The sequence below is a fragment of the Haliotis rubra genome, unplaced genomic scaffold, assembly GCF_003918875.1.
Source record: "Haliotis rubra isolate DU_JTF1 unplaced genomic scaffold, ASM391887v1 Scf616, whole genome shotgun sequence".
In the NCBI taxonomy this organism is placed as follows: domain Eukaryota; kingdom Metazoa; phylum Mollusca; class Gastropoda; order Lepetellida; family Haliotidae; genus Haliotis; species Haliotis rubra.
Genome location: NW_025767320.1, coordinates 85312 through 157400, shown reverse-complemented (window position 1 = coordinate 157400; position 72089 = coordinate 85312). Strand labels below are relative to the sequence as shown.

Below are 72089 nucleotides of genomic sequence, written 5' to 3'. Positions count from 1 at the left end.
ACTGTTTATATAATTTCATTTGTCTGTTTCACCACACGTTCTTCTTACCGAGACACTTTCTCAGTTCGATACTTAAAAGCAATGTCATTATTTAGCGACAGACAGACTGTGATATGGATATGTCGTTGTCACAGACAAAACTCAATGTCTTGTTTTATTGACACCTGTGTGTTTGCCTGCCTGTCTGCTAATGACAATATTCAATACACAACTGCGATCACTGACCACATGCAATTTGAACTTAACACCTATCAGGCTATACACCATAAACAAAACGCATTGATTTTTGGCCCGAGTTCGGTCTATGTCACATTATGTAATTACACAGATAGGCAGGTGTGATACTTGTACACATGACATGTTACGATGTCTGTTGATTGCAAAATGTTATACACAAAAAATGAGCATGTATTTAAAAAACCCAACATCTCTATATATACACACACAATGAGCCGTGTTGGCGTCGGCAAATGAACCAGCCGTTACACGTGAGTGCACACACACCCGCTCTGGCTGGGTTCGGTATCGCGGCTGCTTCGTTTCTAGGGAAGTAAACCCAGGTACAAAATAATGCACTTTTGATTTGCGATTGTATGCTTTTAATTTCGCTTGTATGTTTTTTCATAATCAGCAATGTATATTATATGTCATGACTCAGTGATAATTGTGTCTTAATTATGTTTGATTTTTGGGTTGATGTGACCTTTAAGAAAGTAATCGATCATGCTTTACTGAAGACACTGCACATCAAATCTGTTTGTTGTAATAACTTGTTAAACAATAAATATGTTGGGAAGATACAATCATATACAGTATAGTTAAGGATTCTTTTTACGTTACGACTTTATAAGACCTTTTAGCAGGAGGTGTTACTATAGACCGTGTGTCATCGAGGTTTTCGAGTATGTTCAGAACTTCAATGAGCTTCAGAGCCCTGTTTCTCCCCGTCAAGTAGGGAGCTACCTCCTCTCCTCCCACGCAATCCACAGCTACCCTGTCTTTGTATCAATGTCTACATAGCAAAACGAAAACTAAACTAGGACAGCCCACTTCACTGTTACGCAGCGCTTTATTACACTACATAAGGTTGGCTGCATGCCAAGAATCTGATATGCACACTGTCTAAGAGGAACTCCCTTTCTAAAGGGTATAAGTAGTGTGCTGCAGCACATTGAATAGATTACCCATCTCACGTGATCGCCAGCTACCTTGTCGGCAATAGTGTACACATTTAAAATACGAAATATATTTCGATTTTCGCCCAGATTTCGGTATCAGGTATGTCTCAGGCAGTTTTATTTGTCTGTTTATGCACGTTTTAATGAGTGAGTGAGTGAGTTAATATTTAACGTCACATCGGCAATATTTCAGCCTTATCGTGACGAAATGCACGTTTTAAAAACTATAATTTAACTGTATAAATTTAATGTCGGCATCATCACGATAAAAGGGGATAGTTCGGTTAAGGGCTGGGGAAGGACAGCGGACTTTGTACACTGGGTTCCAGAGGCAGATACAACCTTTTGAGAAATGGGGGGTGTACAGTTCATTTTCACCCTTTTTAACGAGAGTTTCAATGATCATTTGATAAACTTTCAGGATGAAAAAGGGGCTTCACCTCTGCACTTCCTCTGGATCCGCCTATGGGGTTCGGCTCCCAGACTCGTCCTGAACATGTTTCATGCAGTTTGAGCACCATACCCGTGCTACTCAACTTCACCACTGTTGTGTATTCACCATAGTGATAAACATTTTCACAACGACCGGCTTACCTCCATCTCGCTATCTGTGTTTAAATCTGGGCTTAAAACTTACCTCTTCGTACGCTACCACTAATTGTCTTAGTCTCTTAATATATATATAATTTTGATAGTAACAAACAAACCCATTTATTTTGAAAAGAAGCCCCAGGAAGACCAGAACCTGAGGAAATCTAGACTTACTTCATTTAGGGCTTTAGCATTTCAGAGAGGGCTAGGCATTAGGGAAAATAATGTGGTTCAGGGAGTGTGAGACCAATTGTCTTTACTGTTGTCTGTCTTGTGTATATTTATGTATGTATCCTACGATGCGCTTTGAGCATGTCCCTCAATGATGAGGAACTAGCGCTATATAAATATCCTTGTTATTAGTATAATTTATTAGAACCATAATCATTTACTTCATATATTGAACAATCATCCAGAAGGTTATGTACCTGTGGGAAAACTTTATTTACGGGTTGAAAGACGTTTACGTTTCCTTTCAGAGATTAGACACTGAGGTGGTACATTCCTGTAATCAATCGACAACTATACTGGGTTCGTTACTTCAAATGTTACTTGTTATACTCGCTGGATGACTACATTGAAACTATTACATTTCATGTAAACATTACTGTCATCGTTCAGAGAGATAATCATGATTTAATCATTTACATCTACTATTTTCAACGTGTGCATTTACTGACTAAAACATATTTTCTAAGTCCTTCGTGCTGCACCTTGCTTTATGATGCAGATGAGGAAACATTAAAGATGCCTGTTTCAAGGGCGGATCTCCGTCGTTCTGCAAGCCACATTGGTATAGGATACGAGTCTGTCGGGATCGAGCTTGGACTAATTTTGTGTGAGTTTTGAATGCCAATCTAATGCATAAAACGCACACGTATTGGTACAGACTATGCTTATTGTGATTTGATTCTTGTAGGGCAGACACCATGGAGCCACGCACTTGCTGTAACTGAAGACCAACTGGATACACCTGTATCTGCACGAGATCTCAGTCGTGTTGGAAGCCACATTGGTATTGGATACGAGTCTGTCGGGATCGAGCTTGGAGTTACTGTCGTTACAATGGAGCAAGGCAAAGTTGCACACCCACGTTCACTGTATATGGAAGTTATACACATGCTGACCAAGTGGAAGGAGAAGAACGGCAGATCCGCCACTGGCCTGGTCCTCGTCAGAGCATTGTGGAGATGCAATGACAGATGTACGATAGAGTGGGAGGACATTCTCAACATTCTTCAGTCAACGCCAACCATGACAGTTAGCCAAATCTAGGAATGTTACCGGCAAAAATCCAATGGGTTTGACTCGATTGTGATAGCTGCTCGCCGCCCAGACATATCAAATCAATGAGCAAAACAATTAAATGAACTAACATTCCTTTTCATGTTTACATGGTGTCCAAAATAATGTCTGTCGCATAGAAATCATGATTTTAACCAACACAAAAGATTTCAAGATTTCATGTTAACAATAAGGATATTTCTGGGTGAATGTATTTATGATAAGCATTAAGGGTGACTATTCTTTCGGTTAGCATCGATGTATCTATTTGTATGCCCTGATCCTTAGACCCTGAGCGTGTACATGGGATACTGGAGCCGCAATCCAGGCCGTATGCAATGTGTGTGTGTGTGTGTGTGTGTCTCTGCGTGTGTGTGTATGTCTGTCTGTCTCACTCTCTCTCTCTCTCTCTCTCTCTCTCTCTCTCTCTCTGTGTATTTCCTTGCTAATTACAACTTGTTTAATGGATTCATACATTGGTGAAATCACATGTTAGGTGTTCGTTATGATTCGTTGTCGCATGGATAAATGCACAAGAGTTAGTGAGTTGTGTAAGGCAATCACTGTGCTCTTGAGCAAAAACTTCTGACCACCCACCAAACCACCATGACTGACTTCTTTATTCATCATTAAGTATTGTTAAAAATTTGTATCATTTGCTATTATATATAGAATATTTGTTAATAAAGAGACTTTGCTATAAACATACATTTCACTGTGGTTGTTTAATTTTGTCTGTGTATATTTTAAATTTTAGATTGAGTTTCTTAAAACTCCCCTATAAACCGACATCCCTCTAATCCGACATTTTTCACCTGGCCCAAGCAATGTCGGTTTAGAGGGAGTACACTGTATAGCAGAAATATTGAGATGCACACATAGAAATTTTGAATTATGGTGAGCTCGTACCTTTGATTGTAAAAGAGAATGGACGTACCTCTTATTGTCTGCTCGTGGTTGTAGGTTACTTTGCTGTCTGTCTTGGCCATTGTCTGGGATCATATCAATAAAAAATATCCCTTTGGGCCTCTGAAATCAAAATGTTGTAAATTTCAGTTATAAAACAGAAACAACAGCTGTCACTACGCAACAGGTAGGGAAATCGTACATGTATACATAAATGCACAATGAAATCACAATGCGCTGAGATTCTAAGAGACGGCACACTGGGCGAATATGAACATCCCTGCTGTCGGAATCTTGACCAACACGAACAATATTAGCCATGCTGTCTGGGTATACCGATAGAGTGAGACGGTGGAACACACGTGAGGATCCCTGTCCGTTGTGACAGTCTGAGACAGTAGTATAGTCGTCATTACCTGTGTATATCGATGGGCATAAAAGCCCAACAGTTCTTGCTGCTACGCAGCTAGTCCATGTAATGCATGGATATGTTCAGCTTTACAATGCAATAATAAACTTTTATGTCCTCCACAAACCAAATAGCCAGTTTTCATGTCCTACATGGCTCTGATGCAGTTGCAAATTTATTCTTACAAACCGTATATTGCCTCGTGGACATGTGCCGTACGCGTTAAACCGATCACGATAAGGGGACGTGTGTATTCAGAAAGCTCATTGAACTATTTGATTATCGGGACAAGATCTAGTAACTTTACAGTACAAAGTTCGTGATTGTGGCTCTAGTCTTGCCAACACCATTTCCACACATACCACCACGTGACTACAGTACTCCTTGATATGATTAAAATACTTTTCAAAGCTTGTTATACAACTGTAAGACTACTCAATGACATGTTTTCCAAAGTAAAAAGGTTACGTCGTCATAACGTAAAGTGGGGATTTCCCCAATGCGGAAGTGTTTGACTATATCTTGACACACACGGAGTTTTCAGATTATATACCACACAGTCATGTGGTCGTGTATCGTCATGCTGTCTGTGCTACCCGTATACTGTGAGTATGCTAGTAAAGGGAATATGTTGTATGTATGTATGTTATTGATAACGATGTATATCAGATCTATATGTTGTGGAATTAAAATTTATTATGAATTTATTTCAGTATCTCTAATAAATACGTAAGATAATTTGTACTGGACAATATATTATGTCAATAACATTCTGCATACAACTGCATAAATAAAATTATTTGTAATGCATATTATCAAACGTACAGGGGGTTACGTTTCAACATTTCAAGATTTGGTGATGTGTGTAAGAAAATTATAAATCATTTTCTGAATTAGCAGTTTTGACCGGTGACGTTAAGTCTCATATCAATTGCCCTGAGTGAATGAGATTAGTTTTACGCCGCACTCAGCAATATTCCAGCTATATGGCGGCTTTCTGTAAATAATCGAGTCTGGACTAGACAATCCAGTGATCAACGGCATGAGCATCGATCTACGCAATTGGGATACGATGACATGTGTCAACCAAGTGACAATTACCCAGAGAATCAGGCATTGGCTGTAATACTTCTAGTACAGCCGGGCTTAAAGACATAACAAATACACAACTGTCTGAATCTATTGCCCGTGTCACAAGAATATACTTATCTAATAATTCGTCATTTCTGGACAAGCTAATGTAACATGACTACACACAATAACCAACGCCTCATAAATCTGTCCAATATCCATGAAAGTCAGTCATATCGCAGGAAATCCGAAATCATATACTGGAATCCGAAATCGGAAATCGGCTAGAGACATACACTTATGACAATACACAGGTTATATTTATCATTTCAGTTTAGACGCATCTATTTACTATTGTCAGTAATAGTGAACACGTTCAACATGGGTAATGTTCTTCGATGTTGGCCTGGACTCTGGTATCTGGTACGTCTTAGACAGTTCTTTCACGATCCTTTATTTATCTGTTTATGTACGTTTGTATAAGATTAATGTCAGGACTATTGCGACAGATGGGAATAGGTGGTTTAGGGTGGATAGCAGCTGGCCCATGTTTCTCGGGGTATGCGCGTCATACTTCTTGAAGTATTTTAGGAGTTTTTCTTAATTTTAAGTCTTCTTACTGCAACAGACTATAGTTAATGCCCCCATTGTTTACCTATCTATCATGGCCGACTGAATCTCTACCTTGGGCAATAGGTGCAGACACCGTGGGGTGTCCCCTCCTGATCTTCAGCATAGTGATAAACCTTTCATAACCCCCGTTCTTATCCCCATCATTTATCGGACACGGGTTGATGCAACTTACATAGTGTTACAACGACTCCAAACCTTACAGGGTCACTATTATAGAATACCCCCTTTCATTTACACACTTGCATTGATAACGAACCCGTATATTATGTACATCTGGGAATATAATATTTACAGTCTGAATGCAGGTTACTCTTCTTTACAGAGAGTAGACTCTGGGATCGTACGTTCCAATCAATCGATAACAATATAGTGGGTTCGTAAATGTTACGTGTTAAACTCGCTAGATGAAGACTACGTTACTGATATCACATGTCATGTAAACATCACTGTCATCGTTCACAGAGATAATCAGGATTAAATCATTCATATCTACTATTGTCAAAGGTTCACGCCCATTACCCCTACAGTCTCATTTCACCTACACCCCCAGTTTACCTACCCTACTCGCAAGTGGACTCACTCATTTCTGTAGAAACCTGGGGCTTCATAGAGACAATCAACTCGTATATTATGTGCCTGTGGGAAAACTGTATTTACGGGTTGAAAGACGTTTACGTTTTCTTTCAGAGATTAGCCACTGAGGTGGTACGTCCCTGCAATCAATCAACAACTTTACTGGGTTCGTTACTTTAAATGTTACTTGTTATACTCGCTGGATGACTACGTTGAAACTATTACATTTCATGTAAACATTACTGTCATCGTTCAGAGAAATAGTCATGATTTAATCATTTACATCCACTATTTTCAAAGTATGTATTTAAACATATTTTCTAGGGCCTTCATTCCGTACTTTGCTTTATGATGCAGATGAGGAAACATTAAAGCAGCCTGTTTCAAGGGCGGATCTCGGCCGTGTTGCTAGTCACATTGGTATCGGGTTCGAGTCTGTCGGGATCGAGCTTGGACTTACTCTCGTTACAATGGAGCAAGGCAAAGTTGCACACCCACGTTCACTGTACATGCAAGTTGTACACATGCTGACCAAGTGGAAGGAGAAGAACGGCAGATCCGCCACTGGCCTGGTCCTCGTCAGAGCACTGTGGAGATGCAATGACAGATGTACGATAGAGTGGGAGGACATTCTCAACATTCTTCAGTAACAGACGTCTAATTCTTCGTAGCCAAGCAACTTGGAATCTTTTTCAGAGGAAACTATCCACTTTGAAATTTACTCAGATTACTGGACATGGTGCCCTAACGTGGAATCACGACTTAACTAAACACTGCTTTCAATGCTTATGATCTTGGTAATCCTCACGTATTTGTACCAGGACCATGTAAAGTAAGTGTATGCATTCTGTAGAAAATGCATGTTTCACTTGTCTCTGTACTTTATATTGAACCTAAGGCACGATTCTGTGTAGTTCTGTATTTTTATTCCATTGTATTGTGCTATATTCCATGCATATTATTGCATTGTGGTGTGTGGTGTGTGTGTGTGGTGTGTGGTGTGTGGTGTGTGGTGTGTGGTGCATTCTGCTGTGTGAGGCGTATGTGATTGTTTAGTCGTATGTGGTGTGTACCAGTCAACGATCAGCACCCAGTTATCGATAAACACAAGGGTAGTTTGGGAGAGTGTCAAAGAAACATCGCAGTCAGGTTGGGCTTGAGTCGGCTGGAATCGAACTTGGACTCAATGTCATGGTGATCGAATAAGACAAAGTTTCACACTCACATTATATGTAGACCGTCTACATACTTACTAAGTGAAAAAGTGGCTGTACGTTTGAAATAGAGGACACGCAAAACATTCTACAGTCACCATGGACATAGTGTGTTATATGTAGTTGGGCTATAGCAACAGTGTGGTCTCACAGCTCAATTGCTGTGATCCTGTTCATTACAGAATTCATGTCTGATGCTTACCTATGTTTCAAGATTAAATATTGTTGTTTCAACTAAACCTTTCTCGTTTATTTCTTCATTGAACGTGGGTATGATATGTCTATGTTAGTCTCTGTGTATTTGGTGAAAGTCCACCTGTCGTAGTTTCATCTGTCCCAGACGATAATCACGTGATGTTCTAACATTATATCTACCATGGTAAAGAGTCCTTCCCCAATACCCTGTCGTTACTGCTAGACACAACTGGAGAGAATCAGGTGGTCAGAATTTGTGACTTTGCTGATTGTTTGTCAGAATAATGACGTTAGCTTTGATGCTTTCCCTCAGGGGTTTGTCGGACCCTCAATTACCCTCGTCGTGATGCAGTAGTTTCCTGTTCTTGTCTCTGGTGTTTCATAACATTCACGCAGCTTGTCTGAAAACGAGGACCTTGAACGCTACTGACATCATCAACATGATGACATGGATATATTTGATCATATAAGACAATGTTGAATTTTAAAAACAAATGTTTCAGATTAATCTGCATGTTGTATCCGTTAGGCTGTTTCATACATCTTAGTGGAGTCTGATGGAGCTCAATTAGCCCATTTACTTTAATTCAAGATCACGACTGATTGATGTGGCAAACACAGCAACCGGATCTCTGCCTGTTGAGACTCCTATGTTCCAAACCCACATACATCAAAATGCCCATTATGTACTAAATGCTTCAGGAGTAGTATGATATGAATTGGTTGTTCTTGTCCATCTACCGCTCTCACACAAACATCATGGTATCTTGTGTAACACACGAAACGCCATATACTATGTCGGACTGTCGGACTGGTTTACGTTCGTAACGGATTTTGCACACTGTCATAGATCTGTTAACAGAATGAATGAGTGCGTGTGTGCGTATTTCAGGGTATGCCTGCATTCGGGTATGTATTATGTTTACTATTATATATACACCACACAAACTCAAACTACGAAACACCATTGTGTCAACAATCAGTACCCAGTTATCGATAATACATCATGTACCATGTCGGACAGTCCGATTGTGGGATTGTTGGTTTGTAAACATTAACCACGAAGTCACCCTCACACACTGACCGAACTGTTTTACGACACAAACTTGCATTTATTAAAACATTTAAAATTTATTATCAATAATTCAGAGTAAGAATGATGTGGAAATTGCTCTCAAAACTAACCAAATATCTCAGTAATCCTCATGACAAAGTCTGTAGAAACAACTCCAAAGATTAACACCTCGCAGTGATAGCAAAGATAAAGTGATATTCAAGTGCTTTCTAAAATATAATAAACAAAGAACTGACCATGTTCCAAGTCAGTAATCAATAAACCTATTCTTGATGTCTCTTCAGCTCTTCAATGAAACACGCCAGCGACTGAAGGGATGATGTAAATCCAGCTAGGTTCCATGCAGGTAGCAAAGGCACTGTAAGTCCCCATGGTCCTTAGTATGGTGATCTACCTTCAGTTGTTGGCGATCACTAGCCCAGTTTTACATTGTAATGTCTAAAAAGTGTTCTACTTTTAAAAATAATACCAGCTAGTTTTAAGTCTTTTTGTGATACTCTAGTTATTTTACAGTCCGTCGATCACTGGTTATTTACTTACTTGTATTTATAGTGTATCTACAACATTTCTCGTCACTATATGGCTGAAATATTGCCGGGGTGACGTTAAATTTTAACTCACTCACTCACTTCAATAAAACATGCCCACTGGCAGAGGTCCTAAATGTCTGGCATCTCTTCCTGTTCGTCATGCTTTCACTGTTTACCTACGAGTTAACAGTAACTCATGTCGTGAGTTATGAGTCATGCTAAGAAATTGATACGAAATTCAGTGTTCTCAACATTTTGTTGCTTATAAATTAAGACATTATCTTCCGCTGTAAATACAGTGATAAATAACCATCATATGATACGTTATTTCAAAACGTCGCCCTGTTTATGTCGGTAGAGCAGTTATCATCGAGCGTGAATAGTTCTCCTTTTCTCCAACAATCAGGGTACGGATGCAATTGCAATGTGCGGTGGTGGTTCGAGCTGACCATGTCAAACTATCAACGTTTCAGGAATTACCATCTCAATTCTAAAAAATGCAAGGTAAGCGAAACAACTAATTATATAAAACATAGTTTCAAACTTCAGTACTACTGTTTAATATTTTTGTTTGATTGGCCAGTCTAAGGTTTGCAAGCATTATACACTAAAGTCGTTTAAAGCCCGCTCAATAATTGATCAGCTGTATATTATGTGTATATTATAAAATCTGTCATCGAAGGACAGTAAAACAACTAGAATATCACAATTAGATTTAAAACTAGTGTGGAAGGTTAAAACTAATAGCACTATTAGGACAATACAAGATAAAAACAGGCTATAGATCGCCAACAACTGCAGGTAGATCACCATATTAGGAACCATGGGGACCCTAGTTGGATTTACGGCATCCCTTCTAGTCTGTCTCACAGTCCCTGAACCACATTATTTTCCCTACTGCCTAGCCCTCTCTGCAGTACTAAAGCCCTAAATGAAGCAAGTCTAGATTTCCTCAGGTTCTGAATCTCTGGTCTCCCTAGGGCTCCTTTTCAATATAAATGGGCTTGTTTGTTACTATCAAAATTATATATATTCAGAGACTAAGCCTTAGTCTACATCCCTTCAGCCGCTGGCGATTGTAGGAAAATTTAGCCGACAGTTAGAAGAACAAAGATACTACGTTTGTTATATGTTAATTTACATTTTACTTTGAAAGTTTCTGGACTTACGTACCCCCTCAGGAGGACAATAATTTTACGCTACTTCAACCCCTTTGAGGGTACAGCCACTAACAATCTAAGTTACTAATGTAAACTACCAACAATAAGATATCTAGCTATTTACAGATCAGTCAACAAATCTAATTCTTTTAAAAATTCAACTATTAAATGATAATTAACATTATAAAAAAGATCTTTCAATGTTTTGACATTGAAATACTTATCCCGTGTGATGGAATATTCAACACAGTCAAGCAGGACATGCTTGACTGTGAATCTCTCATCACAAGCGATGCAAAACGGAGGTTCTTCGCCTTTCAGTAAATATTCGTGAGTATATCTAGTGTGGCCAATGCGACATCGTCGCATAATGACCTCTTCAAATCTGGATTGACAACCCAAGTAGGTGTAACCAATATAAGGTTTTATTTCATGTAATTTATTTATACCTACTTGGGTGTTCCACTTCTGCATCAGATCACGGATGTAGGTTCTAATGCTAGCTTTGTAATCAGAGTATGGAATAAGAAGTGGTGTCACAGATTTGTGTAGTGCTGCCTTGGCAGCAAGATCGGCCATTGTGTTCCCAGAAATGCCAACGTGGCTGGGTAACCAACAGAAGACGATGTTGCATTGGCCAGTAGCAAGATCATTATATAATTCGATTATTTAAATTAAAAGTGGATGTTTGCAAGATAGATTTTTAATAGCCTGAAGGCAAGAAAGAGAGTCAGAAAAGATTGTATATTGTTTATGTTTAGGATGTCTTTGAATAAATTTAAGAGCTGTTAAGTTGGCGTTTGCTTCTGCTGTAAATATAGAGCTGTTATCCGGTATTCTAGAAGATATTGTTCTGGATCCAATGACAGTGGCACATGTCACTGCGCCACCATCCTTGGACCCATCTGTAAATAAGGATTTATATGTATTATATGTACTTTTTAATTGGTTATACTCTTGTTTATATTGTAATTCATTAGTTTCTGATTTTTAAAACTTTGTCAGAGTTAGGTCAACTTCGGGCCAAAGCAATTGCCAAGGAGGAGAGCCCCAGTGGCGGAACAAGAGAAGATTTCTGGCTGTACAAATCCTCATAAAGAGGCTTAAAGATACAGTGAAATGCAGGATTCGATTCGTTAGAATATAGTTTTGTAAGATATTGTAAAGATAATTTTATGCGTCTTTGGGCAAGAGAAGGCTCATCTGCTCGACGTAGAGACTGTCAACAGGAGAAGTTCTAAACGATCCAAGACAAAGTCTTAGACCTTGGTGGTGGACAGAATCAAGTAGTTTTAGATTGCTTTTGCAGGCTCCGCCATATACGATGGAGCCATAATCAAGTTTCGAGCGGACCAATGATCGATATAGGTGGAGGAGGGTAGCTTGATCCCTTCCCCACTTTGAGTTGAAAACAACTTTCAACAAGTCAAGTGCCTTCAGGCATTTAGTTTTAAGGGATTTAATATGTGGCAGAAACGTTAAGGGCGAGTCAGTTTTTGATTTAGAAAATTTAAAGCCGTTTTCCAGACACCATTTATTTATTTTGTTTAAACACAACTGCAGTTGCCGTTCAATAGTATGCATATTTTTACCACGACAAGAAATATTGAAATCATCCACAAATAATGATCCATCAATTGAATCATTTAAAACCGTTGATAAACTATTGATCTTGATGCTAAACAGTGTGACAGACAAAATACTGCCTTGGGGGACACCCTGATCCTGATTATAATGATCAGACAGGGTTGAACCCGGTCGGACTTGCAATTGCCTGTCTTTTAAAATCTGTGATATAAAAAGAGGCAAACGGCCTCTCAAACCAAAATCATGTAAATCCTTCAAAATGCCGTGCTTCCAGGTCGTATCATAAGTTTTCCCAAGATCAAAAAAATTGATACAGCATGTTGTTTATTTACTATAGCATTTTTAACAAAGGATTCTAAACGTACCAAATGATCAATGGTACTACGATTTTTCCTGAAACCACATTGAATTTTTGTTATAACGTTATTGGTTTCAAGATACCATGTTAATCTATTGTTTACCATTCGTTCCATGGTTTTGCAGACACAACTCGTTAAAGAGATTGGCGTGTAATTAGATGGATCAGTATGATCCCTGCCAGGCTTTGGAATAGGGACAACAATGGCATTACGTCACGAAGTTGGGAAATTCCCTGAAGTCTATATTTGAAACATAGTTCCTCCAAGACTGACGCTTATTCTGTTTGAGCCTTGGCATTCAAAATCTTAACTTTGTCTAAATTATCGACAGTAGGATGTTTGCGAAAATATTTTCCCGCTTTCTTCCTGCACTTTCTGGCCTGTTTACATTCATTATTAAACCATGGTTTACGAATGTGTGGAGTTGCAGAGGACTGTGGAATTGTTCTGTCAGCAATGTCATTTATAATATCCGAAAACGACTGTATAGGATCGTCACTAATCCTGAGTGAGTCATGCTTTAAGCGTTCAACACACAGAGTCTCATACAATGACCAATCAGCCCTGGCAAATTTCCTTCTTGAGGAAGGTGGATCATCACCAGGGTTGATTGTTTTGGGAATGGTGGGGAAGTGATCACTCCCACACAGGCCACCATGAACCATCCATTCAAATTCATTATACAAGGTTGAATCGGTGAGTGAAAGATCCAGGGAAGAATATGTCCCCGTAGCTGGATGTAGATAGGTTGCTGAGTCGTCATTGAAAATACATAAATTATTATTGGAAATGAATTCCTCAATCGTTTTACCTTTAGTATTAGTAGGGTTGTGTCCATTCAGATTGTCCATGATGATACATGGCTTTGGCAGCTGATCATAAAGATTTTGCAGATCCGACAGTCGGATATCAGGCGATGGAGGGATATACAAGCTGCACAAAGTCAAAGCAATGTGCAGAGTCAGACGAACAGCTACAGCCTGCAGATTGATATGACGAAGCACCTCCAGTAGCTTTATCTCCTTGAGGAGAAAAAAGTGATAGTCGCTGTATTGTCGTAAATTGAAGGTGTCTGTAGACTTTATATATGTCTCCTGAATACATTATGCTGACGGTCGAAAATTATTTTTCAGCCCTCTGCAATTCCACTGAATTACATTAGAAGAAGCCATGGAGGTTGGATAGGAGATCTGGGGGAGTTTTTACTCCGCTCATTAATTTGCGGAGTGTCCTCCATTTGCAAAGGTTCAAACGTATTATGAACCTCCACAGGGATTGTTAAGGGTAGTGGTACCTCAACATGTTTCAATGCTTTTGATTCTTTTTTCCCCCCAAAGACTTTCTTTCTTTTCTCGTTAAACGTTCCGGAGTGGCTTGGAGTGGTTCTGGTTGTGACGTCACAGGTGACTCTGTTATGGGTTTCAGCGGTATCTCAGTCTGTGTCTCCGATGTACATTCATCGGAAATTGAATACAGCATAGTTGGTTTGTCCAATATCCAGGATATTGCAGTCTGACAGTTATTGTCTACTTTGCATGACGTGGGAGCTGCTCTAGCAGAGTAAGACTTTGTAAGATTTACAGGAGATAGATCTGCTACTAGTTTTTTAGCTTCCGAAAATGAGATATTATTTGTGTACTATATTTTATTGATTTTGCTTTCTCTCTCAAATTTTGGACACAACTTAGATGATGCAATGTGTTTGCCATTACAGTTAGCACACTTGATATCATTGGTGCAATCAGCAGCGTCATGCTGTTCACTGCAACGGTAACAGACTGAAGTGTTCTTACAAAATCTGGCACCATGTCCAAATTGCTGACATTTAAAGCAACGGAGTGGATTTGGGATAAATATATCCACACCCAGGCTGAAATATCCAGCTGTGATGTAATTAGGGATTTTCGAGAGAGCAAAAGTAAAAAGGTAAGTATTTGTTGAAATGATTTTATCATGATCTTTCCTCGTGAAGCGTTTAACAGCGATTACACCTTGAGTTTTGGAGTTCTGCCACAAATTCATCCTCTGACATGTCCGCCAAGCATTTGGAGCGATCCCGGACAATGCCTTTACATGAATTCAGTGTTTTGTGCTCAGAGACAACTATCTCTGTATCAGCAAAGTAATGAGCATTGAGTAGATTTAGAGACTGCTGTTTCTTGACACATTCGGCCTGCAAACAACCACTACGGAGGCGAGTGACATTCTTAACGTTACCACAAATACCCACTATTGCTTTAGAGATAACAAAAGGATTAATATTGAGTGGTTTACCGTCAGTTCGTTCCACCACCAGGAATCGGGGCCATGAATCAGGGTATCGTTCAAAGCTTCATCATCAGATGATGAAACGGTATCAGTGTCTACATGTCTCCGTTTATTTTTTGCAGGTTAGCCATGTTGTAGGATTGTAGGACAACCCTGCTCCCCACCCGCCATCGAGTGTCAACAAGGACGGCTTTGCATCGGTAACCAGACTGCAACACCAGTAGTTTGTTCACAGGTAATCAAAATAACCATGTCCAATTAGATAAAATTAATGTGCAAAAATATTTTCTATGCACAGGGCTTGGTGTGACCAGCCGATTGATAGAACCGGGCAAGTTCAACTACCCGTCTAGGTGAACTAAGGGGCGAAGTGGTGTGCTGGGCAAAAAGGAACACGGTTCCAGGCTCCCAGTGCCCTCAACCACCAGACTCCCGTCCTCCACCGACACAGGGGCGCAACCCACGGCCAACAGGTTGGTGGACCAAATATACCCCCGGATCCACAACGGGTAGTTGAGGAGCGCTTAGCGTTACCCAGCACCCGCCACGAGGAGGTGGCTCTTCAAGGGTGCAGGGTCGGTGTGGACCAATCAAAGGGGTTAACAGCATTCCTACCTTTATTCAATCGTTCAAGCAGAGGTGTGTTGATATTGATAACCAGCGGTGGTTCGAAAGCTTAAATCAGTGCTCTAAATTATCTTTATCCTCCGTTTTACATCCCTTGTGATGAGAGAACTACGGTCAAGCATGTCCTGCTTGACTGTAAACATCCACTTTTAATAGAAATCATTGAATTATATATTGATCTTGCTACTGGCCAATGCGACATCGTCGTCTGTTGGTCACCCAGGCACGTTGGCATTTCTGGGAACACAATGGCTGATCTTGCTGCTAAGGCAGCACTCAACAAATCTGTGACACCACTTCTTATTCCATACTCTGATTTCAAAGCTAGCATTAGAACTTACATCCGCAATCTGATGCAGAAGAAGTGGGACACCCAAGTAGGTATAAATATATTACGTGAAATAAAACCTTATATTGGTTACACCTACTTGGGTTGTCAGTCCAGATTTGAGGTCATTATGCGACGATGTCGCATTGGCCATACAAGGTACACTCACAAATATTTGTTAAAAGGTGAAGATCCTCCGTTTTGTATCCTTTGTGATGAGAGTGTCACAGTCAAGCATCTCCTGCTTGACTGTGTTGAATTCTCCATCATAAGGGATAAATATTTCAGTATCAAAACAGTAAAAGATCTTTTTAATAAAGTTAATTATCATTTAATCATCGATTTTTTAAAAGAGATAGATTTGTTAAATGAATTTTGATATATGTTTTGTAAATAGATAACGTTTTATAATTGGTACTTCAGATTATCAACTTGGATTGTTAGTGGCTGTATCCTCAAAGGGGGTTGAAATAGCGTAACATTATTGTCCTCCTGAGAAGGTTCGTAAGTCCCAACTTTCAAAGTCAATTCAAACTTACCAGGATTTTTAAACGTAGTATATATATTAATTTTGGCTAGCATTTCTTACAATCGCCAACAGCTGAAGGGTTGGTGTAAATCCAACTAGGGTCCATCCAGGTATCAAAGATACTGTAAGTCCCAATGGTCCCTGGTATGGTGATCTAACTTCAGTTGTTAGCTATACAACTATAGCCTGTTTTTATATGATATTGTCCAAATAGTGCTAGTTTCCACGCTAGTTTTAATTCTAATTGTGATATTCTAGTTGTTTTACTGTCCTTCGTCGACAGGTTTTTATAGAGTACATATATTCCATTACAATGTCAAATATGTTCTCGTCACGATATGGCTGAAATATTGCCGATGTGACGTTACATATTAACTCACTCACTCACTCTAAATTATCTTTATATCGGTCAGTTAAAACTACTGTGTATTTTGAAAGTTATCTATCTAGTATATCAGTGAAAATCTATCTCTCTGCACTTTGTTTTCTCAGATGTTCTAATCACTGCTTCACTCCAGTTGTAGTAACAGAATTACATTTTATTCTACAGTACCCATTTTATAACGAATTAAGACAATCATTATAACCAAGAAATTATTGGCAATTTCCATCAGAACATAAGCTATATTTACCTTTAACATATGTCATGTATGTTAATGTATATAATAGATAATGTATGTACCATTGAATGTCTAGGAAAGTGTGTATTCCTTGCCATGAAAAAACGTAAATCGTTTGTGTCACCAACTCAACCATGACTATTATTATACCACCTGTCAACTGTGCGGCGCTCCATCAACATTTCTTTCTTTTGTACAATGCTCTGAATAATGGGCCTGTGGCCCCTCTACTGCAAAGTCATTCATTCACTGTAAAGCGATGGGAGATTGTGTAATGCTTCAGTATGACCTTCGATTACATAAAATCTTAATTTGAGAACGGAAATAGGCAAGCATGGCTATTCAAGGCAACAACGTCTCCAAGCAAATGGTCTATCCACTTTCCGTTGCTCTCCTTAAGATATCATGGATGCATGCCGACACCAAGTCTTGTGTATGGGCAATACTCATTCAAGTGTCTAGAGAGATTCACCCAACCATGAAATAGCAGTCAAACAGTATTTTTTGTATGTAAGAATCATGTATTTGTGATACAAATGTCTGTGATTTGTGTTGTCGCTCCTAATTTAAACACTGTACATCAACAATTATTGTAGTCAATAATTACTGCATAATACACATTCTATTGCGCTGTGTTGTTTCTCCAAATGCAATTGACAGAAAGTAGTACTGAGGTGATGCCATAGCTTCCAGTATAATCTTTACCAGTGTAACGAGGTTCAGTGACTTGCGCCATGAGTTCACACACATGAGCCATGAGGTCACACATTTGCAGAATGAGGTCTAAGCTTCGAGAAGCTTCCTCATTAGTGTAATGAGGGTCATAGGTTCCAGTATAGTCTGTGCCTCTACAGAATGAGGTCAGTACAAGGTCACATACACCTACATAATGAAGCCATAAAGGTGTTTGAACAATAGACCAGGTGCATCGTAAAAACATGGCTGTCTTGTTCTTGCTGTATCACCCGGTTTACAACACTTGTCTTCGGAATCGGGAGGTCACACTCGCTGACGTGTTTGATTCATGTCATCCCATTTGTGTACATCGATGTTCATGATATTAATTAGTGGATTGTCTAGTCCGAACTCGATATTTACATACCGCCGATATGTAGCTGAAATAATGCTGAATGCGGTATTAAACAGCTAACAAAACAAACTTCAGTCACTCTGCCATCTGATCGATAAGAAACACACATTCAGATTTTCTAACTGAATTCGTTTGAATATTCTTCGAATTCTGCATATTTCAATACAGAGGCGGAGCTACTATGATGAAAAAGCACGGTTTACACATGATTTTTGCTAAAAGGTTTGGGCAAGCTCTCAATACTACAAATATAAAGATTTGCAACCTTTTGAGCTTACACGAAAAAATTGGCTTGGTACGCGCCTGTCCACTACAACGCACAGGCGACGTTCTGCTGGGAGTTATATATCAATAATAATAGTTTTATAGCACAATATAAACGATATGGTGTTTGATTTAAGTATCTTGTATGTGATGAGAAATATAAGCATATTTCTGAATCAGTTATCCCTCATGATAAGAGCAATTTCTATGCAGCGTTCGATAGGTGTTATACATTGTTCACAAGACAACCGAGATTTGTACGCAATCGCGTAAAAACAGTAGAAAATATAGTACGAATCTGACGGCGGCATTACCATGGTAACTGTCTTTATACTCACTGGCAGCTAGGAATGCAAACTACATTTTCTTCATTATGAAGGAACGTCTTTTCAATTCTGGAAATCGAAACTGAACAATATGTCACAGTATAAAGAGGTGATTTCAGCATTGTAATGCGAATGTTAATACAGAAATAAGTTAGGACAACACTAAACTGTGAAATTAGTAACTAATTTCAATGAATTCGTTACACATTTTATTCAAACCCAGAGTTTACAGTCCCTATAAAATTAATGTGTGAAATTGTTACACTTGAATGTCTTGGACGAAGAACGTGATCCATTCTTAAATTCTTGCAAAATCTTAAACGTCTTTTTGAATTATTTAAAATCAACAATTCGGTACACTGATTCATTTTCAGAATATAGAACGTCAGTGCCCAGTCTTGAATACCTGCAGAAACAAATTCCGTTTGGTGTAATGCTAACAGCTGAGAAAACGTGAAACACGTTTTCTGATGACCTTATGAATGAACCTATAATTATTCTTTGCAAAATTTCAATATTTTCAATATTAAAATATAAACGATATCCAATGTAAGTAATAACATGATACATTGACATCAAGTCATTTTCCCAGCAACATAAAGCATCATTTCTTTTCTGAGGTGTTGTTGTTGTGGTCAATCAACTCAATACAAAATGTTTGGACATGTTTTGCTCTACTTTTACAAAGCATTACAAAATACATCTTCCAGTTCCTCAACACATTCTAGAAGACCATCTAAAGTATAAAATAAATATATGTCCATCTTCCTTGTTATACAAAACACAACCCTTTACGGTAATTTACGACATCATGTAATTACATGCTATTTAGTATTCAAATATGAATGTTTCTGTTTACACTTGTTAACAATCTGATAAAGTAAAGGTATTTCCTAAAATAAAAGTTTCATACACATTTCAAAGCTATGTACAAGATAGGAGAGCAATATTGTTTCCAATTGCAGAGTTTGTTATGTAAGATAAAGTCACGAACTAATTAACACTGGTGTATGAAATGATTTTTCTATATTGTTGCTCTATAGTAACAGGCTAACAAGTACCATATGCTGAGATCGTATCCCGCTAGAAACCGGATTGTTCATCAGCCTATAGACCAACAATGTTTAAATGTGATTTCAGTGTTACCAGTGTTGTAACAACCTCTAGTATACAGTACATTCACAGTGACCTCAAAGGAACCAACCCATCCGGAGGATGACCAGATGGCACATACCATAAACTATTTATAGCATCAAATATACTATTGCAACAGCATTTGTATTGTGCAAGGTTTTTTTCTGAAACTGATATGCTTATCAAAAACACTGAAGCTAAGTCTACACATATCACACATAAGCTCCCTGCTTTCTGCATGTCTGCTTCGAAAGACTGAGGTTGGGAAGCCATGTAAAGCTGTCTGCTATAATAAAACAATGTCACGCTGTTTGTGTCCCTACTTTAGAGCGGTTGCAGCACTATGGCCTCCCCACTCTCTGTGTAGTAAGTGAAGGTACAATCAGAAACACTGGTGGTATTTGAACCCGACAGTGGATCACTGCCTCCTGGAATATGCACTATGGTCGGATCATGATAGGAGTTTCCCTGTATAGATCCTGGTGTTTGACTGAATGAACATATGTTTATATGTGCAGCATCTGGCTGTGGGCTGTTAGGATTCGTGTTTTCAGGATGGAGTTGCCATGACGGCAGGGCAATACCTCTTTTGTACAAACCACTTTACATATCTTTGGAAAATATTTCTCCCTCTTTGCTCGGAACGAAAGATCCACGCAACTCAACTTGTGTGAGGTTTACAGGACAGTGCGATGATGGTTGTGCCGGTATAAGAAGACCATTGGCAGTATAGCTTCCGTGTGGAACTGAATCAAGGTTCTGTGTCAGGTGATGTTAATTTGCTGCCTCGGTTAAAGTCCTTGCAATGTCATCGTAATGACGGGCCTTTGCTTTCTGTAAAGCAGTTTCTTCATTATTATCCTTCTCATGGACATTAGCCCCGTTCTTCAACAGCACATTAACAACCTTTCGATGTCTCCGCCAAACTGCAACATGCAGAGGTGTGCAACCATCATCACGTTTCTCATCCACATTTGCCTTGTTCTTCAATAACACTTCTACAACCTCTGTATGTCCCTGCCAGGCTGCATCATGTAGAGGTGTGTTGCCATCATCACGTTTCTCATCCACATTTGCCTTGTTCTTCAATAACACTTCTACAACCTCTGTATGTCCCTGCCTGGCAGGCTGCATCATGTAGAGGTGTGTCCCCCATCATCACGTTTCTCATCCACATTTGCCTTGTTCTTCAATAACACTTCTACAACCTCTGTATGTCCCTGCCAGGCTGCATAATGTAGAGGTGTGCTGCCATCATCACGTTTCTCATCCACATTTGCCTTGTTCTTCAATAACACTTCTACAACCTCTGTATGTCCCTGCCACCTCTGTATGGCTGCATCATGTAGAGGTGTGCACCCATCATCGCGTTTCTCATCCACATTTGCCTTGTTCTTCAATAACACTTCTACAACCTCTGTATGTCCCTTCCAGGCTGCATCATGTAGACGTGTGCGCCCATCATCACTTTTCTCATCCACATTTGCCTTGTTCTTCAATAACACTTCTACAACCTCTGTATGTCCCTCAAAGGCTGCATCATGTAGAGGTGTGTCCCATCATCACACGTTTCTCATCCACATTTGCCTTGTTCTTCAATAACACTTCTACAACCTCTGTATGTCCCTGCCAGGCTGCATCATGTAGAGGTGTGCTGCCATCATCACGTTTCTCATCCACATTTGCCTTGTTCTTCAATAACACTTCTACAACCTCTGTATGTCCCTGCCAGGCTGCATCATGTAGAGGTGTGCTGCCATCATCGTTTTCTCATCCATATTTGCCTTGTTCTTCAATAACACTTCTACAACCTCTGTATGTCCTCTGAGGCTGCATCATGTAGAGGTGTGCTGCCATCATGTCGCTTTCCGTCCACATTTGCCTTGTTCTTCAATAACACTTCTACAACCTCTGTATGTCCCTGCCAGGCTGCATCATGTAGAGGTGTGCTGCCATCATGTCGTTTCTCATCCACATTTGCCTTGTTCTTCAATAACACTTCTACAACCTCTGTATGTCCCTGCCAGGCTGCATCATGTAGAGGTGTGCTGCCATCATCACGTTTCTCATCCACATTTGCCTTGTTCTTCAATAACACTTCTACAACCTCTGTATGTCCCTGCCAGGCTGCATCATGTAGAGGTGTGCGGCCATCATCGCGTTTCTCATCCACATTTGCCTTGTTCTTCAATAACACTTCTACAACCTCTGTATGTCCCTCAAAGGCTGCATCATGTAGAGGTGTGCTGCCATCATCACGTTTCTCATCCACATTTGCCTTGTTCTTCAATAACACCTCTCTACAACCTCTGTATGTCCTGACAGGCTGCATCATGTAGAGGTGTGCTGCCATCATCGCTTTTCTCCATCCACATTTGCCTTGTTCTTCAATAACACTTCTACAACCTCTGTATGTCCCTGCCAGGCTGCATCATGTAGAGGTGTGCTGCCATCATCGCGTTTCTCATCCACATTTGCCTTGTTCTTCAATAACACTTCTACAACCTCTGTATCTCCATGCCAGGCTGCATAATGTGTCCTGCCAGGTGTGCTGCCATCATCTCGTTTCTCATCCACATTTGCCTTGTTCTTCAATAACACTTCTACAACCTCTGTATGTCCCTGCCAGGCTGCATCATGTAGGGGTGTGCGACCATCATCGCTTTTCTCATCCACATTTGCCTTGTTCTTCAATAACACTTCTACAACCTCTGTATGTCCCTGCCAGGCTGCATCATGTAGAGGTGTGCTGCCATCAGGACGTTTCTCATCCACATTTGCCTTGTTCTTCAATAACACTTCTACAACCTCTGTATGTCCCATGCCAGGCTGCATCCATGTAAAGGGTGTGCTGCCATCATCGCGTTTCTCATCCACATTTGCCTTGTTCTTCAATAACACTTCTACAACCTCTGTATGTCCCTGCCAGGCTGCATCATGTAGAGGTGTGCAACCATCATCGCGTTTCTCATCCACATTTGCCTTGTTCTTCAATAACACCTCTACAACCTCTGTATGTCCCTGCCAGGCTGCATCATGTAGAGGTGTGCGGCCATCATCGCGTTTCTCATCCACATTTGCCTTGTTCTTCAATAACACTTCTACAACCTCTGTATGTCCCTGACAGGCTGCATCATGTAGAGGTGTGCTCCATCATCACGTTTCTCATCCACATTTGCCTTGTTCTTCAATAACACTTCTACAACCTCTGTATGTCCCTGCCAGGCTGCATCATGTAGAGGTGTGCTGCCATCATCGCGTTTCTCATCCACATTTGCCTTGTTCTTCAATAACACTTCTACAACCTCTGTGTGTCCCTGCCAGGCTGCATCATGTAGGGGTGTGTTGCCATCATCGCGTTTCTCATCCACATTTGCCTTGTTCTTCAATAACACCTCTACAACCTCTGTATGTCCCTGCCAGGCTGCATTATGTAGGGTGTGTTGCCATCATCGCTTTTCTCATCCACATTTGCCTTGTTCTTCAATAGCACTTCTACAACCTCTGTATGTCCCTGCCAGGCTGCATCATGTAGAGGTGTGCTGCCATCATCACGTTTCTCATCCACATTTGCCTTGTTCTTCAAAAACACTTCTACAATCTCTGTATGTCCATGCCAGGCTGCATCATGTAGAGGTGTGCTGCCATCGTCTCGTTTCTCATCCACATTTGCCTTGTTCTTCAATAACACTTCTACAACCTCTGTATGTCCCTGCCAGGCTGCATCATGTAGAGGTGTGTTGCCATCATCGCGTTTCTCATCCACATTTGCCTTGTTCTTCAATAACACTTCTACAATCTCTGTATGTCCCTGCCAGGCTGCATCATGTAGAGGTGTGCTGCCATCGTCACGTTTCTCATCCACATTTGCCTTGTTCTTCAATAACACTGTTACAATCTCTCTATGTCCCTGCCAAACTGCACCATGCAGAGGTGTGTTGCCATCATCACTTTTCTCACCCACATTTGCCTTGTTCTTCAATAACATTTCTACAACCTCTGTATGTCCCTGCCAGGCTGCATCATGTAGAGGTGTCTCGCCATCATCGCGTTTCTCATCCACATTTGCCTTGTTCTTCAATAACACTTCTACAACCTCTGTATGTCCCTGATAGGCTGATTCATGTAGAGGTGTGTTGCCATCATCGCGTTTCTCATCCACATTTGCCTTGTTCTTCAATAACACTTCTACAACCTCTGCATGTCCCTGCCAGGCTGCATACTGTAGAGGTGTGTTGCCATCATCACTTTTCTTATCCACATTTCCCTTCTTCTTCAATAACACTTTTACAATCGCTGTATGTCCCTGCCAGGCTGCATTATGTAGAGATGTGCGGCCATCGTCTCGTTTCTCATCCACATTTGCCTTGCTCTTCAATAACACTTCTACAACCTCTCTATGTCCCTGATAAGCTGCTCTATGTAGAGGTGTGCAGCCATCGTCACTTTTCTCATCCACATTTGCCTTGTTCTTCAATAACACTTCTACAACCTCTGTATGTCCCTGCCAGGCTGCATCATGTAGAGGTGTGCTGCCATCATCGCGTTTCGCATCCATATTTGCCTTGTTCTTCAATAACACTTCTACAACCTCTGTATGTCCCTGATAGGCTGCATCATGTAGAGGTGTGTTGCCATCATCGCGTTTCTCATCCACATTTGCCTTGTTCTTCAATAACACTTCTACAACCTCTGTATGTCCCTGCCAGGCTGCATCATGTAGAGGTGTGCGGCCATCGTCTCGTTTCTCATCCACATTTGCCTTGTTCTTCAATAACACTTCTACAACCTCTCTATGTCCCTGATAAGCTGCTCTATGTAGAGGTGTGCAGCCATCGTCACTTTTCTCATCCACATTTGCCTTGTTCTTCAATAACACTTCTACAACCTCTGTATGTCCCTGCCAGGCTGCATCATGTAGAGGTGTGTCGCCATCAGGACGTTTCTCATCCACATTTGCCTTGTTCTTCAATAACACTTCTACAACCTCTGTATGCCCCTGCCAGGCTGCATCATGTAGAGGTGTGCTGCCATCAGGACGTTTCTCGTCCACATTTGCCCTGTTCTTCAATAACACTTCTACAACCTCTGTATGCCCCTGAGAGGCTGCATCATGTAGAGGTGTGTTGCCATTATCACCTTTCTCATCCACATTTGCCTTGTTCTTCAATAACACTTCTACAACCTCTGTATGTCCCTGATAAGCTGCTCTATGTAGAGGTGTGTGGCCATCGTTATCTCTCTCAGTTGTTTTTCTCTTGGTTTGTAATAACAGTTTAACAACTTCTACATTCCCATATAAACATGCCAAATGAAGCCCAGTTTCACCTCTCATGTTTCGCTTTCCAATGTCCACTTGCTCCTGTAACAGGATACTTACAATCCCAACGTTTCCCGCTGCACATGCGTAATGTACAGGTGTTGATCCTCTTGGACCTATGATATTCATGTTAGAAAGTCCCATCTTTATAACTGTATCGATAATATTACTGCCCCTTTGGCACATAGATGCATAATGCACACATGTTGCCTTTCCTGATCTATTCCTTCTTATTGCCTTCGTTACATGCAAGAGTCTGGTAGCAACTGCAGACAATCCACTCATACAGGCAATGTCAAGCATGGAAATCCTGTCAAACTTCACCCCTAGATCATCTACAACTTCCAATTCCAGTTTGATGATAAGAGGTCTTGGAAGATTGGGCAATGTCATACACAACTTATTCAACTTACAATTACATTCGGAAAGCAAGAAGTTGTCTGAACTACTACCAAAGCAACTTCCAAACAAAGCTTGCTTTCTGCTATGTACACTAAATTGAACAGTGGACAATGCCTTCCTCAACAATTTCGAGTTGTCTGTAATGCTAGTCCAAAACAGAAAGGACTGTCCATGTACAGTGTCATTACTGGACAATAATTTCAATAGAGCAGAATTGTCCTTGTTCAGATTTTGCGCCAGATTCTCAAAGACCATATCGACAAATGTCTGTTCCTGAAAGAGAGAATGCATGCACACAAAAGCAAACTCTTTGCCCTGTATGGCTGCCACAAAACGTTGAGCTACAACAGTCATATCATCTTGCTTCAATTCAATTTGGAAGGGGATATCTACTTCTTCCACCTCAGTGGATTCAGCTCTTGAACTCACATAGCGAAATATAAACTCCAGGTCCATCTTTGCAACCAATTGTCTCAGATCGCTGGACAGTATGTCTCTTAGCCTTATTGCTACGTTTTGGTTTCTTATTCTGTATGATCCAGCCTCCTGACATAGACAGCATCCTGACAATTGTTTTAAATCATTTTGTATCATCTCCTTAGTGTATGTGTCTCCATTGATGTCGAAAACCTTGAGCGCCCAAGCAATGTATCGTTTATAGCTTTCTCTTTCCGCTCTAGTTCCTGTGTCAGAAACTGCCCATAGCAACCTCTTCTTCAGGTTATTCCCCGCCAAAGCAACAATTAACAAACACGCCATTAGCTGCTTCTGTGACAGGTGTTCATCGAGACATGAGTACTCATCTGCATCTGTAAATATACATTACTGTTGTATGAGAGGAGTGTATTGTATATATAGACATAACTATAATAGAATATAACATTGAATCGCTATCTACAATTTTATAGTGAGTCAGTGAGTTTTACGCCGCACTCAGCAATATTCCAGCTATATATGGCGGCAGTCTGTAAATAATCGTGTCTGGACCAGACAATCCAGTGATCAACAGCATGAACATCGATCTGCGCAAATGGGAAACGATGATGTGTCAACCAAGTCAGCGAGCCTGACAACAAGCATGGTTACTGAAGGCCAATATTCTAACCCGGACTTTCACAGGTCTACAATTTTATACCTACTGATGGTCGCAATAACATCACTATACCTACCTTTATCGGTGGCCATAGCACCGTCGGTTTCGACAAAAGTGTCATGATGTTGTACAACTGTATGAATGACTTGACCCTGTTTTGTTGCCTTTGTATAGCTTCTTTCCATTATATCTCCTTCCGTCAGAGTTTCCGAATGTTGGGTATTGTCTGTGATATCGCCGTGTCCATCCACTGCCAAGGTGTGAGTTCCTCCTCTCTGCATATCCTCCTTGGCATACTGTAGTATCCTCTGTAGTACATGCAGCCTGTACTTCTCTGCGTGGTAGTTCCTCATGATTCCTGGAGACGTCTCCGCCAAAAGGGCATCAGCAGCCTGATGATATGAAGGTTATAGAATGTAAAAGGTTATTTATATACGTAGTAATTAAACACATCCGTAGGTTTTCACGTCAACATTCTATAAGGATTTGATTAGATCACATGTGCTTTGTTGGCGAGATCTCAACATGAATGAACTGTGTGTCAAAGATGCATTTCCCCGAACTCTCCGACAAACCTGATATGAGACATCTGCTACCTTGTCAATAGTGTCTGGAGCAGTGACACTTTAGGTTGGTCAGCCATTAGGCAGTCATTTGAAAGAGTGCGCATACAGCCAATGTTGATATTCCAATTTCAACGGATGGTCATGAATTGACGATGGTTGATGGGAAATCGAGCCTCTGTGGCCTGACCGCAGCTATAGTACAAGTGATTCTGTTTTCCCACTGACGACCTTATTAGCGCTTGGCCTATATATGTGTTCTCACCCCAACCTACCATGAGGACGAAGATCCCACAATTGTGCCCATCAGCCTGGTCTATCACTAGGTACTGTTTCTTCATCCACGGTATGCCCATTTTCCCTGGTGTAGATTTCCAGTGATTTACAAATGACCTGAAGAATAAACGTGTATTTGTGGATGGTAACTTCTTCAGGTTTTGTGGATTGGAGATTTCATCATGATGCCTAACTCCAGTGTGTCACAATTGCGTCCTCCACATCTAAAGCTGGTTTAGAATTGACTACACCCACTATTCTGTCTGTCTACCTCAATGTCACTCAGTTATATCCTCCACATCTACAGCTGGTTTAAAATTGACTACACCCACTGTTCTGTCTACCTCCCTCAAGTGTGTCTCAATTGAGTCCTCCATATCTAAAGCTGGTTTAGAATTGACTACACCCACTGTTCTGTCTACCTCCCCCCAGTATTGTACAATTATGCCCTCCACATCTAAAGCTGGTTTAGATTTGACTACACCCACTGTTCTATCTACCAACCTCTAGTGTGTCTCAATTGAATCCTCCATATCTTAAGCTGGTTTAGAATTGACTACACCTACTGTTCTGTCTACCTCCCCCCAGTATTGTACAATTATGTCCTCCACATCTAAAGCTGGTTTAGAATTGACTACATCCACTGTTCTGACTACCTACCTCCAGTGTTGTACAATTATGTCCTCCACATCTAAAGCTGGTTTAGATTCGACTACATCCACTGTTCTGTCTACCTACCTCCAGTGTTGTACAATTATGTCCTCCACATCTAAATCTGGTTTAGAATTGACTACTCCCACTGTTCCATCCTTGACATTAGCCACCAGAAGCACCCAGTGTTGATTACGTGGCATGTTCACAGGCATTAAAATCCACGTGTATTTTTCCAAATGCTCCTGAAAGGTCACAGCAAATGCCATCGCAAATTAGCATTTCTTGATGGTAATGTGTTATAATGTGTTATAAAACATTGTACTTGTTTTACATGTTTTTCTGTTAAGGTTCAGAGGAAGTTCATAATGTGTGTGCTGTAACAATAATTAGTTGTCTGGAATGTTTTACACTCTGATATAAGAAATGGTTCTAGAAGACATATCATGTTTTGACATAGTGCAATACATTTAGTAGTTTATAACACAATGTAAGGGAGCAAACGCGCTTTTGATTTGATTAGCAAACCTTGTAAAGTTTATATTATAATTCAATTGTGAAACAGTCTGTTATTATTTTCGCACTAAAACATTTGCTTATATATTTTTAGCCCAACGTATTATTACAATTTTGAAATCAATGCATAACAATAATCTGAAACGTTTGCTTCACAGGAGATGGATACTGACTGATTATTTGAGTTGGTTTCGTGGACGTAATACTGGAGAGACTTTAAAAGAACTTCCTCTGGCAACCAATGTCACCTCATACAGTATTAAGAAGCAAGATGAGTGAGTGAGTGAGTTTAGTTTTACGCCACACTCAGCAATGTTCCAGCTATGTGGCTGCGGTCTGTAAATAATCGAGTCTGGATCAGACAATCCAGTGATCAACAGCATGATCATCGATCTGTGCAATGGGGAATCGATGACATATATCAACCAAGCCAACGAGCATGACCACCTGATCTCGTTAGTCGCCTCTTACGACAAGCATGGTTTACTGAAGGCACATTCTAACCCGGATCTTCACGGTATTAAGAAGCAAGATGAAGAGAACCATAGGCAACATCTGCTTCTGTACCCGACTTTGACACAAATGTGCAAACAAATAGCATTTTGTCTTTTGAACAAGAACTATACAAATACTACTCGTCTCGACTGTGACAATGCAGTTGGTACAATGTTGGTACAATGCAATGTTACTCAAGAAAAGGAAAAATGCAATGTGCAAAGTTTCATGATGTAATCTCACATTACTCACATCTTTCCCCCTTATCCTCTCTGTGTACCAGCCTGCCTCCCACAATATCACTGTCTCTGTAGGCAGCACCAAGCAGTGGAAGCTGACACGGGAACACCACTCTCTTTCCAGAAGGTGCAGGTAAGTGTCTATGATCTGTCCAGGTAAGAGTTGTGATTTATTAGAATATTTATTGCACAGTGTTTAGGGCCCAAGTGGCAACTTTGTAGCTGGATTCAAACAGGTTCAGCTGCACAACGCATGTCTTTCAAGAGGACAATGCGTTTCTTGTTACCAAAGACTGAAGATGTACTGATGATACAAGTTCTACTCGTTTGATCAGTTACATGACTCGCCCATATGCACTCAGCCTAGTGGAAGTGAACAGCGATATGATCATTCATTACCATCTGTGTGTGCAGACACCTGTTTGAAAAACAGTACGGTGCCTCTTATTGGGTTCTACCAGCTTCTATCATGCAAATAGCTCTTTGTCGTTCAACACGTTCCAGACGTCCTAATGTCATCACAAATACGGCATGGAAACCATAGTAGAGAGCTTAAGTGTTGGTCTATTTGAAGACTGGAATGTCAATATCACGAATGGCCCTATATCCACGTGCATGGAGTAATTACTTGGTTCACGTGCAACATTTTGGGTGTGCTGGCAATAGGTTTCGTTCCAGATCTGTCTATGGATGTCATCTTTCTGAGATTGACTTTCTGTTGACGACCTATCACAATATGTATTTTTAATATCCTCAATCATGTTTTTCATAAATAGAAAGTTATAGGTACAACATTCTCCATCTAACTGTGCTATCAAACACTTGTCTTAGATGGTGAACTTTGCATATAATTTGAACAATCCTAAGTATATCACCTAGTTTTCTTACTTCATCGGTCAGCCACTCGTTGGTTTCCAAGCCAGACAGAACATCTCCTCTGATGGTGTAGCAGCCAACTGTGTATGTACAGTCACGTGACAGAGTACAGCCCTGCACATGCTGTAGGTGTGATGGATGATCATCCAGTGTTTTCACAAATTCCTGTACTTCAGTCCTGGTATGACACGCTCCAACAAGCACTGCAGCTATGAGCTTTATATAGACTAACCGGTCTTGGTTGAAGCTCAGACCATCAGTATTCACAGAACATTTTACCCAGTTCCTTGCTTTTATTGTATCTTGAGGCCACTTTTTCTCAACCTCTACTATGAGTGTCCAGCACGAATTGCTTTTGTTGGTACAGTCCTTGTTCCAGAGCCTAGATAATGCCCGGATTCGTTGTACGACCTTTATCACATCCCGGTTCTTTTCTACTTTTTCTAGAAATCTGTACAGATAAGTATAGTCAGTGGTAGTGTCATAGCTTACATTCGTAATGTCATTTTCAGCTTGAGACTGTAAACGTGGTCTCTTAACCAAGGAGCCTGATGTTGAACCCAAATAGTCAATGTCATCCTCATCACCTGTGTTATCTATAGTCCTGCAGCGTTTCTGGTTTGTGTCATGATCATTCCCTGTTCCACGGACAGATGTCCGCGACACAGTTCGTATTCTGGGGTAAGCACCATTCAATAGAACACTTGAAACCGTATCTAAATTTCCTTTTTCCTCAAGTCTATTTGCTAATGAATTCCCTTGAAGCTCTAGAATGGCATCAGTGTTTCCCGAAACATCCGACTGCACAGTTTCATTTACTGACTCAACTTTCAAATATTTAGGGAAACCCTGGGGATGACGTGGTTGTCGACCTCGCCTCTTACGTTGAGGAGCAGCTTGTGCCTGCGTGTGGTCCCCGATGTACTGCACAAGGACGTGTTTCACAGGCTGGTCGAACAGATAGGATGCTTCCCTTACAAAAGCCCTTGTTGTCATCTTGTCCTTGGTGTAAGCCTTGTGGTACTGCTTCACTATGAGTGGACTGGAGGTAGGCTGAGTCCGGGTTCCATCACTCCTGAAGTGATATCTGTCGTCCTTCCAGATATCTGATATAGAATTGGACAACATAACATGAAAGACAGCAAGCATTGTTGCCATCCGTAAGATGGATAGTTCGTGTGATGCGTGTAAGTTGTAACTAAAGAGATGTGAACATTAGGAAAATGCAACCTCACTCCAGAATCAAACAACCTTAATCCAAACTCGACTTTGTTTGGCACAATCAACGGATCATTCCCACTTACCCAACTTGTTGGGGGGATAAAAAGAGATTAACAGTTACGGGTCAGTGATTTTGCAGGGTGAATTTGTTACCCCTGCTATGGATGTGACATAAGTTCACCCAGCACTCCAATCAGGGCCGATCAGAGCAACCTCATGACCAGCGGTGAACATATTTCACAAGATACACTATATGAACCATATTCATATCATTTGCTACAAATTGAATTTTAATTAAGTGAACTATGCCAACAACAAGTATTATAAAGTATGGAGATTTCCTTGTTTCTCCATTGCACTATGGCAAACTTTCACGTAAACACTTGTTTCATTCCCAATGGACACGAATGTCAGTACTTGGTCTACAGGGGCTGTATGTTCAGTAACAAGAGTGTGTGAGTGAGTTAATATTAAACGTCACATCGGCAATATTTCGGCCATATCGTGGGGAGAACATGTTTGATATTGAAATGGAATATGTGTATATTATATAACCGTGTCGTCAAAGGACAGTAAATCAACTAGAATATCACAATACAATTAAATCTAGTGTGAAAAGTTAAAACTCATAGCACTATTTGGACAATACAATATAACGACAGGCTACAGATTGTCAACAACTGAAGGTAGATCACCACACTAGGGACTCAGTATCAAGACCAGACGAAGGACTGTTTCTTCCACCCCGACATTAAGGCCACTGACTTTTTAAAGAAGGAACAAGGCTGGGTGGAGGCACGTGTTCTTCAGCTAAGAAACGGTGCCAGACCTCCACGTAGGAAGAGAAGATGAGTTGCACTGAACCATGCCTTGGAAATGTACAAGAGACTCAGTATCACATTTAACTGGTAAGTGTGAAAGGTGTGCTGTGAAATATTGATGTATAATATGTGATATGATATTGATGTTGTATTAAGTTGTATAAATGGATAACTTGTATATATATAATTTGTAATTAAAGACAAACATTGAATCAATGAATCAAACGTAGTAGCACTTTATCCCTTTTGGCCCCGGATACTATTTCCCAGGGAACCAAATAAGGGATTAAAGGGGATTATCACACCCCAGTGATTTTTTCTACTGAAACAATAGGAGTTGGGTAAGTGGGAAGACCCCAATCAACGACCAGAACGCGTTCACAGAACTCAGCATTACTTGAGGGTATTTCAATCTGGATCAAGCATTTTTATTTTGCATGGATGGTTGTTATAATGAATATCATGTTTTTGGTATTCGATTTCAAAACCCCTCACTTTCCTTTTTTGATAAACAAACTTAAATTTTTGTCTAGTTTAAGTTTCAACCCAACAATGGCTTTCCTATTACTTGACATCAATTAACCCCCTCCCCCCCATTTTTGTGCAATCGTTTATTTTGAAGGGACAGCGCCAGTGAAAAAGAACCAAAGTACACATTTCAAAAGAGGTCTAAATACTAATTGTACTGAATTAGCTTGTGATTTATATCCCTATTTCAAATAATAATAATGTCTCATTTTATGGAGCGAAGATACCTACTTCGAGTAATGCCCTAGATCCGTGCTACAGTGTCTGTAGTCATGAATACACAGAAACCAGGTCAGGGTGACCCCGATGGCATGTTGGTGTACATGAGTGTTGTGTTTGAGGATATTCATGATATCTGTTTAACAACCCTTTGATATCAAATGGTATAAGAAGTCATATCAGCTTGCTGTCGACTATTTAGGTTGTGTCTATGCATCGATCCTTACTTCATTTTAACACTGAATCTGAACAAAACTGCCTCACCTTCTCTCATACGCGAGGGTATCTTGTAGAGGTACACCTCCCCTCCCTGGGGTGTGGCGGGCGCTGTCTGGATGACCTTGCTCTCATCTGGAAACCTCAGAATCTTTACAATGTCCTCCACTTTAAGGGCTGATGTTCTCCCTGTAAGGTAAGGCTCGGGAGGATTGGACGCCATTTGTAAAGATATATATAGACATCGTAGGTAGTCATCCAGTGTATCCCATCCGTGACACATGCATAATAGCTTTTCTGTGCCAGGGCATCATGACCTGAATCTGTAGTTGAAAGTGAAATACGACGCATTCACCATGCTGAAATACACACAAAAAATAATATTCATGATGTAAATTCCTTCTTCCCGGCGTTACACTTGGGTTGTGTATCATCACGAGAGCTTGTTTTCTGAAGGCGATCTACTTTCCTGTTTGTGAACACATCGCCAGACCTTGCTGCAGTAATGAACTGACATAATATGTACCGAGTTATTGGGTTACATACATTCCCTGATGTGAAATTCTAAACTTTCTGAAGTTTCTCCACCGCCTCTGTTGTTATGAAATGTCTTTTGTTTGTTGTAAATCAGGGTAATTAGAATTCTCTTCAGTGTGAAAGGGTGTGCACACAAGGTGATAGCTCCAGTATAGGCATTGCTTATACATCCTATAAATGGAGTCTAGGTGTCTAGTCTTTGAGTCTGTACATCCTCATTTAATTTATTTGACAGCTGTTGTCTTAATTTTACGAAATCCACACACACAGCATATCCATATCTAAACTGCCATCTCTTTCCCACAAATGGAAACGTTATTAGCACAGGGATGTGTCTCATTCCCCAAATCCCATGTCCACAATCTGGTTGGTTTGGTTGGATTTGTAGTTTTAGGGCGACGTGGGCCAATAAGAGGCCTATTTGCGCCCAACACATTGACTTGATTTAATAAACAATCATACGTAATTTCATTGCCAAAAGGAATCGTTTAGCTAAGATAAAAGAAACGACAACACTATTAATTTGGATAGTTGTATACATATATGGAATAACCTCTGCTTCGTGTTACGGATTAAAAACCGTAAGTAATCACTTCCATTTCTGAAACATGAAATACTCATTCAATAAAAAAGCAGTAGGTTCAGATGACAGAGTGTTAAAATGATTTAAAACCACAGAACTAAATCTGTCTAAGCCATTCGAGAGCCTGTCTAGATTACATCATATTTTCCAGATGACGAGACAAAATCTAAAACTGCCCGTTGCACAGACCCATACATGATATTGGGGCCCAAAACTGTTTCCAATGAGAATACATCATCAACCTCAAGTACAGCACTTCTGAGATTTTGTCTTATGTTGTTATGCCCAGGGCATGTAATTAGATAATGTTCGATGTTTTCAGGCGTCTCCAAATTGCAATGGCCACATTTAGAAGAGACCGTCTTATCTATAATACTCCTGTAGGCATTTAGCCCACAGTGTCCAAGTCTTAGACGTGAAAGAATAACCTCATCACGCCTTTTACGACGACGAATTTTATGACCAGATTTTAGTGATGGTCTAAGTTTGTACATATGTCGGCCGGTAGTACCTGTATCCCACAACTGTTGCCAACTCCTTGTAACAGATTTCGATAAAACATTTTCATAATCTTTAGGGATTGGTTGATATTTAAATAAATCAACTTCAGGAAACTGTCACCCGGATTTGGCCAAATTATCTGCAATCTCATTCCCATGCATTCCAACATGTGCTGGGACCCACACAATGTCGCATGCAATGTACTTCATGTTTAAAGTGAGTGAGTGAGTTAATATTTAACGTCACATCGGCATTATTTCAGCCATATCGTGACGAGAACATTTGATATTGAAATAAAATATATGTATATTATAAAACACCTGCCGACGAAGGACAGTAAAACAACTAGAGTATCACAGATATACATGTAAAACTAGTAATTGAATCTAAAACATTTTAACTATAGGGGACAACACAATAAAAAAATGGGCTATAGATCGCCAACAACTGAAGGTAGATCACCATGCTAGGAGCCATGGGGACTTACATTACTTTTGCTACCTGCATGGATCCTAGCTGGATTTACACCATCCCTTCAGCCGCTGGCGATTGTAGGAAAATTTAGCCAACAGTTAAAATAACAAAAATACTACGTTTAAAATGTGATAATTTATATTTTACTTTGAAAGTTTTGGGACTTACGTACCCTCTCAGGAGGACAATAATTTTACGCTACGTCAACCCCCTTTGAGGATACAGCCACTAACAATCTCAGTGACTAATTTAAATTACCAATAATAAAATATTTATCTATTTACAAATCAGTTAACAAATCTAATTCTTTTAAAAATTCAACTATTAAATGATAATTAACATTATAAAAAAGATCCTTCAATGTTTTGACATTAAAATACTTATCCCTTGTGATGGAATATTCAACACAGTCAAGCAGGACATGCTTGACCGTGATTCTTTCATCACAAGGGATACAAAACGGAGGATCCTCACCTTTCAATAGGTACTCATGAGTATATCTTGTGTGCCCAATACGACATCGTCGTATGATGACCTCTTCAAATCTGGACTGACAACCTAAGTAGGTGTAACCGATAGTTGGTTTGATTGCATGTAATTTATTGATACCCACTTGGGCATCCCACTTCTTTTGCATCAGATCGCGGATGTATGTTCTAATGCTAGCCTTATAATCAGAGTATGGGATCAGAAGTGGTGTCACAGATTTGCTGAGTGCTGCCTTGGCAGCAAAATCAGCCATTATATTCCCAGAAATGCCAACGTGGCTGGGTAACCAACAGAGGACGATGTCGTATTGGCCAGTTGCAAGATCATTATATAATTCTATAATTTCTATTAAAAGTGGATGTTTACAAGAAATATTTTTAATGGCCTGAAGGCAAGAAAGAGAGTCTGAAAATATGATATATTGTTTATATTTAGGGTGTCTATTTATACATTTGAGAGCTGTTAGGATTGCGTTTGCTTCTGCTGTGAAAATTGAACTGTCATTGGGTAATCTGGAAGAGATTGTTTTGGACCCAATGACAGTGGCACAAGCAACCGCGCCACCATCCTTGGACCCATCTGTAAATAAGGATTTATATGTATTATATGTACTTTTTAATTGATTATATTCTTGTTTATATAGTAAGTCATTAGTTTCTGATTTTTTAAATTTAGTGAGTGTTAGGTCGACTTGTGGCCTAACCAATTGCCAAGGAAGAGAAGAAAGAAGACGGGAAGGAGCTATATTTTCCAGCTCAATGCCGGCAGCAGCAATAAATGGCTTAATTCTGAGCCCAAGAGGAGGAACAAGAGAAGATTTTTTGTTATACAAATCCTCATAAAGAGGATTAAAGACACAGTGAAATGCAGGATTAGACTCGTTTGAATATAATTTTGTAATATATTGCAATGATAATTTTATACGGCGTTGGTTAAGTGAAGGTTCGTCTCGACGTAGAGACTGTCAACAGGAGAAGTTCGAAAGGACCCAAGACAAAGTCTCAGGCCTTGGTGGTGGACAGAATCTAAGAGTTGTAGGTTGCTTTTGCAGGCCCCACCATATATGATGGGGCCATAATCAAGTTTGGAACGTACCAATGATCGATACAGATGTAAGAGGGTAGCTTGATCCCCTCCCCACTTAGAATTTGAAACGACTTTAATCAAGTCAAGTGCCTTCAGGCATTTAGTTTTTAGGGATTTAATATGCGGCAGAAATGTTAAATGAGAGTAAAAAATTAGACCCAAGAACTTGGCCTCCTTAACAACTCTGATGGGAGTGCCATTTAAAGATAGTTCTGGGTCTTTTTGAGGTTTGTATTTACGGCAGAAATGAATACAATTAGTTTTGGATTTAGAGAATTTAAATCCGTTTTCAAGACACCATTTATGTATTTTGTTTAAACACAACTGCAGTTGCCGTTCAATAGTATGCATATTTGTCCCACGACAAGAAATATTAAAATCATCCACAAATAATGATCCATCGATTGAATCAGTTTAAACCTTGGATAAACTGTTGATCTTTATACTAAACAGGGTGACAGACAAAATACTGCCTTGTGGGACACCCTGATCCTGATTATAATGATCAGACTGGGTTGAACCCACTCGGACTTGAAATTGTCTACCCTTTTAAAAAGTTGGATATAAATAGAGGCAAACGGCCTCGTAATCCAAAATCATGTAAATCTCTTAAAATGCCATATTTCCACGTTGTGTCATATGCCTTCTCAAGATAAAAAAAGATAGACGCAGCGTGTTGTATATTAATTAGAGCGTTTTTAACAAACGATTCCAAACGCACTAAGTGATCGACAGTACTTCTGTTTTTACGGAAACCACATTGTATATCTGTTATGAGGTTATTTGTTTCCAAGTACCAAACAAGTCGGTTATTGATCATTCGTTCCATGGTTTTGCAAACACAGCTAGTTAGTGAAATAGGTCGATAATTGGACGGATCTGTATGATCACGTCCAGGTTTAGGTATTGGTACTACTATTGCGTCACGCCATGAGGGAGGAAATTTACCTGATGTCCAAATTTCATCAAAAATATTTAAAAGAGTTTCTAGGCAGGGTTCTGGTAAGTGCTTCAGGAGTTCATAATGTATGTTATCAGCACCTGTAGCAGTATCATGAGCTTGCTCAAGAGCAGTATGAAGTTCATAAATAGAAAATGTTTCATTATAATCTTCCCCATTATCTGAATTGAAGTTAATAGTCTTCTTTTCTTGTTGTTTTTGATATTGTTGGAATTTGGACACATAATTAGAAGAGGAAGAGTGTTTAGCGAGAGTTTCACCAAGTTTATTCGCAATATCTGATTTATTGGTAAGTAATTGATCTCCATTTTTAAGGTGATGGACACTAGATTTAGTACCTTTACCTTTAATTTTCTGGACCATGTTCCATACTTTGGACATGGGAGTTCGAGAATTTATTTTTGATACATAATTTTGCCAAGATTGGCGTTTAGTCTGTTTAAAGACACGCCGCGCTTTAGCATTTAAATTTTTTAATTTATTCAAATTATGCACCATAGGGTGGCGACGGAAATAATGTTCTGCTTTTTTCCGTGCCTTCCGAGCTTGTTTGCACTCATCATTGAACCATGGTTTTCGAATGTGTGGAATTGCAGAGGACTTTGGAATACACTCAGTATTCAGTATTGGTAGTCAGTTCATCAGAAAAACATGTGATAGCATCATGAACATCAATGAAACATTCAGGTTTAAGTTTGTCAGCACACAACGTTTCATATAAAGGCCAGTTAGCTTTTTTTAAAAATTCAATCTTGAGGATGGAGGAGCATCAGATGGGGTTACACGTTTGAGTATAGTAGGAAAATGGTCACTTCCACAAAGGTCATCGTGGACTGACCATTCAAATTCATTTAGTAAGTTGGAGGTCAGTTATTGACAAATCAAGGCCTGAATATGTTCCTGTGCCAGGATTAAATATGTATCTGTACCATCATTATATACATAAATTATTATTTGAAATAAATTCCTCCAGAATTTTACCTTTAGTGTTTGCGGACGCACTCCCCCAGAGTGGGTTGTGGACATTCAAATCACCCATGAGTACACATGGTTTGGGAAGATCATCATAAAGTGTTTGAAGATCAGCCTGCATAAGAGTTGATGATGGCGGAATGTACAATGAACACAGAGTAAGTGCAACGTTCAAGGTAATTCGCACTGCAACTGCTTGGAGATTTGTTTGAGTGTCACGGGCTGTGGATAACACCATGTCTTACAAGAATGGATGATCCTCCAGTGGCCCTATCACCTGTAGGAGAATAATAATGATATGTGTTGAACTGACGAAAATTTAAAGAATCTGTCTGCTTCAAATATGTTTCTTGTAAGCAGATCGCTGACGGTTGAAACTCCTGGTCCAATAGATGTAGTTCATGTAGATTAGTTTTAAGGCCTCTACAATTCCACTGAATAATGTTCGAAGAAACTATTTCTTCGGGGGGTTTATTGGGGACCTACCCCTTGCCTTTCTAGAGGGCGACACGCTATGTGTCCTATTGGGGATGTTTTCGGACACATCCATGTCCCCCCAACGATCCAAATTTATTGAAAAGCTGGATTTTGTTTGTAGATCCTTTTGGGGCTCTGCCACTTTGATATTTTTGTGAAGATTCACTTCTTGATTTCACTTTGGTATGTGCGATTTCTTTGACATTTGTTTGAGAATCAGATATGGATTGAGATTGAGTTGACTTACATAAAGATGCATCCTGAACACGGGTTGACTCCGGAAGAACTTCCGCAGTTTGAGTGGATATTTCAGGTGAGAGAGTCTGAGGAGAATCAGTTTTAAGCCATGTCAAATTGGTTTGACAGCTTGCAGATGTTGTAGTTACATTGACTGTATCAGAAGGAGGTCTAGATTTGGAAGCATAAGTTTCAGGTAGTTCAGATGTTTGTACTAGTTTTTTGGCTTCTGCAAAACTAATGTCTTGCGTAAATTTAATTTTATTGATTGCCATTTGCTGTTTCCAAATGGGACAGTCTTTTGAGAAAGAGGAGTGATTTCCTTGGCAGTTGGTGCATTTTTTTGAAATTGCTATTACAGTCATCTGTCGTGTGAGTTTTCTCACCACAGTGAGCACACGTAACAGATAATTTGCATGTATTGACACCATGGCCGTATCTTTGGCATTTAAAGCATCTTAAAGGATTTGGGATGTAAGTATCCACACTGATGTTACAGTAGCCAGCCTTTATTGATTTTGGAGCAGTAGGACGTGAAAAGGAAAACAGGTACGTGTTTGTTTAAAGGGTTTCATTGTTTCTACGAGTTGTGAATCGCTTAACATAAGTGACACCTTGATCCTTCATCTCTGACACAATATCGAATTCTGTCATGTCAGCAAACAAGTGATCACGGTCTCGCACTATTCCTTTACTGGTGTTAAGGGTTCTGTGTGCTGAGACCGACACAGGAATGTTAACAAACGAGTCAGTCGCCATCAGGTTCGCGGCTTGGTGTTTTTTACTACATTCAACAAGTAGAGCACCCGAACGCAAGCGTTTGATGTTTTTGACTTCGCCCGCAATTCCTTGTATTCCCTTAGATACCGCAAAAGGGTTTAATTTCAACGGCGTCTTATCCAGCGTCTCAATGACAATAAAGCGTGGCCAGTAATCAATCGATTTGGTAGATCTGTGGTCAGTTTCATCAGGATCAATGTCAAGTGGACGTTTTGTTTTTTTGTTAGGGGTTTGGTAATCCATGGTTAATGTTTATATGGTTCATCATCCGAGGTCCCCACCCACCATGGAGTATCACAAGGACAATGCTAAAACAAGCGGGTCTCCGACTTGCAGCACCAAGGATACTCGGATGATATACTCCAGCAGAAAAATTAAAAGATTAATAATTCCACCAGATTGGCCCATGACCCACCGCCTTCTGGGTATAGTACTCTAGGCAAATTGCAAAAGTGAAATATTTTCAAATTCAAAAACATAAACATATAAGCCAAGTCATTTCAGAAAACATTTTCCAAAGTGTCTAAAACGTGTGTATCAAAATATACATACACAGGGCTTGGCATGACCAGCCGATTGATAGAACCGGGCCAGTTCTACCACCCGTCTAGGTGAAGTAAGGGCCGAAGTGGTGTGTTGGGCAAAGGAACACTGTTCCTGGACCCAGTGCCCTCCACCACCAGAATCCCGTCCTCCACCGACACAGGGGCGCAACCCACGGCAAACAGGTTGGTGGACCACATATGCCCCCGGGTCCACAACGGGGGTTGAAGGGCGCTTAGCGTTACCCAGCACCCACCACGAGGAGGTGGCCCTTCATGGGTGCCTCATGTTTAAAGATGTATCCAACTTTAATATCTCATGCACAATGTCATCTCTAGATCCATTTGCACCAGCTTCTATAGCTTTGATTGCTGCCACAGAATCTGTAAAGATAATTGCTTCATGGTCATGTTCATCTACCCATCTCAATGCTGGCAAAATGGACAAAAGTTCAGCTGCAAAAACAGAAAGATAATCAGGGAATCTGAACACCTTAGCGATCGATAAATTGGGTATCCAAAAAGCCCCAGCAGTACGATTATTGGATGGTTCTTTCGATGCATCAGTGTATATATGTGTGAAATTAGAATAACTTTCAGACAGAAAGTCTTGAGTTATCACTTTTATTATGTTTTGGTCCATTCTCTTATTCACGATTAAATTGAGTTCAGAATTCAATCCAGGCTTCAGCAGAACCCACGGAGGTGTGACGGCGGGGCAGAAAGATCAACTGGGTTACAGTTGTAAATACCATGTTGATCAGCTAATCTCTGAATATTCAAGCCAAAGGGTAATTTGCCATGAGTCCAGTCACACATGACATATTCCACACAGTCATTAACAATCTCAGTGACTGCATGGTGTTTGTTCTGGTTTTCATTTTCAAGAAATATTTCAAAGATATGTGTTGTCTTCGAAGGTGAAGGGGCATTTCTGAACACTCAACTTGAAGAGCTGAGGTTGGAGTTGTACAATATGCACCAGTGCATATTCTCAAAGCTTTAGACTGAAATCTATCAAGCTTATTAAGATGACATTTAGCCGCCGACATATACACCTGACAACCATAGTCAAGTCTGGACAAGATAAGGGCCTTGTACAGCAATAACATAGTTGACTTATCAGCGCCCCACTTTTGTTTTTGAAATACACTTTAATAGATTGATGATCTTGTTACATTCCACAATCTGGAGAGTTGACAGAGTGGCCTCCCTTTGATCAGGTGGATTTTATGCAAACGCATTCCTACAGTAATGACGACTGATAGTACATTGTTTACGCTGGTCATTGTACAATTGTTTGTACTTAACACATGTGAACACAATGTTCGAAAGGAACAGATCGAATTAATAGTGAGATGTATAACAGGGAAATAAAGTGAAATTGGGAAATGTAGTAGTTTGTGAATACCAGGCTTGCATGTGTATCACTTGACAAGAACTAAAATGAGTTGTTTATACAGTTGTTTATTTGAACACTAATATAATTCATATATGAATAAATATATCTATTGTTTGAATAATGTAGGTGGTTTCCTTTCCTTGATAAAACTAAGAAGGTAAATAACAACTCCATTTATACAGTTTCAATTGTATACCAACCACATAAAGAAACTGTGCACACAGAAAATGCCTTCAGAATTGGAATACAACACAGCACAGCAAAGACAAAATGATGTAGACACTTTATAGGCTGAAGTATCGGACCACAAGAAAATGTCAAACGAACATGAACAATATCCGTAACGATGACCTCAGAAGTTCAAAATTGAGTAGGGGGTTACACGACGAAGTCACAAAGTCAATAATGGGTATGACCACCCTGTCCTTGAAGCACAGCAGTGCATCGAAGACGCATAGAGGCTATACCAAATTAGCATTGAAGGACTGCGGAATGGTCTTGGACGTGGTCACTGCTGTCTGGAACCTGTATCTGAGATGAGTCACCCGAATCCATCTGTCCTGTCCTGGCGTCGTTACGTCGGGAACGCCCAGAACGTGGGTGGTCGGCGACGTCATTACTGTTTCGATAACGCCTGACCAATGCAGATATCGTGTTACGATGGCATTGGAAATGTGCTGCCACCTGTTGTTGGCTCATTCCTGCTCGAACCATTCTAATGTGCATGCGACTTCTCATGTGAATTTGTGAACGTTTGAATGACCAAAGATCAAGCTTTCGACAGCGACAGCAATTTGAGAGTTTCACATGTTGTGTACAGCTGTACGGGCTGCACGTGCAGTAACACATTGCAAGACCATAGGCCACCGTCAATGACGTCATGTCGCCTGGCACGTTCATGAGCGTTTGATTGTCTCCAATACTTGCTATGTTCACAAATGTATTTATGTATAAGGACGCTGTGTGCCAATATTTATATTTTCTGTGTGCACAGTTTCTTTATGTGGCCAGTATAGAATGTGTCTACACACATACATATCACTTATAGCTTAGGCCTAAAAAACATGTGTCTTGTTTCTGGTTTCCGCCCGAGTCAGTTTCAACCCAGCGCGTCAAGCGTATTTTTCCGGATGATAAATGGGCAAATGGAGTGTGTACGATTAGCTGATCACTTATCAGTATTTTCTGCTGAACTTCATTGAAGCTTGGATTCATTTTTTTAGACCTGTATCGGCGGTCATTTTCAGTGATTCTGTCAGTGCTTTACATGCAGTTCGGACAGGTTTCTCCTTAGCATATTATTAGCATATTATTATACTCGACATTTTACTAAATTAGTGAGTGAGTGAGTTAATATTTAACGTCACAACGGCAATATCTCAGCCATATAGTGACGAGAAATGTTTTATATAAATAATAAATTAAAGTTGCTAAAGAATCAGTCAGCGAAGGACTGTAAAATAACTAGAGTATCACAGATGGAGTCTAAAACTAGCATGAACATGTAAAACTATTTTATTTACTAAGACAATACAATATAAAAACGGGCTACAGATCGCCAACAACTGAAGGTAGATCACCATACTAGGAGCCATGGGGACTTACATTACTTTTGCTACCTGCATGGACCCTAGTTGGATTTACACCATCCCTTCAGCCGTTGACGACAGAAGAGAAATCTAGCCATAAATCAAAAACACACTTATTCTACGATTAAAAAGCAGGTAAATTAGATTGACTAAATGTTTTGGGACTTACGTACCCTCTCAGGAGGACAATAATTTTACAATACTTCAACCCCCTTTGAGGATACAGCCACTAACAATAACAGTTGCTAATCTAAACTACCAATAATAAAATATATATCTATGTACAAATCACTCAACAAATCTAATTTTTTTTTAAATGCAATAATTAAATGAGAACTGACATTATTAAAAAGATCCTTCAGAGTTTTGGATTTGAAATAGATATCCCTTGTGATGGAATATTCAATGCAGTCAAGCAAGACATGCTTGACTGTGATCCTTTCATCACAAGGGATACAAAACGGAGGATCTTCGCCTTTCAATAAGTATTCATGAGTATATCTGGTATGGCCAATGCGACATCGTCGTATGATGACCTCTTCAAATCTGGACTGACAACCCAAGTAAGAGTAACCAATGTAGGGTTTTATTGCATGTAATTTATTAATACCTACTTGGGTGTCCCACTTCTTCTGCATCAGATCACGGATGTAAGTTCTAATGATAGCTTTGTAATCAGAGTATGGAATTAGAAGTGGTCTCACAGATTTGTTGAGTGCTGCCTTGGCAGCAAGATCGGCCATTGTGTTCCCAGAAATGCCAACGTGGCTGGGTAACCAACAGACGACGATGTCGCATTGGCCAGTAGCAAGATCATTATATAATTCGATTATTTCAATTAAAAGTGGATGTTTGCAAGATAGATTTTTAATAGCCTGAAGGCAAGAAAGAGAGTCAGAAAATAGTACATATTGTTTATGTTTGGGATGTCTTTGAATATATTTAAGAGCTGTTAAGATGGCGTTAGCTTCTGCTGTGAAAATGGAGCTGTTATCCGGTATTCTAGAAGATATTGTTCTGGATCCAATGACAGTGGCACATGCCACTGCGCCACCGTCCTTGGACCCATCTGTAAATAAGGATTTGTGTGTATTATATTTAGTTTTTAGTTGATGATATTCTTGTTTATATTGTAATTCATTAGTTTCAGATTTCTTAAACTTTGTCAGAGTTAGGTCAACTTCGGGCCTAACCAATTGCCAAGGAGGAGAAGAAAGAAAACGGGAAGGAGCTATATTTTCCAGCTCAATGCCGGCAGCAGAAAGGAAAGGTTTCACTCTTATACCAAGAGGCGGAACAAGAGAAGGCCTCTTATTATACAGATCTTCATATAGGGGATTAAAGACACTGTTATATGCAGGGTTTGACTCATTGGAATAAAGTTTTGTAATATACTGTAAAGTTAATTTCATACGGCGTTGTGTAAGAGATGGCTCATCAGCCTCGACGTAGAGGCTGTCAACAGGTGAAGTTCTAAAGGAACCAAGACATAGTCTTAGACCTTGGTGGTGGACAGAATCTAAAAGTTTTAGATTACTGTTGCAGGCTCCACCATAAACGATGGAGCCATAATCAAGTTTGGAACGTACCAATGATCGATATAATTGTAGGAGGGTAGCTTGATCCCTTCCCCACTTAGAATTGGAAACGACTTTCAACAAGTCAAGTGCCTTCAAGCATTTAGTTTTTAGGGACTTGATATAGGGAACAAAAGTTAGATGCGAGTCAAAAATTAAACCCAAGAACTTGGCCTCCTTAACGACTTTGATGGGAGAGCCATTTAGAGACAGTTCAGGGTCTTTATGCGGTTTAAATTTTCTACAAAAATGTATACAATTAGTTTTGGATTTAGAAAATTTAAAGCCGTTTGCAAGACACCATTTATCTATTTTGTTTAAACACAACTGCAGTTGCCGTTCAATAGTATGCATACTTTTACCACGACAAGAAATATTAAAATCATCCACAAAAAGTGACCCATCGATTGAATCACTTAAGACCTTTGATAAACTGTTGGTCTTAACACTAAACAATGTGACTGACAAAATACTACCTTGTGGGACACCCTGATCCTGCTCATAATGGTCAGACAGGGTAGAACCCACGCGGACTTGAAATTGCCTGTCAGTTAAAAACTCGGATATAAACTGAGGCAAACGGCCTCGTAAAAAATCAAAAACATCATGTAAATCTTTTAACATGCCACGATATGCTTCCATGTTGTGTCATAAGCTTTCTCTAAATCGAAAAGTATTGACACTGCATGTTGCTTGTTAATAATGGCATTCTTTATGAATGACTCCAATCGAACTAAATGGTCAATGGTACTGCGATTTTTACGAAAACCACATTGAATATTTGTGATTAAATTATTTGATTCTAAGTACCACGTTAATCTGTTATTGACCATGCGTTCCATGGTTTTGCAAACGCAGCTAGTCAAAGAAATGGGCCTATAATTAGAGGGATCCGTATGATCACGTCCAGGTTTAGGTATGGGTACAACAATGGCATCACGCCAAGAGGAAGGAAATTTGCGAGATGTCCAAATGTCATCAAAAATATTCAGTAGTGTCTCTAAACAGGAGTCCGGTAAATGTTTCAGAAGCTGATAATGAATGTTATCAGCTCCTGTTGCAGTATCGTGCACTTGTTCAAGAGCAGTATGAAGCTCATGAATAGAAAAGATTTCATTATAATCTTCCCCGTTATCCGAATGAAAATTAATTTTGTTCTTTTCCTGCTGTTTTTGGTATTTTTGAAATTTAGGAACATAGTTAGACGAGGAAGAATGTTTTTGAAGTGTTTCACCCAGTTTGTTTGCGATATCAGATGAATCTGTTAACAATTGACCTCCAGTTTTGAGATGGTGTATGCTTGATTTGGTACCCTTACCTTTAATTTTGTGGATCATGTTCCACACCTTTGACATCGGCGTACGAGAATTTATCTTTGAAACATACTTTTGCCAAGACTGGCGTTTATTTTGTTTAAAGGTACGCCGGGCTTTAGCATTTAATACTTTATATTTATTGAAGTTATGGACCATTGGATGGCGACGGAAATTTTGTTCAGCCTTCTTCCGTGCCTTCCTAGCCTGTTTGCAATCAGCACTAAACCATGGCTTATGTATGTGAGGATTCTGAGAGGACTTCGGAATGCATTCATCAGCAATTTTGTGCAGCTCATCGGAGAAGCGTTGTATAGAGCCAGGAGCATCAACAAAAACACCAGGTGTTAGATGTTTAGAACAAAGAGTTTTATAGTGAGCCCAGTCAGCTTTAGTGAAATTCCATCTTGTTGACGGAGGAACATCAGATGGTGTAACAGATTTCAAAACGGTAGGAAAATGATCACTACCTGAGAGGTCGTCATGTACAGACCATTCAAATTCGCTTAGTAAATTAGAAGTTACAACTGATAGGTCCAGACAGGAATAAGTACCAGTTGCAGGGTGTAAATAAGTGGAAGATCCATCATTGAAAATGCATAAATCATTATTTAAGAAAAACTCCTCAAGTAATTTTCCTTTTGAATTTGTGTCGTTACTACCCCAAAGTGGGTTATGGCCATTCAAATCTCCTATGATGCCACAGGGCTTTGGGAGCTGGTCATAAAGTGCCTGAAGATCAGACTGTTGAAGTGAAGATGTTGGTGGAATATATAAAGAACATAATGTAAAAGCTACACTTAACGCTATGCGCACTGCAACGGCCTGAAGAGGGGTATTAAGAGGAACAGGGCTATGAAGCATACCCTGCCTCACCATAACAGAAGATCCTCCGTTAGCCTTATTCCCTGGGGGTGAAAAGCAATGGTATGAAGCATACTGCCTTAAGTCAAATTTATCACTGGCTTTGAGAAACGTTTCCTGCAAACAAACTGCTGATGGTTTTCAATCTTGTATTAAACGTTGGAGATCATTAAAGTTGTTCCGAAGTCCTCTACAATTCCATTGTATTATATTGTCATGGCCACTCATGGAGGCTTAACTGGAGATCGGGAGTGTGGGGAATGTCCTCTACGCTGCAATGTCTGCGATGGAGTGACTTCCATATCGAGAGGTTCAAAGGTATTATGAACCTGAACAGGGGTCAGTATGGTGGAAGATGCCTCAATATGTTTAAGGGACCGTGCCTCCTGTTTCCGCTGTTTTCTTTCTTTTGAATTCATTTTGCTGTTCATTTTCAGTTCAGGAAGAAAGTCAGGGTCAGTGACTGGTTCAGAAGTAGGTGCTGTTTCTGGTGCAGTTTCAGTTTGCGAAGCTGATGAAATGGAAGTGTCAGTGCCTCGAGCATTGATTTGAAACAATGTTTTCTGATGGGTTGATACCCAGCTGATGGCTGTCTGACAACAATTGTCAACTTTAAGAGGCGGAGGAGGAGAAGAGGAGACTACAGTAGAATATGTCTGTAAAGAAGAAGAATTGTCCGATGTGTGTGCCACTAATTTCTTTGCGTCTGTGAAAGAATTATCATTTGTATATTTTACTTTCAGAATTTTTGTTTGCGTAAGAAAAGAAGGACATGATTTAGAAGAGGACATGTGATTACCACTGCAGTTTGCACATTTGATTACATCAGTGCAGTCTGTGCTATCATGTTGTTTACTACAGCGGGAGCAAACTTCGCTCCATGTCCAAAACGTTGACAATTAAAACAACGGAGTGGATGAGGAATGTAAACATTCACTCCGATGTTGAAATATCCAGCTTTGATAGATGAAGGGATTTTTGAAAGGCCAAACGTAAACAGGTAAGTATTGGGTTAAGAATCTTGTCACCATCCTTCCTGGTAAAACGTTTAACTGACGTTACACCTTTAGATATCATTTCTACAGCAATTTCCTCTTCGGACATGTCTGAGAGGCACTTCGCGCGATCTCGGACAATGCCTCTACACGAATTCAAAGTTTTATGCACTGACACAACAATCTCCGTGTTCGCAAACTGTCGTGCTTTCAGGAGATTTTCAGACTGTTGTCTCCATGAACATTCCACAAGCAGGGAACCAGAGCGGAGACGAGTGACGTTTTTCACTGTGCCACATATTCCTTCAATAGATTTGGAAACGACAAAAGGGTTGATTTTCAGTGGATCACCATTAGCTCCTTCTACAACCAGAAATCGTGGCCAAGAATCAGTATTTGGATAAGACTCCGCCATCGAGTGTCAACAAGGACAGTGATGTAGTGGAAGCCAACTACAAACACCAAGGCTACAGGAATGCTATACTCCAGCAAAATGGACACAGATAGCTGTTTTTGCCAAACAAGGTATAAGTCAGACTGGTTCTGCCCTAGACAGATCCCTGAAGACAAACAGAACCCGGAGGTCAAAATTGCCAGATTGGCCCATGAGCCACCGCCTTCTGGCATAGGACTCTAGGCATTGTAATATATGAGTAATTTGTACATTGAAAATCGAAATGTCCAAGACCCAGTAACAAAAATGTGCATAAAATAATCACCATGCACAGGGCTTGGCGTGACCAGCCGATTGATAGAACCGGGCCAGTTCTACCACCCGTCTAGGTGAAGTAAGGGGCGAAGTGGTCTGTTGGGCAAAAGGAACACGGTTCCAGGCTCCCAGTGCCCTCAACCACCAGCCTCCCGTCCTCCACCGACACAGAGGCGCAACCCAAGGCAAACAGGTTGGTGGACCAAATATACCCCCGGGTCCACAACGGGGGGTTGAAGGGCGCTTAGCGTTACCCAGCACCCACCACGAGGAGGTGGCCCTTCATGGGTGCCTTTTACTAAATTAAGTAAAGAGCATGTAAGTGTAGAATTTTCATGGATGCCTGCTCATGTTGGACTATTTGGAAATGAAAAAGCTGATAAATTGGCAAAAGCTGCATTAGACTTTGGTGGATCAGAACAGGATGAGACAATATTGCCCTCTCCTGCAGAATTATGCACCGTCAGTAAGATCCATGCTCAAACGAAATGGCAACAGAGATGGACCTCATCCTTAAAAGGGCGCCATCTTTATGGCATCGAGCCTTTTGTAACCAATCCAAATTATCAAGAAGCGTAGAGAAGAGGTTCTTTTAACCAGACTTCTACTCGGGCATTGTGGTCTTGGTGCATATCTAAATATTATTAATATTATTATTAAAGATATTTCTGTAAATTGCACAATGTGTAATATGCTACATAATGTGGCTCATTAGGAAAGGGCATTTTTCGACCGGTGACAAGTTTGTTGTACCAGCTGAGTATGATGACTGCGTGGTCGCGGTTTCAGTTCGAGATAAACAACCTGGTCCATTTCAGTCAGTTCCATGGACCGTAAACTTGAATGACACCTGGGAATTTGGTAAATACATGGTTTAGCACTTACAACTCAGCGATGGCAAGGTGCAGGGAACACATTTGCCGAAGAAAAATGCCTTTCTTATGAAGTCGCAAGTTTCCAAAGTCTGGCTAGCATTCAAAGACCAAATAGACGTTTTGAACTGCACAACAGTATCAAAAGATGGCTACAAGAAAACTACTTGGGGTGGACAGTGGCACATAAATCACTTGGTGAAAACTTTGTCAGCGTTTTAGGTATGTTTAACCACACACACACACACACACACACACACACACACACACACACACACACAGGAGACACAGAGAGACACAGAGAGACACAGAGACACAGAGACAGAGACACACACACACACACACAGAGACAGACACGCAGACACACGAGACACACACGAGACAGAGAGAGAGAGAGAGAGAGAGAGAGAGACACTTTACAGATATAATTTCATAAATATAAGTAGTCCTAACTATCTATATGTTAATTTAAGTTTCATTTCAAATTTTAACAAATATATAAAAATTTAATTGTGATATTTTAAATTACTTTCAAACAATGTATAATCATTTCATGGATAAAATATATTAAAATATAATTCATTGTTTTCATTTTTCCTTTGATATTTCAGACAAATAAATTGACAAAATATAAAAGTTGCCCATTGCAATAGTATAAAAGTATACACATCCTTCAATTCATTATTTCATTTGTACATTTTAAACTTGCCTGCTACTCGGCGATTTTGATCCCCATACAACAAAATTGAAGCTGTGCTGCCACCAGAGTTTGATATTTTTCAAGGGTACAAAAGTCACCAACATGTCCCCAAAAACCTGTCAGCAGATGAATCAACAGTTCTTTTTATTACTTTCTGCGAAGAACTAGTAGCATCATTATTGAAAAAACCCCATTGTAAATAAAAAAAAGTCGCGTCATCGCATCATTTTAGTCTGTATACCAGAAACTTTTAAAGATTTTGGGGGGCCTTATGCTTTTCACTTGTGTTGATACAGACAATTATAATTTCAAATTGTACTCGATGTACTATACATATAGTACAATAACTGCTGTAAACATGATGCATTAGTTTACATGAAATCTCAATCAGTCGGTATCTTTTGATTAAACACACATGATATTCATGATAGCCAGATTCAAGCAAACTGGTGTCCTGCTTCTAGCTACATGTACAAAGTACTGTATCCATCATTTATCTTAAAGGGTCGTCATTCAGTAGAGATTTAAGACAATCATGGTTTATCACTTTTCTCTGCACAAACCTCACTCAGTCGTTTGGAGATAGGTAAGAAATGACTGAAATGCTTTCAATACACAACGCAATCACTTAAATAGTGGCAGGTCCGATAGACAATTACTTCAAATCAGAGTCGTCACAATGTGCTCATATTCCTGTGAACTATCAATATATTTTCATAATATATTATGCACTATTGACAATGAAATCAGTTCACATTCAGGTCACACTTGGTGAACAAGGCAAGGAACCCTATGCTTCAAGTTGTATGGCAACTCATATAGAATTTCCGCAATATGCCAATCCACACTGCTACTTATTTCCCTCTTTGGTTCATTACTATCACGCACACTTTGGTCGTAACATGCCTTGACGCATGTTAGGTCAATATGTAATAACGTTATGGGAGCAACCAAGTCAGTGTTCCTGTGTACTGTGATCAACGTGGGAATGACAACTTAACTCGAGTGAGCCTTCTTTCCTGCCTGTTACATTTACTTGTGTACACACGCCGGCGTGAACAGTCATCTAGCGATATGTTTATTTATAGCCTTGATTGTCGGATTTTCGGACATACACATATATGTGTGTGTGTGTGTGTTTAGAACACTGGATTATTTCATGTTTGTTGCTCAGAGTTTCATGCATACACAAACACAAGTGTTCTATGCAGCAATCATAAGGGAAACTGAAGTCAAGTTGCTTGGAATTATTATTTTTCTCACTCGGCTTGTGTGCTCTCAGGTAGAAAGTAGTTCACTCTTTTTGTTGATTTTGTTGTTGAGAATTTCCAGCTTCTCTTCAATACAGAGGTTACATAATCCTGAGTCTCGCCTGCTTGTGTTCGATTGCTTTAAAATGTTCCATTTTATTTCATAGTTGCCGTTGCTTCTTTTGAGCTGCCAGATATATTTGGATAATTCTGTTTCTTTTTCGTAGCGTTCATTTCTGAACGATTTGGTGTGCTTGTTGTATCTCAGTTTGAAAGCCCCACTTGCAAGCCCTATGTATGACACTGGGAGGTCTGAATGTATAGTCCCGATTAAGATGTTGCTGGCTACACTGCGACAAGGCAATCCGAGAATACGGACAACTCTAGACTTCTCAAGGACGATCGTTTTGTTAACAGTTGCGTAATGCTTACAGTCTGGGACTTTGATAATGATTACGAACAGTATGGGTGGAGTAATGTCATGTGATGTAGGTGGATGTTGTGCCAAGGATGCTTAGCACCAAGCATTCCCAGTTTAGGCTAGACCTACTAACGTGGTCATTGCGTGTTGTACTATATTGTGTTGTGTAATGTACTCTCGTCATGGGTAGGTTTCAATTAAAATGTTGATCATGACGTAGATCACTTGAATATCAATGACAAGTGAGTATGATTGCCGGTGGTTTTGGAGAAAATGCCTGCTTACTGTTGAGGAAATGACTTTTGAAATAATGATCCGATTGTGACCATTTATAGCTCATTTTGTAGGCAAATCGTTTAAAATAGTTTACGTGGTGAAATCTTCCGTCGTTACATCCCTTTCCTTTTATATAGTACTGGTAGGGTCTGTATACCTATATGTCTTTCTAACGCTGTTTCTAAGTGTGACACGCCCCTGTGATAACTCACATAGATTGATTTTACTGGTCGATAACATTAAGTTCATTAATTGTAGGGGATATTGTATCAAGCCTGTCAGAATTTCCATGTTTATTTACACAAACTCGCCTTTATTGAAATAACTAATATTTATTATAAATAATTCAGATTAAGAATGATGTGGAAATTGCTCTCAAAACTAACCAAAAATCTTACTAATCCTTATGACAAAGTCTGTTCAAACAACTCTAAGACCCGGGTTCGAATCCCCACATGGGCACAATGTGTGAAGCCCATTTCTGGTGTCCCCCGCCATGATGTTGCTGGAATATTGCTAAAAGCGGCGTAAAACCAAACTCTGTCAGTCAGTCACAATCAACTTTAAAGATAAACACTTCGCAGTGATAGCAATGATAAAGTGATATTCAAGTGCTTTCGAAAATATAATGGACAAAGAACTGACCATGTTCCAAGTCAGTAATCAATAAACCTATTCTTTTGTCTCTTCAACTCTTCAATAAAACATGCCCACTGGCAGAGGTCCCAAATTTCTTCCCTCTCCTCCTGGTCGTTATGTTTTTACTGTTTACCTACAAGTTAACTTAAACTCATTTCGTGAGTCATGCTGCGATACAGATACGAAATTCAAGTTCTGAACATTGTGTTGCTTATAAATTAAGACATTATCTTCCGCAGTAAGTACAGTGGTAAATAACCATCATATGATACATTATTTCAAAACGTCGCCCTGTTTATGTCGGTAGAGCAGTTATCATCGAGCGTGCATATTTCTCCTGTTCTCTACCAATTATGAGTGGTGGTGGTTCCAGCTGACGACCCGCCGTGATATTGCTGGAATATTGCTAAAGCCGGCGTAAAACTAAACTCAGTCAGTCAGTCCAGCTGACGATGTCAAACTATCAACGTTCCAGGAATTACCACCTCAAATCTAAACAATGCCAGGTAAGCAAAAGAAATGATTATAAAAACATATTTTTAAACGTCGGTACTACTGTTTATTATTTTTCTTTTTGTTTTGCCAGTCTAAGGTTTGCCAGCATTAGCCACTACAGTCGTTTAACGTCTGCTCAATAATTGATCAGCTAGACTTAGTCAATGTAACCACACGTTCGTTCGGGTACAGGTTATGCCTCCATGTTGGGTCTATAGGAATTTTAACCAAAGTGATGATTACTTGTAAACCTTTCGTTTGCTGAAATGAATATCTGACGGCAGGGTTTCCTCCCTTTAACCAGCTACTGTAATTCGTATTCGAAATCGTCTATTGTCTGGAGTTAAAGTTGACATAAAACAGGATATTGTTGGTAAGGCGGTGGCAGAGTGTGTAAATGCTCCAGTATGGCTTTCGATTACATGGAATTAGAATTAAACCTTAATTTGAGAACGGAAATAGGCAAGCATGGCCATTCAAGAAAAAAAAAAACCCGAGTGCTATATGTTCACTACGTTTTATAGCACAACATAAAAGACATAGTGTTCGATTTATGTATTGTGTGTGATGAGAATATAAGCAGACTTCTGAATCTCTTATGCATCATGATACAAGTTCTATTCAGCTTTTCAATAAGTGTTATGCATTGTTCTCATGACAGCCGAGATTTGTAGGCAGTCGCGTAATAGTAGAAAATATAGTAAGAATCTGACGGCGGCATTACCTTGGTAAGAATCTGACTGCGGCAGTACCATCGAAACTAAACAATATGTGAGGTGATTTTAGCATTGTAACTGGAATGTTAACCCAGATATAAATTAGAACACAACTAAACACATTTTATTGAATCCCAGAATATACAGTAAAAAAACCGTCGGGTCCAATTTGTTGCAAAAGCATTAATTCACAGTTCCTATAATATTAATTTGTGAAATTGTCACACTTGAATGTCTTGAATGAGGAACGTGATCCATTCTTAATTTTTCATAAACTCTTGAAGGTCTTTTCGAATTCTTTAAAATCAATACACTGGTAAACTGATTCATTTCCAAAATATAGAACGTCAGTGCCAAGTCTTGAATATCTGTAGAAACAAATTCCGTTTGGTGTAATACTCAAAGCTGAGAAAACACGTTATCTGGTGACACTATATATGAACCAATAACTATGCTATGTAAGTTTTCAAAATTGCATGCTGAAATATAATCAACACGTCACAAATTAATTCTGGACTCAGAAAAGTCTAGAAACTCTCCGCACTGTCGGCACTTCCTGACAAAGGGATTTGACCAAATTAAACATGCAGTTGTTATGAATATATGCCTAGGATGAAAAAATGAATTTTTATTTTCGAAAACCTTAAATTTAAACTCGCTCAGTGGCGAGAATGTTTAATTGGCACAGAATTCATGTCTTGAAGGTTGTAAATTAATGAAAGTATGTTTATAAGCATCATGACTTTTGGAGGTTGTAAATGAATGAAAGGGGTGCTTATAAGTTTCATGACAGAAAATTCAGCTCAGTTTGACTTAATTCGGCTAACTTAGAGCGATATTTAAAACTCTGCATTATTTACAGTAACATGGATTAGCTAATAGCGCATTGCCGGGAGACCCACATTCCCACGATCACTCAACCATACCCATTGCCGGTTGAGCCACACTTTTTTCAACTCTTGTTTTCTTAAAAGTGGCTTTCCCGGGCTATAACTATTAGCACACCCCAATCCGACCATCTGTCATTAATTACCTGTCATGAGCTATCAGTTGTATTGAAAGCTCTCGCCTATTCTTCCATTAATAAATTATTTCGCGGATAGGTATGTAGTCACTCCAACTTCACCATATGTTCGTGACTGTCCTCTCCGACGTCCGCGCCCACCTCTCAACCTAGCAATCTCGATCCACTTTAAGCTCACTATCAAGCCATCTATAACTTTTCTCTCTCTCCAACCACCTGTCTTCTCAGAGGTCCGCGCGCCTCTCTCTCTAAGGCCCGTAAGTCTCGCGAGGCGCTACTTCCGCTTCTAGATTTCCGGTGAAAAGCGAATACTCAAGAGCCAGTTCTGGTGCCAAATTGCGCGACCGCCAAATATGACCTTACTAGACCGGACCAAGTGTACTACCATGCTTGGCTGTCACAGCCGGTGACAGTCATAATAACTGGATCATTTGGGGACCCTACTACCCCAGTTTAACTCACTCACTCACTCAAAACATCAAACGTCCAAGGATTTTTACCTCGACCCAAAGATCTAACTTACGGGACTACCCAGTAGACATCACTTGCTTGATAACGGTTTTGGCAGCTATGCCGAAAGGGGTGTCCCCAGTTTGGCAGCAAGTATTGTTTAAAGGTTCCAGGTCAATCTTGAAACAACAGGTGATACAGTTTTTTCGTTAACCCTGAGCTGGTTAACACAGTTCACCTAACCACTGTGCTGAGCTCGTGAACACAGTTCACCTGCACTGACACTAATACGAGTGAGTGATCAATTTAATGATTTATGTTATGAACACATCACTTATGGCGGTGACATATAAATCTGATAAATTCAGAACGGAGCTACACAGAAATAATATTGATGCAGTTGCAGGGTGGTGGTTGTGTAAGACCTAAGAAGAACAAGTACCGCCAGCTTGAAGAACGGCTAGACCGCGAGGATAGACTGCTGCAAGATGGTGTCGAGACTCCACGTGCTTACTGTGTGTCTCACCTTGTGGGACTATGAATAATGATGTATGCTTGTGATATTGTGTATAATGTGATATTTTGTAATAATGTTTGTTTGTATCATGATGGTAGTGCTAATATTGCCTAATGGTTGTATTTTTTAATACTGTTGATGAGATTGATTATAATGATAACATGTATGTTGAAATAAATGAATGAATGAAGTCACAGTGTCAATTCTATCGGCAGCCTTAATACCCTGGACCATATTACACAGGGAACAACCTGCCCTGCACGCTCATTCATGTGTGTCCTCTTATTCCAGGTAACCCCCTGCTGCCTGCTGGGGGTACACCGCCGAAACGCCGCTTACATTATAATAAAGAAGTTGTATATCCATATAACTTTCTCAGTTGTTCAAATTATCATCGTCTCAAAAAATATTGCATTGACATACGAATTAATGAGAGATTTTCAAGTTATTATGTTGTCATCCACATGTTGATTTAGCTGGTTTCTTCCTCAGTTCCAATTTCATCATTCTGAGTTTCATCTCAGTTGAGTATTTCAGTGTAGCTCGCAAAGACGAGGTCACGGAGCGGAACGATGACGTTTAGTGTATCTCCGCGTTCAGTTACGTAGTTTCCGCAAAGCACCTGCGACAATTTGCGCCGAAAAAGTAGTTCTGTCCCATCCGTTGGTCTTGTGTATTGGAGTTAAACAGCCGTGAGTTTCAAGTGTATTTAGCTTTCCATATACACAATCCATTGATCACACTGGGCGAGGTGTGAGATATACAGGTGCTCGTGAGGGTGTTTTGTTGAAAAAGACTGACCGCGTATAACGCGCAGCCAAATATCGCACATTCTAAGGAAATCTCGAATTGATTGTTTTATAAGGTGTCGAGCTGACCAATTCGAATTCTGCTTGGGGTTACTCACTCTAGATTTTTGTGTTTTGTTATGTGTATAAACTTTCTTTGTCATGTGACATTAGGGTGTAAATATATTGTTGTTTACATTGGTGATGCATTGCAAAAACCTTATATGCCAAGGTATGCACATGAATAATCTTGAATTTCAACCTTTTGTTAAATTCTCTTTTGTGCATTTGTCATACAAAATTGGTGTGTATGTATGTGTGATTGAACAACCCTATTTACTGAGATAGGAATAGGAACTTTGACCTTTCTCAAGATGTGCGCATATTAGTCTGTAAAAGACATTGACATTTACAGTCCGTTTGATTTCTTTTGAGACCGATGAATTGCTCAATAACACAAAATCTAATAATTGCAAGAAAACCAATTTCTTGCACAGTCATATGAAATCGACAGACCAACTCTAATGATTTGTCTCATAATTTTGGACACCCGAATAAAAAAGTTGTTTAACACACGATCGTTGTTTTGTTGGCACTTTTCGCTATTCCTAACGAGAGGGGGGCCGTTTGCTGGTAGAACAGCCATGTAATCAACAAGCGTGTGTTTCAATTTCACAGGTACAACTCGCACACCTGGCTGTTCTACCAGTTGGGGCTCCCTCATTAATTCCCTATTTAACCTTAGCATAGACTATTTATTTTCTTTGGAAGTGGTTATTGGCGAACGTCAATAGGATTGACAAGACATATTTCAATACAGTTAAAGCTCTCACAATACTGTTTATGTTACAAGAATTACAGGTGAAAAGTAATATTTCATATTCAACAATTTCTTAATTTTAACTGTTCCGAAGTGTATGTTTTGATATTATCTTCGCGTACACGTATACCATTGACGAGCCACATTTCGCATGTTGTTCGTTAACAAATTAATAAATAAGCTCCTGTACTGAGGTTTATCTTGCTGGGAATTCTGTTCTGTTTCATGAATCAATGTATCAATGTGTCAGATACAGTTTCCAACACAAGGTAGTACCTTTGTGTTGTTCTATGAAGCCATATCACATAAAAATGATAGAACTCTGGGTCAATCGCAGATTGTTGCGAATCGGCATTTTTGAAAATATTTTCGGTCGTCACTCGATCCTGAACTTGGTGGTAAAAAACGGTGCTTTTTCAGTGCTTCTGCATTCTCAAATCATCTACTATACAATATCACATCATACTGTAGTTAGGTAACTTGTTCCATGGCATTACTTCTAATGGTTAAAGTGCCTAGTGACTACATATGATGATGATTATGTGTTTAACGTCGGGGTTAAGTTGGACGGGGAGAGGCGGGAGGGGGGCTGAGGGGAGCGAGAGAGGCGCAATGAGGCATAGGCCGGGTTGAGGGACAAGCGGTGGTAGTAAGCTGGCTGGCGAGTGACCTTGACCTTGGCAGTGTGGGCTTGTGACGGGTTGTTTACATTAGCGAGAGGGGAGAGCGAGCGTGGCGTGTGCAGAGAATGGATAAATGAAATTGAGAGCCGTGTCTTAAGTTGTAGGGGGGCAGAATGGATAACTGAGGTTTGAACGGCTGGCCTGAATGTTGCAGTGAGTGGGAGGTGAGAGAGGTGGCTGTAGCTTATTTAATGAGTTCTAGATTCTTTTTAGAAGGTTTGAGTTTTGTAGAAATAATGTTAAGGCCTTGAAGATACTTGTTGAGTTGTGTGGGTTTAGGAGTAGTGGGATGTTATTGTGATATTTAGAGGGAATGCTGTTTTGTAGTTGCTTGATGTTTGTCTTTTGTAGCTGGCAGTGTATGAGTATGTGATTTATGTCTTCTTGGGTATTACAGTGTGTGCATAGTCCGTCTGCATGTCTATTTTGTTTGTAAAGTGTGTGGTTAAGGTTTGTGATGCCTGTGATGAGTCTGTTTATGGCCGTGTCAATATTTTTAATGTTTGAGAATGTAGGGATTTTCCTTAAGGGTGATCTTATAATGGAAGTAACCCATGTTGATTTGTTGTTGTTTATGTTGTATTGAAAGTCAGTATGAAGAATATTTGATTTTAATGAGTTGTTTAGTTTCTGTTTTGGATGTATGAAAGTTTATATTTGGTGATTTGTGTGTTGTTGCTAATTTGGCTGTATCTGCTGTGTCGTTTCCTAATATGTTTGAATGGCCTGGTATCCAGGTGAAAGTTATGTTTTTATTTGCTCGTTTAAGTGAGTCGGTTTGGATTGTGATATTATGAATGAGATCAGGGCGAGATTTGGAGTACTTGTTATGTATTTGCCTAATGGAGTTTAGTGAGTCGGAGAGAATTAGCAAGTTAGTTTGTGGGAGTGTAGGTATTAGGTGGAGTGCAGTGAGGATAGCTGTTAGTTCTGCTGTTTGTATTGAGGTGTGGTTTGTATAGTGGAGGTTGGTTGTAATGGGGGTGGGGTGGGGTGGGGTGGGGGTTGTTGAATGTGTATACCTATACCAGTTGTTTTGTTTGGGTTGATTGAGGTGTCTGTATATATATGGGTGTGTGTTGGGTAGTTATTGTTGATGTAGTTGTTTGTGATGTTAGTTATGGTGGGTTTGTTGGTGTTTTTTGGTAACTGCTGGAGAATGTTGTCTAGGGTGGTGTCTGTGGTGGGTGTGGGTATGTCGTGAATGAAGCTTGTAATGGGAGGTGTGTGTTGTATGTCGTTTAGCTGTTGTGCCTGTAGTAGTTTATGGAGGTTGGTGAGGCATGGAGCTTTTAGGGGATTTAATTTGAATTTTTTGAGTGTTGATTTTTTAATGTTGCTGTATTTATGTGTGACGAGTATAAATATTGTGTTATGTTGGGCCCCAGCCCAGTAAGTGAGTGTTGTTTGGTTGATTCTTTGTGTGAATGAAGTGGTGCCTGAGAGTAAAAGTAATGTGTTTAGGGAGGTTCCAGTCCTCGTGCCTAGGGCTAATTTTAGGGCTTTATATTGGATGGAGTTTATTTTTTGGAGGTTACAGGAGGAGAGGGAGTGGAGGATCGGGGCGGCGTAGTCCAGTTTAGGCAGTATGAGCGTTTTGTATATGTTAATAAGTGTATGTTTGTTGGCTTCCAGTTTGTGCAGCTGATGGCCCTCATTAAGTTCAGATCTTTTTGACAGGAATTGACCAGGTTATGAATGTGGTGAGAGTCCATGACATATGTTGGTCAAAGGTTACTCCTAGAATTTTGCTTCCTTTTTAATTCAATTTTTGGTTATTTAGGCGCAGTTTAGGGTGTGAAATTTTGCATTCTTTGTGTTTTGAAAGAGTATGCCCACGTTTTTAACATTAATGAGGAACCCCCACTGTTGGGCCCAATTTTTGAATATGGTTAAGCATTTTTGGCATTTTGAAGAGACTTGTTTGACAGAAGTGGAAGAATTCCAGAAGGAAATATCGTCGGCAAATTTGGCTTTTGAAATTTCAGGCCATTTATCTGGGAATATGTCGTTGATCATGAAATTAAAAAGTGTTGGTGATAATATGCTGCCCTGGGGAGTCCCTTGTTCTAGGGGATGGGGGTCCGAGAGGGTGTTGTGAGATTTGAGGATTATCTGTCTATTATTAAGGAAATTTGGATGAAATTTAGAATTCTGCCGTTGATGGCATATTTTTGGAGTTTTTGTATGAGGCCGTTTTGCCAAACCATATCAAATGCTTTACTAAAGTCGATGAAAATGGCCATAGTGTATTGTTTTTGTGCATGGGCTACCTTGATGTCTTGTTCCAAATGTAAAATATGGTCTAAAGTTTGCCTGTTTGGAGTAAAGCCGTTCTGGTCCTCCTTAATTAGATTTTTTGTGTATATAAGGTGTTTGAGCCTGTTGTTGATAATGCTTTCTAAAGTTTTACATAGATGAGAGGTGAGGGAGATAGGGCGATAGGAATCAGGCTCATTTCTAGGTTTCCCTGGTTTGAGAACTGGCACCACCTTGTTTTCCATGAGTTTGGGATAGTACCTGAGGTCCAGATATGATTGAAGAGGGAAAGTGTTAAGTTTTGCATGTTAGGTGTTAATTTGTTGAGTATGGTGTAAGTAATGGTATCTGGACCCTGGGCTGAGGCTGTCTTTCTGTTTCTGAGTGCAGATTGGAGTTCGTGTATATTTATTATTTTGTTTATAGGTAGATCGGTGTGTGGTGGTTGTGGGGTGAATGGGGGCTGCTTTTTCATAGTGTTTTGAAAAGAAGGTGGGTAGTTGGTGGAGCTACTGACGGCCGAGAGGTGGGCAGCAAAAGCATTGGCTCTGTCTTTGTTTGTGGCTAGGTCCGGAAGGTTTGGATAAATAGTTTTTTGGGAAATGCCCTTAATGGCATTAAATGTTTTCCACATAGTTCTAGAGTTTCGATTTGTTAGCTTAAGGGTGGAACAGAATTGTTTCCAGTGGTCATTTTTTGCTGCCTCGATTATTTTCTTAGTTTTATTTCTTAGTTGTTTTGCCAAGTGTAATTTCGAAGGGTCCCTCTTGGATTGATTTAGGGCCTTTTTTCTTGCCTTTCTGGCTTTGATGATTTCTGAGCTCCACCAGGGGACTGTTTTTTGTGCAGGGTTATATCGAAAAGTTGGAATGCATTTTTCTGAGATGTCTAGTATGGTATTAGTCAGGTTTGTGTTGAAAGTGTTTATGTCTGTGTTGAAAATGGCTGTGGTGTCTATTTGTTTACAAAGTGTTGAAAATTTATTCCAATTTGCTTTTTTAATGTTGAATCTTAGTTCAGTGGGTGGTTGTGATGGGGTTGTGGTGGGTGTGGTGTGGGTGGGTATGTGTGATTTGATTGTGATTTTGATGGGGCAGTGGTCACTGCCCAGGTATCATTGTGGACCTCCCATATACAAGCTTGTGTAATTTTTGGGTGTGGTGAGAGTGATGTCGATGGCTGTGGGTGAGTGTAGATGGGAGAGGGGTAGCGGGTGGGTTGATTGTCGTTGAGTGAGTTTAGGTTGTGTGTGCTTAGCCAGTCAGTAAGGCGGGTGCCATTTGAGTCAGTATAGGGTCTTGTGCCCCACAGTGGGTGGTGTGCATTAAAGTCACCGAGGATAATGGTTTGGAGACATATATTTTTCCAGAATGTCCAAATCTTGGGTGGTAATTTTGAAATTTGGTCTTCTATAGACATTAATGATGGTTAAGTCTTTATTATTCATTTTAGTTGATATTGCCAGGACTTCGAGATCTTGTACAGGAATTTGCAATATGTTATAGTTTAGTTCCTCTGCAATGAAAATCCCCAGTTAGTTGGCCGAGATCTGTCTTTACGAATAAAATTGTAGCCTGGTAATTTGAAGACGGTTTTGGGGGATAATTTTGTTTCTTGCATGGCTATGATGTCGGGTGAAATTTTGTTATGGGCAATGAGTGCCTTGAGCTCATGCCCATGGGCTCGGAGACTGTTGCAGTTCCACTGTATAAGTGCCATGATTACTGCAATTAGGTAGATGGGTTTTATAAATGCCATGGCGTGGGGCATGAATTTTAGTTTAGAAGGGTTTTTTGAGGGCGATGAGTAGACTGGCCAAGCTTTTGTGGTAGAGTTTGGATTTATGTGCAAGGGTGTATAGTTTTTTGACTGTTGGTTTTTCCATTGTTGTGGCTGCGATGATGAGTTCTACTATTTTGTTAAGGTTTTGGTTTAATTTTTGAGGTGTGAGGGTTAGTGAGGGTTTGGGGGCAGGTGCTGGGTGTTTTTTAGGTGGGAGGGCTTGAGTTTTAATTGTGGGTAGGGGGGTTGGTGGTTTGTGTTGGGAGGTGTTGGAGGGTGGGGTGGGGTTTACGGGGTTTGGAGGGGTGGGGTTTGCGGGTTTGGAGGGGGATGCAGTTTTGGGACGAGATTGTTTAGGTGGGGCAGTCGGGGTGGGTGTGGGAGGAGGGGTTGTTTAGGGGTGCCGGTTTGTGGCGGTTTTGGGGTGGGTATGATGGGGGTTATGTTTGGGTGGGTGGGTTTGGTGAGTAGGTTTGGTGGTTGGTTGGGGTGGCCGTTGTTGTGTGGGTTTTGGTGGTGGTGGGGGTGAGTAGAGTGATGAGTTGGGGGTGGAGGAAGTATAGGGGGAAGATGAGCTGGCTGAGAGGATGGAGTGATATGAAAGTAGTGTGCGTGCTGGTTTTGGCAGGTCGGTGTTTTTGATGTGTTTGTTTAGCCTGAGGATGTGTTTTTGTTTAATGGGGCATGTATTTTGTGTAGCGGTGTGGCCGGATGTGTTGCAGTGAATTTCTGTTGGCGACATTCATCGAGAGTGTGTGTGTCCGACCCGCATTTTGGGCATAACATTGGGAGTTTGCATGAATCTGAGATGTGTGAGTATGAAAAACAGTATTTGCATTGTTGTGGGTTTTTGCGTGTTGGATGTACTTTGTAGGTAAGGGCGCCAAATGTAATGTGGGTGGGGAGTGTAGTGGTGTCAAATGTGAGGAAGGTTTTTGTGTGTTGGGGTTGTAGGTGGTGGGTTGTCTGTTGTTGATAGTTCTATAGTTGGTGATTTTTGGTTGGTTGGGGATGCAGTTTGCGATGCTGATGTAGTGTTTAATATCTGATTCAGTTTCTCTTGTGTCTATGTAAATAACGCCTTGGATGGATGTCTGCCAGCGTAGATACTGCCAACTTATCTGTTTGCCGTCGATGAGTGTGTTATTTAAGATGTTGTTTAGTGCTTGTTGGTCTGTGAATGTGATTTTGAACCCTCGTCCGCAATTATTTATGTATTTGTATTGTATGTTGTGATGTTTGAGGCAAAGGGCAAATTTGTTTATTGAGTAGGTGTGGTTGAGTGGCGTGTGGGTTTTTGTAGCAAAGGCAAGGAGGATAAGTTTGTTTTCTTGGGGTTGAGGTGGGGTAGCTTTGTCACATTTTTTTTTGCTAGATTGGTTTTCAGTGGGTGAAATGTGTGGGCGTTTGGTGGATTTAGTTTTGTTGCTTGGGGGTTGTGAGGGAGGGGGTGGTTGATTGGTTGTTTGTTGGGATGGGACAAGGGAGTCGAAATCAATACCAAAATTTTGTTGTTGTGGGGAGGTGAGGGGTGGGAAGTCTTTGGTTGGTGTGGAAAACAGTGAGAGGGTAAGGGAGGGGGAGGGTGTTTGTTTGGATGGGTGGGCAGTAGGGGCTGGAATTATGTACACTATGTACAGCAATAAATACAAACAAATGGAAAATAAGCACATATATACAAGAAATTAGGAAAAGAAATGAGAGATGAGTTTATGGAGAGCAGTAGCTCGATTGTTTTTAGGTTTTACGAATAGTCTCTGGGAGTAATAAACAGTTTTTCAGGGGGAAACACTTGCGTGTGTCCTGGCCCGAGGGCCGCGGTGGTCGGCCGGTGGGGTGAGGTCTGAAGGCCTGTTTGTTGTGGGCTTGAGAGGAGGAGGAGATTGGTGGTGGCAGGGCCAGCTTTTTGTTGATAGCAATGGCGGCGATCGGCGATCGGCGATCGGTGAGGGCGATTGGTGTCACCAGTGACGAGCTCCAAGCGCAAAAGTGTGTGAATCTAAAACCTGGCCTTGACTGAGGGGCTATGGGCGGACTTGACCGTGGAGTTTGTTATGGTTGGTGATTGAGAGGTGGCGGGGGTCGGTGGTGGCTGGAAGCGCGGACCTCGGAGGAGACAGTAGTTGTTCGGAGGTAGAGTTGGTGTGAAATAATGAAGGAATAGGGCCCGTAAGTAGGTCACGGCACTTTGCGAGACCTTACGTTGTTTTGTACTTCCGGTGACAAAGAACGTTTGATAGTGAGCTTAAAGAGGATCGAGGTTGAGAGGTGGGCGCAGACGTCGGAGAGGACAGTCACGAACATATGGTGAAGTTGAAGTGACTACATACCTATCCGTGAAACAATTTATTAATGAAATGATAGGCGAGAGCTTTCAATACAACTTATAGCTCATGACAGGTAATTAATGACAGATGGTCAGATTGGGGTGTGCTGATAGTTATAGCCCGGGAAAGCCACTTTTAAGAAAACAAGAGTTGAAAAAAGTGTGGCAATGGGTATGGTTGAGTAATTGTGTGAATGCGGGTCTCCCGGCAATGTGCTATTAGCTAATCCATGTTACTGTAAATAATGCAGATTTTTAAATATCACTCTAAATAAGCCAAATTAAGTCGAACTGAGCTGAATTTTCTGTCATGAAACTTATAAGCATACTTTCATTCATTTACAACCTCCAAACCATGGAAAAACATGTATTTTGAGTAAAAGTAAATATACTCGCCTGAGAATTTTTAATAACGCTCTAAATTAGCCGAATTAAGTCAAAATGAGTTGAAATTCTGTTTCATGATGCTTGAAAATATACACTCATACATTTACAGCCTTCAAAACATGGGGCACCCATGAGGAGCCACCTCCTCATGGTGGGTGTTGGGTAACTCAAAGGCCGTTGTTGGTATTTGTGGGGAAGTGTCAAATGTTACCCGTCTTCGCAGTGGCTCGCTTCTTGTCGAGCGTGAACGGAGACAGCAATCTCTAAATCGTTTGTCAATTAAAACATTTGCAAATATAGAGGCTGCTGTGTCTGTGCACAGAACATTAAATTCCTGTCGCGGCATCGTTCGAGACAGAGCTCGTTGTTTGACAGACATGTCTGAAGAGGACATTGCTGCAGAATTAAAGGAACAGGGTGTCAGAGCAGTAAAACGTTTTACTGTGAAGAGAGACGGTATCATCACTAAAACAAATACCTATCTGTTAACATTTGCTCGTTCAACAATTCCACAATCAATTAAAGCAGGCTATTTCAATATCGGAATGGATGTGTATGTCCCCAATCCACTCCGATGTTACAAATGTCAGAAGTTTGGCCATGGCTCACAATTTTGCCGTAACTCTGTGGTGTGTCACCGTTGTGCCGACCACCATGAGGGTATTGATTGTGAAAATGATCTGAAATGTGCCAATTGTGGCGGACAACATCCAGCTTCGTCTAAGTCCTGTCCAGTATGGCAAGGAGAATCTAAAATCATGAAGCTCAAATGTGAAAAATACATTTCATACTTTGATGCTAAAAAAATGTTCCAAAATCAGACCTCAACTCCAATGAATATCACCTATTCTGCTGCAGCCACTCGTTCTGTAACAACGTCAACTATTGCTTGTCAGACTGACTTGACTTGGGTCACGTCAGAAAAACCTGTTTCAGTTGCTCCACGAAAGTGCTCAGCTACGGATCCTATGTCCCCAGCCACACAGTCTACCTCTGCTTCTCAGACTGTGAGTCAGCCTGAGATACAGTCAAAAGCAGTACACAAACAGCCTCACTCAGCAAGTTCAGCAAAATCAAAAGGAAAAAAACTAAACAGAAAAGAGACACCTTTTGTCCCTTTACCTTCAGAGCTCCCTCTGGATACCCCTTTGGACCTCTCGACATGGAGGTCACATTGTCCTCACAGGACAAGCGGAGGAATAGCTCCTCCTCACATTCACGAGGGAGATCTCCAGTTGAACCACCATTATGAGTCAATTGTCTCATATAATTCAGTGGAATTGCATAGGGTTGAAGAATAACATACCTTAGAAATACTGATACCTTCAACTTATGACGGTTTAGTGATTATCATTCCTTCTCCCCTCCAGGCGATAAAGCTACTGGAGGCGCCTCTATTTTGGTACACCAGAGTATCATTCACAGCCCTCTCACTTTAAATACGGATCTTCAAACTGTTGCTGTTCGTCTGACTCTGCACATTGCTCTGACATTGTGCAGCTTGTGTATACCTCCCTCTTTAAATATTCAACAATCAGATCTTCAAAATCTGTATAATCAACTTCCGAAGCCATGTATCATCATGGGCAATTTCAACGGACACAACCCGCTTTGGGGAAGTGCCCATACTAATAACAAAGGTAAAATCCTTGAAGAATTTATTTCTGATAATAATTTATGTATTTTAAATGACGATTCAGCCACTTATTTACATCCATCTACAGGAACATATTCTTCCCTGGATCTGTCACTTGCCGATTCCAACATATGTAATAATTTGAATGGATGGTTCATGATGTCCTGTGTGGTAGTGATCACTTCCCCACGATTCTCAAAACAATTAACCGTGGTGATGATCCTCCTTCATCAAGAAGGAACTTCGCCAGGGCTGATTGGTCATTATATGAAGCTTTGTGTGTTGAACACTTAAAACATGATATATTTGCGAACAGCGAAGATCCTATACAATTGTTTCGTGATCTCCTCAATGACATTGCTGACCAAACTATACCCAAGTCCTCTGCAATTCCACATATTCGTAAACCATGGTTTACTAATGACTGTAAACAGGCCAGAAAGAGTAGGAAAAAAGCTGAGAAGTATTTACGCCGACATCCTACTGTCCATAATTTAGATGAAGTTTTAAATGCCAAGGTGCGACGCGCATTTAAGAAGAATAAGCGTCAGTCTTGGAGGAAATATGTTTCCAAGATAAATTCCCGTACACCAATTTCAAAGGTGTGGACATGATCCAAAGAATTAAGGGCAAAGGTTCCAAATCTACTGTTCACCATCTGAGTGAGTGAGTGAGTTAAAATTTAACGTCACATCGGCAATATTTCAGCCATATCGTGACGAGAACATTTGACATTGAACTAGAATATATATAGATATTATAAAAACCTGCCGACGAAGGACAGTAAAAATACTAGATAATCACAGATATGAATATAAAACTAGCGAACAAAGCTAAAATATTCCAATTAAAGAAGACAATACAATGTAAAAATGGGCTATAGATAGCTAACAACTGAAGGTAGATCACCATACTAAGGCGTTCACCCTCTGAAGGATGGTGACAATATATTAACAGGTAAGTCTGACATTGCCAATAAGCTTGGTGAAACTCTCGCCAAACACTCTTCTTCGTCAAATTACGTACCTGAATTTCAACAATATCAGAAACAACAGGATGCGAAGAGAATAAATTTTAACTCAGACAATGGCGAAGACTATAATGAATTATTTTCATTACATGAGCTACATACTGCCCTTGAGCAAGCTCATGATACAGCAACAGGAGCTGATAACATACACTATCAGTTCTTGAAGAATTTACCGGAATCATCTTTGGAGACTCTTCTAAATATTTTTGAAATAATATTGACTTCATGGAATTTCCCAACTTCGTGGCGTAAAGCCATAGTAGGCCCTATATTAAAGCCTGGCCGGGATCATACTGATCCGTCTAATGACAGACCAATCTCTTTAACGAGTTGCGTCTGTAAAACTATGGAATGAATGGTAAATAATAGATTAACATGGTGTCTTGAAACCAATAATCTCAAAATAAATATTCAATGTGGTTTCAGGAAAAATCGTAGTACCATTGATCATTTGGTACGTTTGGAATCCTTTGTTAAAAATGCTATAATACATAAACAACATGCTCTATCGATATTCTTTGTCCGAGTGGGTTCAACCCTGTGTGACCATTATAATCAGGATCAGGGTGTCCGCCAAGGAAGTATTTTGTCTGTCACTCTATTTAGCGTTAAGGTCACAACTTATCCAAGGTTTTAAATGATTCAATCGATGAATCACTTTTTGTGGATGATTTTAACATTTCTTGTCGCGGTAAGAATATGCATACTATTGAAAGGCAACTACAGTTGTGTTCAAATAAAATACATAAATGGTGTCTTGAAAACGGCTTTAAATTTTCTAAATCAAAAACCAATTGCATACATTTCTGCCGTAAATATAAACCACATAAAGACCCAGAACTATTTTTAAATGGCACTCCCATTAAGGTTGTAAAAGAGGCCAAGTTCTTAGGTCTGATTGTTGACTCCCATTTAACCTTTCTTCCGCATATTAAATGCCTAAAAACTATATGCATGAAGGCACTCGATTTATTGAAAGTCGTTTCTAATTCAAAGTGGGGAGGGGAGAAACTACTTTATATGTGGCCACCTTCCTGTTATACACCACAGCCCTTTACAGTAATTCACGACATCATGTAATAACATGCTATTTAGTGTTTATGTTTGATCTTTTAATTTACACTTGTATATTTATGCTATCAAAAGGGCTATCACATACTGGTGTAAAATAGTAAAAATGTCAAATGAGCGATATGTAAAGAAATGTTAAAACACGCTTGTACAAATGGAATGCTTACGTGAGCTGGGCATCTAGGAAAAATCATACATTAGAAGTCTATGGATTTGGATTTGTTTGGCAGGAACAGATGGTTCGAAGTGAAACTTGAGTAGAGCCTCAAAGTTTCGTATCAACAAGACTGGCATTCTGCACTAATAAAAGGCACAAACACATTTGGATACTCGTTGTTTAATCCTATGTTCGTTGTTGAATGTTATATCTTCATAGTTAGCTATTTTAAACATAGAGGTGCTCTTGCTCAGTTTAGATCGGGGTCTTATAAACTACGAATAGAAGGTATATTGGTGAGGCTAGAAATGACAGATTATGTAATATCTGTAAACTGTATATAGAAGATGAATATCACTTCATACTTATTTGTAATAAATATCAAGCGTCTGTACATCCCTTTACACTTAATGAAAATCCACCAATCCAAACATTTGATACACTTTTGCAATAATCAAATGCAAGCATCTTAAAACATTTATCAGCATATCAAGCTATGTTACTGAGACAGTCTTCTATATATCTCAGTGTACAACCTGGGACTATGGTCTATAATACTTATCAGAAATAAACCACCATGGAAAGTCTGATAAAGTAAAGGTATTTACTTACAAAATAGTTCTATGCACATTTCAAAGCTATGTACAAAGGCAATGGGAGCAATAGTGTCTCCAATTGCAGAGATCCAGCTAGGGTCCATGCAGGTAGCAAAGGCACTGTAAGTCCCCATGGTCCCTAGTATGGTGATCTACCTTCAGTTGTTGGCGATTACTGGCCCATTTTTACATTGCATTGTCTAAAAATAGTTTTCTACTTTTAAAGTTATATGCTAGCTAGTTTTAACTCATTTTGTGATAATCTAGTGGTTTTACTGTCCTTCGTTGACAGGTTTTTATAATGTACATGTGTTTCATTTCAATATTAAATGTTCTCGTCACGATATGGCTGAAATATTGCCGATGTGACGTTAAGTATTAAATCACTCACTCACTCCAATTGCAGAGTTTGTTCTGTAAGCAATAAGCAAGTGCCATATGCCGAGATCGTATCCCGCTAGAAACTGCATTGTTCATCAGCATATGGACCAACAATGTTTAAAGGTGATTTGAGTGTAGCCAGTGTTGTAACAACCTCTAGTGTACAGTACATTCACAGTGCATTCAAAAGAACCAACCCATCCCGTCAAATATACTATTGCAACATCATTCGTATAGTGCAAGTTTTTTTGCTGAAACTGATATGCTTATCATAACACTGAAGCTAAATCTACTCATATCACACATAAGCTCCCTGCTTTCTGCATGTCTGCTTTGAAAGACTGAGGTTGGGAAGCCATGTTAAGCTGGCAACTAAATGTCAAGCTGTCTGTGTCCCTACTTCAGAGCGGTTGCAGCACTATGGCCTCCCCACTCTCTGTGTAGTGAGGGATGATACACATAGAAATACTGGTGGTATTTGAACTCGACTCCTGGCATATGCACTATGGTAGGATCATGATCGGAGTTTCCTTGTATGAATCCTTGTGTTTGACTGAGTGATCATACGTCTATATGTGGAGCATCTGCATGTAGGCTGTTAGGATTCAGGATGCAGTTCCCATGACTGTAGGGTAATGCCACTCTTCTACGAACCACTTTGCATGTCTTTCCTTCATTATTATCCTTCTCATGGACATTAGCCCCGTTCTTTAACAGCGCATTAAGAACCTTCCGATGTCCCCGCAAAAATGCAACATGCTGAGGTGTGCACCCATCATCACGTTTCCCATCCACATTTGCCTTGTTCTTTAATAACACTTCTACAACCTCTGTATGTCCTGGCCAGGCTGCATCATGTAGAGGTCTGAGGCCATCAGTAAGTTTTTCATCCACATTTGCCTTGTTTTTCAGTAACACTTCTACAAACTCTGTATGTCCCTGCCAAACTGCATCATGTAGAGGTGTTCTGCCATCAGGACGTTTCTGATCCACATTTGCCTTGTTCTTCAATAAAACTTCTACAACCTCTGTGTGTCCCTGCCAGGCTGCATCATGTAGAGGTGTGCTGCCATCAGGGCGTTTCTCATCCACATTTGCCTTGTTCTTCAATAACACTTCTACAACCTCTGTATGCCCCTGCCAGGCTGCATAACGTAGAGGTGTGTTGCTATGGTTATCTGCCTCCATTGTTGTTCCCTTGGTTTGTAATAACAGTTTTACAACTTCTATATTCCCATAAAACTTGCAAAATGAAGCCCAGTTTCACCCCACATGTTTCCCTTTCTAGTATCCACTGCTTCCTGCAACAGGATACTTACAATCCCAACATTTCCCGCT

General features: G+C 40.1%; 1 protein-coding gene and 1 long non-coding RNA gene across 2 annotated transcripts; one reads left to right on the top strand and one right to left on the bottom strand.

The window, feature by feature from the left end:
- Window positions 1–21076: 21076 nt before the first annotated feature.
- LOC124256050 lies at window positions 21077–33936 on the bottom strand. The gene is made up of 12 exons (XM_046689976.1): window positions 33436–33936; window positions 30395–31488; window positions 29520–29654; window positions 28344–28501; window positions 27605–27722; window positions 26843–27158; window positions 25166–26482; window positions 24840–24868; window positions 23775–24146; window positions 23454–23645; window positions 22358–22456; window positions 21077–21258 (listed from the first exon to the last, which is right to left on the bottom strand). The coding sequence occupies exons 1-12, from the start codon at window positions 33668–33670 to the stop codon at window positions 21085–21087; spliced, it is 4239 nt and encodes a 1412-aa protein (XP_046545932.1). The 5' UTR covers window positions 33671–33936; the 3' UTR covers window positions 21077–21084.
- Window positions 33937–58834: 24898 nt separating this feature from the next.
- LOC124256047 lies at window positions 58835–65560 on the top strand. Its single transcript, XR_006892810.1, has 3 exons — window positions 58835–58913; window positions 59406–59407; window positions 65532–65560. It is a non-coding gene; the product is annotated as an uncharacterized LOC124256047 (long non-coding RNA).
- The last annotated feature ends 6529 nt before the right edge of the window (window positions 65561–72089 follow it).

Coding starts and splice junctions, on each gene's coding strand:
- LOC124256050 (XM_046689976.1), bottom strand. CDS start 33,670: ATGTGTCACGGATGGGATACACTGGATGACTACCTACGATGTCTATAT. Junction 24,869..25,165: donor CGATGGCCACACACCTCTAC/ATAGAGCAGCTT, acceptor ACACACCTCTAC/ATGATGCAGCCTGGCAGGGA. Junction 21,259..22,357: donor CCTGGCAGGGACATACAGAG/GTTGTAGAAGTG, acceptor GGACATACAGAG/GTTGTAGAAGTGTTATTGAA.